Genomic DNA, 72089 nt, shown 5'->3' on the forward strand with positions numbered 1-72089 from the left:
AGAGTGGCTGCACCAATTTACATCCCCACCAACGGTGCAAGAGGGTTCCCCTTTCTCCTCATCCTCGCCAATCTCTGTTGTCTCCTGTGTTATTAATTTTTGCCATTCTGACAGGTTTGAGGTGGTATCTCATTGTGGTTTTGATTTGTATTTCCTTGATACTGACTGATGTTGAACATTTTTTCAAATGTCTTGTTGCCATTTGTATGTTTTCTCTGGAGAATGACTGTTTATGACTTTTGCCCGTTTCTTGACTGGATTATTTGTTTTGGGGTGTTGTGTTTGAGAAGTTCTTGATAGATCTTGGATGCCAGCCCTTTATCTTTATGTCATTTGCAAGTATCTTCCATTCCATAGGTTTGAAGGCAGCAATTCTTAAATTTTTTATCTTAGAATCCCTTTACACTTAAAATTTACTGAGAATCCCAAAGAAATTTTGTGTGGACAATATCTATTAATAGGTACCAATTTAGAAATTAATACTGAAAATTTTTAACTATTAATTTGGCAACATAATGTAAATTACATGCTATAGGTTAACATAAACAACATATTTTTATGAAAGGTAACTATTTTCAAAACCGAAATAATACACATGAGGAAAGTGGCATTGTTTTACATTTTTACAAATTTCTTTACACCTGGCTAAGAGAGAAGATAGCTAAACTCTCATATTTGCTTCTCCAGTAAATCTGCGATGACATCTTATACCATGTTGCCTCTAGAAAACCCCACTGTATGCTCATGAGAGAATGGTAGTGAGAAAAACAAATAATGTGTTGAGAACGCCTCTCACACCTTGACAGCACTGTCTACACAAGCCCATTTGTGCTCAGCATCCCGGGCACATGCCTTGTAAGCAATGAGTCTGACTTCCCAAGCTCCAGCTGAGCGGATTCCAGCAGTCACCAGTGGTGCTAGAACACTTGCAATTGCTTATCTAGACTTTATGTTGAAGATCATTGCCGTAAATCTACAGTAAACATCCACATCCAGAAACATGAACCCCAGCGTGTGCTGCCGTTGGTGGTGGTCCAAAAATTCCCACTCTATGATGGATCTCACACAAAACACAATGAAGAAACTGGAGACAATAGGAGACCTCTGATCGTTAAGAGAAAAGAAATTTAAATGGACAGTTTTGATACTCAAACCAGTTTTTCATGATGTTACCTAATTGATGTGTTGTTATTGTTGTTTTAGTTTTTATTATTTAAGGATAGTTGACACACAATGCTATAGTTGAGTTTCAGGTGCACAAAATACTGATTTGACAATTGTATATATTACGTAATACTTAGCATGGTAAGTATAGTCACCATCTGTCACCATACAGTTATTACAATATTATCGACTCTATTCTTTATGCTATCCTGATGACTACCACTTCTGTCTACTGCACCTGTCCTGGGTTCTAGATGGGTATAGTGCAAACTGCTGCTTTCCTATTCATGGTGTTTACCTTATTTGTTACATCATGGTACAAATTTGTTTAAATTTAAAGAAAAGGACAAGGAAAAAAACAACCTCATGGCCTATGAGTTATTTTAGTTCTGTGAGAATCAGTTTCTTTATATTTCAAATAATGACATTAGAATATAGTTGTATGTTTAAGTTAACATACTAAATTACTCTCAAAATTAAAAAAAAAGAAGAAGAAAAGAAAGAAAGAAAGAGGAAGGAAGGAAAAGAAAAAAAGAAAAACATTTTTAGCCTTACAGCTGCCCCCCAAAAGTCCCTGATGATACTTTGAGAACCAGTCATGAGCTTAAGGGATCAAATTTGTCAGTTTGAGCTGTATGGCATATATGGCTTGAAGCTGGAAGGAACCATCCTCCAAATCAACAGAGAATGGGGGTAAAGCAAATCTCCCCTCCATACCCTTGCACCAGCCTGTTTTCCCCCAGCAAGCCAACAACCTGGACCCTGATGGAGGGACAGAGTGTAGGGCAATCTCAAAAGCGAATTGCTGTGTAAGAAGAAGGGAATTTATTGGTCTGCCTGTTGGCGCTTCCCCTTGCACTATGCAAAGGAAAAGTCTTCATTGTGGAGTCTTGGGCAGCTCTAGAAAACACAGAAAGGACCGGAGGACTCACTCAGTGGCTTAGGAACGCAGAAAAATCTAAAAGTTTGTCATATGACACACATGTGGAGAATAAGTAAAAAGATATTTACTAATCAAAATACAAGCAAACAAACAAAACCTCAGGCTTTCACATGGACTCAAGAGATGCTCCTTCACCTGACCCCTCTGCCAACATTCATGCTACCTAGAAGATTCTGCCATGCAGCCCCGCTCACCTTCTCAGGAAAACCTGTCTCCTACAGGAGGAAGAGTCACTCCCCATGATGTGATTTTGGAATACAGGTGAGGTTTGCTCTGATGAGGTCTGGAGCCGACAACCAAGAATTCCCGAGGCATCTTTGGTGCAAAATAGTGGTTTATTAAAGCATGGGGACAGGACCCGTGGGCAGAAAGAGCTGCCGTCCCAGGGTTGTGAGGGGTGGTTGATTATATATTATGGGATTGGGGGAGTTAAGGGAAAAGGGAGGTTTCAAAAGAATTTTCCTCAAAACGCTACTAAGGGTTTTGTAAATTGAGGTAGACTCAAGTCTTCTAGGATTTTGGTCTCTATAGGTTAACTATTTGTTTTTCATTTAGGGCAGCCGGGAGTGCATGAGGAGTGTCACATATCCCATGGTGTGTGGGAGGGGGGGAGGGGGGAAGGTTGTGCTTCTGCTTTGTCCTCAGCTTGTCCTCTGTCCCCTCATCACCTGGACCCTCTGAGTTCCCAGCCTTGAGTGGTGCCCTAGTTCTAGCCAGGTGAACACAAGTGTTCCCCTCTCCCAGTTAGATTCCTTTGTTAGGAATTGCCAGTTGTCCTCACCACGCCCAGGTATTGGTTTTTTACATCAATCCTTGTAACTGCCCCCCACCCCCTGCTTGCATAGACGAGTAGGGAAGGACACCCTAAAAATCTGGTCTGGCCTTAAGTGAATAGAAAGTTGTAACTTCAAGGCACTGACCTAAGTCTTTGTTACTAAAGAGTGGCCACTGGAGGAAGATGGTCCTTCAGCTTGACAGGGCAGCAGAAGGGATCCCCACATCTTCTGTATTAAAAAGCCTCCAGGGAACAGGAGTGTGAAGAACTGTTCACTCCCCTGCAAACTAGTGTAAGCAAAATTTCCACTAACAGCAGACCTGACAGTATTTAGCAAAATATGCCAATTCCTTAAATTGATTTTAAATTTTCCAGCCTTCGAAAATATTGGTTGTCCTTCTTTCGTGTACTTGCCATCAGTTGTCCCCAGGTACCCACCAAATTTTAAGAATGAGAAAAAACGATCTTCCCTTCACAGCATGTGGGCAAGAGAGCAAAGGCCAATGGGGGAGAGAGGGCAAAAGGTCACCAGACTTCCATAGCAAAGCCAGCTGTGGCTGTCTCTGCCACACCTGCCTGTGGTGTCCTACGTAACACAGGCTTGGCTGAACATCTGCTGCGGGTAATTTTGTCTAGTGAAGTCCCTCGAGGGGGGCGAGGGCTGGTTTCTGAGGCAGCTGAACATCAGTAGTCAGGGAATTCAATTTCCTTCAGGTGAAAGCATGAAAACTGGGAGCAATAAGAAAATTCTAGAAAATTTCCTTTACTGAGGGTTGGACCCCAGGACAAGGAAATGAAGCAGAAAGTGGAGCTGGCCCTCAAGGGACACAGCTATATAAGTACACTGTTGTATAGTTGTTTCCTTGAACTCAGGATACTTGTGCTGAGTAATCCCTTTAAAATTATTTCCTCCTACACTGTAATCGCGGGTGGCCATCCCATCAACAGGGGCTGTTTCACATGCACAGCCCTGTGCACCTGGGGGAGACAACAGTACAGGCAGTCGTGGGAGGTAGACCACAGGCAAGATTGATCCCTTCCTGATATCCTGTTTTCCTCTGTCATGTCACTTTTTTGTTATACTAATGCATCCTGCTTGGTTCCAGGGGGGTAAAAATCTTTCTCTCCCAATGCCATAATCCTTACCTTTTTCATCCACTATCTTTAGGAACCTGAAGGGCAAAAACTATCTTTTTAATGTCAATTTTTCATCACTTAGCATCACCTGGCATTCAATCAATACTTAAATGGGGGAGGGGGAGACAAGATATTTTCCTCAAGGAGAAATCATTATATGTGTTCGGTGCCAAATGATAAAGGTAACAAGAACAAAGAGAACCAATAAAGACTGTTGTTAACCATATTGTGATTACATAAATGGCAAGATTTATTTGCTTGTCCTTTTACTATGCATGTTACTTTCCCCGGCAATTAAGTTAATCCTGGAGAAATCTTTCAGGTCAATTAAATAGTTGGATGATTAAGTATGCTTAACATTACCTCTTGTTACCAAAGATATGTTTATTCAAACAAAGGGTCTGAAATAAAACGTGAAGAGGGGGAAAAAAAAAAAAAAGGCCTGTGGCTCCTCCTCCAGACACCCCCCCTCCCAACTGTGATGAATAGGAGGGACTGTTTCCCCCCGCCCCTGGGAGACACTATCCTTGCAGTGTTGTAGGCTGTTTTGAAATTCTTTTCTTTAGAAATTTTTTTCCTTAATATCAAGGAGCCGCTGCTGCTTGCGTGGCTGGCGCACCGGGGGCCGAGGGCAGCGGCGGAACCTCCCGGCTGGTGAAAATGCAGATTGATGATGGCGCGTCTAGGGACGCGCTTTCCCTGGTCTGCAAATCGCACACACCTTGAATGACAGCGAATTATTCTCTACAGGCTTCTCCTGCGGGAAGAGCCACGCGCGGTCCTCCGGCTTTCTCTAGAAAATCCCGCGAGGGTCTCGGACGCAGAAGAGGAGCCGGGCCCGGGAGCGATTCCAGAGTCCGGGGACTCCGGCCCCTGCCGTGCACGTCGCCGCGGACGAGCTGTGCCAGCCGCGGGTCCCTGTCCCCGCGAGGCCACTGCCCGAGAGCCGGCGGCGGCAGCGAAGGGGCGATGCGGAAAGGCGTGAGCGGACTCTGAGCTGCCCGGGGCAGCGGAGGGTCCGGCCAGAGCGCTCCTCGAGGAGCCTACTCGCTCCCGGCTGGGCAGCTTGACCCGAGCCCGCACCACCGGGGATCGGCGGCCCAGTCGGCGTCCGGGCGGGGCCGGGGCACCACGTGGAGCACAGCAGCTGCCGCCAGATGTGCCAGCCACCCGCGGCGAGGCAGGCCCCCCGGAGAGGATCCCGCCAGCTCCGAAGCCCCACTCTTCCTCGCAGCTGGCGGCCTTCGTAAAGGGAGCCCTCGGCCCCCGCCGGCCAGGGTCCCGGAGAGAGGCGGCGGCGCGAGCACCCTCGGGCTAGCAGAGCGTTGCTCGAATCGAGGCGCCTCGGCAGGAGGTTTGTCCCCGCCCGCCCGCCGTGCTGCGCGGCCCCCGTGAAAGGGAAAGAGCGCGCGGCTGAGATGGGCGAGACCATGTCAAAGAGACTGAAGTTCCATCTGGGCGGGGAAGCAGAGATGGAGGAGCGGGCGTTCGCCAATCCCTTCCCGGACTACGAGGCCGCTGCCTCTGCGGTGTTCGCCGCCGGAGCGGCCGAGGAGACGGGCTGTACTCGCCCCCCGCCCACTACCGACGAGCTTGGCCTCCCTTTCGACAACGACGGAAAGGTGAGTCGGCGGACGGCGGCGCTGGCCGGGCCTTAGGCCGCGCCAGGTGGGGGGGGGGGTGGCGATGGTAGCGTCCACCCGTCCCGCCCCGCCCCTAAGGCGCGCTGACGTCACCTCTCCGCGCCCGGTGTCGTGCGTGGGTCCCACCCTGGGAGCTGGAGGGAATCGGAGAGGAATGGCTACTGGGCGCGCTTTCTCCGTTAGCAAGCTGCCCCGCTTCCGGGAGGAAGGGTTATAGATTTCTGTTTTGTTAACAACGTGCGTTTTGATACGCGCCTCCTGGCCTCTTCTGCCTTTGAAATACATTGATGAAGCTTCTGTTTCTTGGCACGTGGAAGTGAATGTCAGGGCTGTAGTGGCGGTCGACGTGCAGGTGTATTTTCTGTCAGGGGCCCTCGCACGCCCTCCAACCTCTGGAGCTGCAGACGTGCCCCCTGACGATCTGTTCCTAGTCTCCCTGAGGCCGATTTTAATCGGGTTTGGCCCCTGGTCCCTGCCCTTGGTATTTACGGCAGAGGAACAGCAACCAAAATATTGTTCGTAAACCGTAGCGTCATTTGAATGGGTCTTGTCCGAGTGCCCAGGACTTGCTTATTTGAACAAATGTTCACTTCGCAGGGGAAAGTAGAAATAAAGGAAGATGTGAATATCAGCATAGCTGCTCATGTTTGGTAAAACCTGACGTTTACCAGTTAGCCCCCCGCCCCCAACTGATCTAAGTGTTCCAAGTCCCACTTCACCTCCCTGGTTCCCCATGTATTTTGTATTCTTACTGCATGTCACAAATAGCTTAAGAGTAGAGAGAAGAGGTTTTCTTATATCTGGAGGAAAAAAATATTAAGGATCCACTGATGTTTCAAAGAAAAAGTTGTAATTCTCATCAGCTCAATCAGTCCCATGTTGTTAATTCTTGTTCTGCTCCAATCCAGTTTTTTTTATTAGTTCTGGAAATTATTACGTAGTTCAGTTTTATGATCCTAAAGTCAGGTGAAATCTGTGTTCTAGACTGTCAGAATTTTTAGCGTTGTGTATCTCTCTGAAGATGAAGCACATTTGCGATAGCATCAGAGTAAGACAATGACTATAAATGAGCAAAGACTTAAAACAATGGCCATGGTTAAAGATGCGATGAAAGTTCATTTGATAAGGAAATGTAGTAATTTCTGTTTTGTGAAACAATTTAAGATAATTGGACGTATTGGAACATATATCTGTACACATACATCTGTTGGGGTGGAAGATCTTGCTTTGCCCTATGGTCCTTCTAGCTGGACTTAGAATCAGATCGACATAAGAGAGATTAAGAGGAGTAAATCAAATTTAATAGGTGTACTTACAGGGAATCCATATGGGCTGGAGATTTCTAAGACAGTGAGGCAACAGGAAGCCTGTATAAGCTAAGTAGAGGTGGAGGGGGGCCTCTGAGGACAGAAAGGGGGAGAAAGACCTTTAGCAAGGAGGTGAAAGGGGATGTTTGGAAAAAACAAGGTTACCATATTATACAGATGAGTTCCTTAAGTAAAGGGGAGTCTCTTTTAATAGCTTTCCTATTGCAGTCTGTCCTTTCCAATGTAAGTTTAGGCAGTTGTGGGGGAGACCGAGAGCTTTTCCTGCATCTGCTGGGTTTTGATTACTTTTTTTTTTTTTTTAAAGATTTATTTTAGAGCAGGGAAGAGGGGAGGCAGAGGGAGAAGGAGAAGCAGATTCCTTGCTGAGCAGGAAGCCCAATGTGGGGTTCCATCCCAGGGCCCTGAGATGGTGATCTGAGCCACCCAGCCACCCCTGGATTTTGGTTACTTTTAACTCAAAAGAGTGTTCATGCAAAAGTGGCCCATCTTGGGGCTGCCTCCTCTTGGCCCCTACATACCCTGGGAAGGTTTATCATCACTTATTTGTCAATGATCCCCATGTAATTTAACATACCAAATAAACGTATTTCGTTTTTTATCTCTGCTTTACAAGGTAAGAGACAAATCCTTTGAGATTTTCCAGGGACCCTCAGAGAAATCTAGGTTGTTTTAATGTCAAACATACCATTTAGAATTTGATTTTTGGCAAGTTGCCAAAATGTCAAAACTTTGGAGCATTTAACTAAATAGGATCATAGATCATGATGAAATAATACTGAGCGATTCACATAACCACGGTGGCAACAAAGGTTTTAAAGGCAAATTCACAAGGTTGCGGAGTTGAGAACAAAACTTAACTCTTATAATATTGAAGACTCAGTGCTCCGAAGTAATCAAAATCTTGATAGAGACAGCATTAAGCACAGAAAATTACTTTGATAAGATATACAATCTTTGCTTTCTGGGCTGATTACTTAAAAAGTAAAGACAAACCTTTCACAGCCTCTTCATAGACCAATAGTCCAAGAAAAATTCCTTTTAGCAGGGAGAAAACCAAATTCTAATCTTGCATATGTCCATTTGATATTCAGACTCATTCTTTAAAAACTTAAATTTATTCCAATCTTAGCTTGCTTGCTCACACAGAAAATTCCTTTCCTAAGACTCCTTTTCCACAACCTTCCCATCCATTCAGGTTTTATCTCTTTCTTATCCTGGAACAACCAGTCATTTTACTAGGACACAGTTACACTTTTTTTCTTTAACAAAAAACATATCTTTCCTTATCCAAAAAATTGTACTTTTTCTTAGCCTACTTTTAATACAGTTGTTTCCTTTTAGTCTTGTTATTTCTTTTAGTTTTAATGATGTGTATTGATTAGGATTCTTAACCCTTAGGGACCTTAATTTCTAGTGAAGACTAAGAAGTAAACAATTATGGATTGTCTGTTCCACAAGTATTCTGTGAATTGGCTAGTTAATGAATACATTTTACAATTTCTAGAAGTATATTCTTCCACGTGGTAGCTTTTTCAATGGGGGCAGACCTGTTTACCAGTGGCTTTTGTTCCTTTGTAATAAGCCAAAAGTAGATGAACCTGTGTTCATTAATCATGTCTCAGAATTCCAGCACTTTGAATAAACCATCCTAGTCTCTCTTAGCCTGTAAGATTTCTGCTGAGAAATCCCATTGGCGGTTCCTTTGTAGGTTATAATCTTTTCTCTTGCTATCTTTAGGTTTCTCTCTTTGTGTTGTGTTAGAAGGTAGGAGAGGGATAGTAACATATCCCCTGATGTGGGAAACAGAGACAGAAGAAAAGAAAAGAAATTATTAAATATCATTATTACAGCCCACTAACAAGTCCTTGAAACAGACGGAGTGACATTCCTCTAGGGACTCAACTGCCCCAATGCCAACACCTTGCTAAGGGCAAAAGGCCCACTTAGCCCAACCCCCCTCCCCATCCTGTAAGTCTGCTTTAACATAAAAAATTTCTTCAGAAATTTTCCTTTATCTCTAAACCCCATAAGATATGTGTTGGCAATCATCCCCCAAATGTATGGCCCCCTGATATGCATTTGAAGGGTCTCATGACTAAGGTTTTATTAAACGGTAATAAATGACCTTTTCCCAACAATGGCTAAGTGACTTTAAGGTCCTGAAAACCTTGTTTTCAAAATTCCTTAGAGACTAACGCTATCCCTAAGCCCCCTCCCAGCTTGTAGGTAAATCATCATCACCCCTCATGACCTCACTGCAACTTTTTCCGCCCACGGGTCCTGTCCCCACAAAACCACCTCTCTGCACCTGTGACGTTTCAAGAATCCTTTTTTGGCCCTTGGCTTCGAACCCTACCATCTTTCATACATCATCCCCCAAATGGAGAAGGACTTTGAGACTGGGAAACAAAGCAGGCAACTTCATACAGTTTACAAGAGTTTTATTCAGGGGAACTTACTGATGGGGGATCAGGTGGAGGATGATCCAGTCACTTGTAGTCATTCTCTGCAAAGTCCAGACATTAGTTCAGAGATTTTATAGAGGGTGGAGACACAGAAGGGCCCTGTAGAGAGACCAAAGGGTTTGCATGCATTTCAGAGGGCTTGCATGTATCTGATCGGCAGTTAATCCTTAATTACCTCTTATGCATCACCTGGGCCTCAGGAAGGGGTGAGACTATGTTATCTCTAACAGATTCATGGGAGGCCAGAGCAAGCCTCCCCCCATCCTGGCCCTGATGGGCATTTCTAAGGTGTGTGTATTGATCACCAAGGGGCCCAGAGCATGTAGCCTCAAGAGAGGTCATCAGGTGAACAGGAAGAACAAGATGGAGGGCCAAAGATGGAATCAGTGTTGTCAGCACTCCTCTAGTCTGATCTTTAATAGTTTTATTATAATGTGTCTTAGACAAGGATATTTCAGATTAAAATAATGTGGTGATCTCTTTATTATGTCCCAATGTTTTCCCAGGTTTGGGAAGTTCTCTGCTATCATTTCTTTAAATAAGGTTTCTGCCCCCTTCTCTTTGTGGAACTGATTCAGATACTGTTGTTTTATTTTGAAGATGTCCTAGAGATCACATAGGCTTTCTTCACTCTTTTTGATTTTTTTTTTCTCTTTTGTCTTCAGACTGTGTTGTTTCAAATTTCCTATCCTCTCACTGATTTTATCTTCTATTTGGTCTACAATGCTTTTGATGCTCTGTGCTGTGTCTTCTATTTAATTAAATTCTTCAGCTCTAGAATTTATCTTTTGATTCTTTTCTATGATTTCCATCTCCTTGTTAAATTTCTCATTTTGGTCATGTATTTCATTTTCTGATTTCATTGAGTTTTCTCTCTGCATTTTCTTGTAGTTCATTGAGTTTCCTTAAAACAGCTATTTTGAAATCTTTATTGGGTAAATCATACATTTTCATGTCTTTGATTTTGGTTAGTGGAAGATTATTGTGATCTTTGGGTACGTCATGTTTCCTTGACTTTTCATTAACCTGTGTTAATGAAACAAACACATCTGCAGGAACTGTGTCCCTTTCATGCGCTCTGCTCTGGGAATCCTACATGCTACTCCCGATTTTCTTCTTCTCCCCACTTGTAGAGCTCTGTCAGCAATGCTCTGGATGCCGTGAGAGAGTCTCTTCAGCAGAGTCCTGCACAGATTTGAAAACTAGACACTCGAGGGCTCTCCCTTTCCCTTTGGGAGAAAACATGGGCGTCTGTTTCGCCCTATGCTGTTCCACCTTCGGGAAGGAGTGATGCCGATAAAGACAAGCTCTTACCCAATTTAATGCACACAGACTCATTTTTTTCTTCTAATGGACTGTTGGAACTTTTGCTCTGAAACCTGGACTTCTGCAGAGGTTTTCGGATCTGATCTGATTGCTCAGTTCGGGGTTCTGCATGCACTCTTGATCACAGCTTGGGGGCAGGGGCGACGACTAGTTCCCAGTCTCCTGTAGGTTCCACAGCCAGTACCAAAACCTCTGCTTATTTATTACCTGATAGACTGGTGGGCTGGACTGCCCATGGGTCCTTGGTGTACGGTGCTGGGTTCCACAACTCACACAAAAGCACTTCTGTTTGTGGATGGATGCCTAATTTTTATTGTTCAAGGGAGGACAAAACAAGGGATGCCTAATCTTAATGCTGCGGTGATGCTGACATCACCCTGGCTGAGGCCTTTAATGTTTACCTATTAATTTTTTCCTGAATGTACACAAGGGGTTTCTGGATCAGAGATTTATTATTTATCAGACAGACTATAACCAGTGAGTGGTTCCACCTGTCTCAAGGCTTCCCTGTGGGGCAACACAGTGAAACCTAGGTCAGATGTCTTCCATGTGCAAAGTCTATGTATCGTAGGCAAATAAGGAAGAAGCTGAACCTTTCTCTGCTTTTTACAAATGGAAAAGAGGCAACTGTCTTCCCTTCTCCTTGTGGGAGAGTTTCATGGGAAATGCCATACTCTAAGTCTTTGGAATGTAAATAGATTTTTCTATGAAAATGAGAAGCCTGGTTCTCTACAGTTGTACAACTCAGAAGTATATCCCTGTGTCACCGCCTCATCCCTCTGAAATAGAAACACATACCTCCAGGGTCAAGTAAACCTCTCTGGACGCCTTACAATGTATGCAGTTGTAACTTGATTCCTAAGGTTTACTTTTAGTCTAGAATCCCAAATTTCAGGAAATTTGCCTTGAAAGCCCAAACTGTGTAGTAACACAAAAACATTTCCTCCTGAGTCTCACAGAGGAACATTTCATTATAACAAGTCAATCTGTCAGTGGATGCACAGTCATACATTTGTGTCTAATAACAGAACTACAAAATAACATGAAAGCAGAAAATAATCATTAAAGGGTTAAATAGGAAATTCCACGATCATAGTCATGGATTTTAATATACCTCAGCAGTTTCTCAGGCAGCTAGATTGTACAAATCATAAAAGACATAAAAATCTGAACACTATCAACTACTTATCTGAGAATACTTAGTTTCTCTTGAGAAAGGCTCTCAGTGACTAAGAATACTTGTTTCCTTAGCTCTTAGCAGCCTTGGGACTTAATATTTTTAATTTTTTTTATTGTTCTGATAAGGCAAAGTCTGATACTCACATGTATTTGAACTTCATTAATTGCTAAGGGAATATTTTGTATGTTTGTCATTTGATGTTTTTCTTTTTATAAGGTACATCAATAATTTTAGGTCTATTTCTGTGTTGTTGTGGTCTTTTTTTACTAACAATGTTTTATATTGCAGCTGTTTCCCCTTTGTCAGTAATTTTTAAGCCATCATTCTTACTTTCTTTAACTTCTAGAAGTTAACATGTTTGTGTACTCAATCCATCTTTTTTGAAAAATTTTTTTTCTTTGGTTCCTACAACTCATTTTTTGTAATCCTACCAATGCCTTGTAGTCCACACAGGGCATTACCTCATTTAAGAACTTAACCTACAAAATTAAGGGAGACGCCCTCTCACCAGTGAAGCATTGACATGGGCCAAGTAATCTGTTCTGTAAACTTAGATTATTAGAGTATTTATCGTAATATTGGCCTATTCTTGTGCAATTTAAATTTCTGTATTCTTTTGGTTCTCAGATCATACATAATTTCACGAGGCGAATCCAGACCAAAATCAAAGATCTTCTGCAGCAAATGGAAGAAGGGCTGAAGACAGCCGATCCCCATGACTGCTCGGCCTATACTGGTTGGACAGGTACAAATGTGGGATACAAGTAATTGGGATGTTCTATTTTGGGTTTATAAGACTTCGATTAAAATTTTTCTTCTTTGAAAATGGTGACGTTTTTACCCTTTATTTTTTTTAAGATTTTATTTATTTATTTGACAGACAGAGAGAGATCACAAGTAAGCAGAGAGAGGAAGGGTAGCAAGCTCCCTGCTGAGCAGAGAGCACAATGCGGGGCTCGATCCCGGGACCCTGAGACCATGACCTGAGCTGAAGGCAGAGGCTTAACCCACTGAGCCACCCAGGCGCCCTAGGTTTTACCCTTTAAATGAAAACTTGAACTTCATCAGTGATGAGATGTTTTGGAGTTTTATTTCTAAAGCAATCTTCTCCACTTGAAGTTTGGTATGTAGTATGTCCTAATTTTATAGCATTATTTATTTGACCGAATATATGGGTATCTGTGAAAATGCATAATAAGAGAAAGCTTGCCCTCGGGTCAGTTTTTTGTTTGCCTTTATTCCTTTGATCTTTGGGACAAGTTGTAGTATGTGATTTCTCCGATATGCATAAACTGTTTAACTTCTTGCTTGTAGTCATTAGACTCATTTGTACACCTAAAGATTTTGATTTTGAATTTGGTGATAATGATTGAATAAGCAACTTGTAATATACACACCTACCTCAAATAACTCAATTTCAAAATTAGCTTGCTTCATCTAATCTTTACATTCTTATTACTTTACTATATAGCCAGAACATTGTAATAACTCTTTAGGGAGTGTAAAAGAAACAAAAGATCATCTCCTGAGAGATGAGACTACAGTATGATTACTGCTAATAACAATTTACGTATCAATTTGTAGCCCTTGTTAAGTTATTATAGTTGAGCCAATGAACAGCACAGATGTAAGTATTCATGTTAGAATCACTGAGAACTGATACCTGCTTTTGCAGTGTACAACCAAACATGATGGCCCTGATCTTTTTTGTGTGTTCATTTTTATAATTTTTTTCTGTGCTGCTTTATTCATATTTGCCTGTTCATGTTAATATAACATTTATGTAATGACATGAAAATTAAATTTTTCAAACTATTATACTCAGGAAGACATGGAGCTAGTTAAGCTTACAGAACCAAAGAAATTCACCTTTAAATGTAAATTTAGATCATTTTAGCTAACTTAAACTAAAATGCAAAGAAGGATTTTTTAAAAATATTTTATTTATTTATTTTTGAGAGAGAGCCTGTCAGTGGGGGGAGGGGCAGAGGAGGGGAGAGAGAGAGAGAGAGAATCTCAAGCAGGCTCCCTGCTGAGTACAGAGCCCCACACAAGGTTCGATCTCACAACCCTGAGATCACGACCTGAGCTGAAATCAAGAGTCAGATGCTCAGCTGACTGAGCCACTCAGGAGCATCAAGATAATTTTAGCTAACTTGAAGTTAAAAAGCAAAGGAGGATATTTTTATCTATTTGTTTGTTTGTTTTAAGATTTTATTTATTTGAGAGAGAAAGAGCATGAACTGGGAGGGAGGGGCAGAAGGAGAAGGAAAAACAGACTTACCACTGAGCAGGGAGCCCAATACAGGACTGGAACCCAATGCAGGACTTGATCCCAGGACCCAGAGATCATGACCTGAGCTGAAAGCAGATGCTCAACCCGACTGAACCACCCGGGCGCCCCAAGAAGACTATTTTTAAAGGAAAAATAACATAGTGATTATTAGCACAGAGTTCCCCTAAGAAGTTTTTTACTTAAAACATTTCTTGTTGAAATAGGGGTTTTAAGTCCATGATTATTAGGTTCTAAATTAGCTATGTATCAGAAACCCTCAGAGAGCTTTATAATAACATATTATAAGCCTCCGTCTCAGAATGATTACATAGTAGAGGAGTCCAAGAATCAGTATTTCTTAAAAATCCCCATTTGTTGTTATCTTTTGGAATCAATGTTACAGCCATCATGGAGGTATTTGGTGTGAATGGTTAAAAGTAATATTTAGGGCTTTGGGATTCGGGTAGCACTATGGAGTCTTACACCCATACCTCCTCTCTCTTTTCTCCTAAACTGTACAATACAAGAAGAATGAATGAAGCACCCGCACCTTTTTTTTTTTTTTTTTTAGCAAAGTTGTGAGATCGAGAATACACCGAATAATAATGTATGAAAAACGAATAGAATCCAAAACAACTGAGAAAGCCACAGTGGTGTCCACGGGAGGAAGCCAGATGACCCACGGGTGGCAAAATGTATTCTGCAATTCCCCTTCTCCCAAATCAATAAATAGTTATTCTCAGAAGGATGAGACACACCCTCGGGGGGAATTTTTGAGGTCCTATCTGAACACGAAATGGGTGAGGAAGAGAGGCAGGGAAAAATGGTGTGGAGAGCATACAGGGAACAGAGGTTATAGGATTCTTTTAAAGTGCATTATTCTAAAAAAAGGATTGTTGTGAATTATGTAAGATAAAATAAAGGGGTTTGTTTTATGAGGCAGGAACTTCATCCCTGGTGGCGCTGGCTAATAGTGTAGTCAGAAAGGAAACGTCAGTGGGGGAACCCTTGTGCAACAAAGAAGGATATGAGAATCAAAGGAAATCCAGTCACCACAAGTCATCATATACAAATAAACTGTCACTTAGTAAGAAGAGGATGCCCTTGAGATTAAAAAAAAAACTGGGAAAGCTGTCCTAACACTTTCCCTCTTTTAGAGGGTCTTGATTCAGAAAAATTCACCTAATTCAAACTTAAGAAAAAATTCAGTTGTGTACATAATATTAGGAAAAAAGGAATATAAAATTCCGTCACTGGAAGAAGAAGAAACCAGGAAAATGCCATTACAACGTGGAAAAGAATTGCCCCATTTTCAACATGAATTTTGGAACTTAATTAAGCAAATGGATCTCAAAGCAGAAATGAACCCAGGGAAGAGATGGCCAGACAATAAGATGATGTGAAATAAGAATTGAAAGAACTAAGAAAAGAAATTGAAGGACAAGGGAAAGTCCCTTCAGAAACAAAGTCCAAATGACAAGGGGCTGAAGGAGGAACTGATGCTCCAGAAAGCACAGCGATACCATAAAAATGAAAAAACACAAAATCTGATCTGGGATGTAATGAGTTTAGAAGTTGTCACTGCATCCTAACAAGTAAAAAGCTGAACAAACTGAAAGATTAACAATTCTTAAATCCGTTAGCAAAGTGAGGTCATAGGGCAAATGTCTACACCAAAAATGAGAGAGAGAGACACACACAGAAAATCACAATTTACTGTAGCAGAGATCCACAAGAAGGAACATCCATGGGAACCAGTGGGGGAATAATAACTTTAAACTTCATTTGATGAGAAGAAAATGCCTCTAGCTGGACCCAGTTACAAGGACCCTTCTTCACTTTTTCAAGTTTAACTCCAGGAGTCCTCCCAGGTTCTCACCGTAGATATTAGAGAAAAATCCCTTTGTGCTTCCGGAAAGGGGAAGAAAGCGGAACCATTTTGAAATATGCCAGAGCATTCTGTTTTTCTTCACAAGACCCGCCCTCCGGAGAAACTATTTTACTAGAACCTAACCTACTGGAGTTTTACTGAAGCTAGACTTCCCTTAGAGAAGGGAAATCCCTAACTCCACCTTCTCTGTCTGGGCCTTTCACATGGGAGAAGGGAAGTACCCAGCTCCAGCCCCCTGTACCTATCCTGTCCAACCTACAGGAAAGAAACACTGAGAAGCACTAGTAAAGGTCATAGTCCAAGGGCACAGCTTCACCAAAAGACCAATTCCTAATCATAGGACCATAGAATACTGCTACTCCCCTATTCCTTACCACCACATTACTGAAGGACTGGTTACTGCAGTTTCTTTTACCCAATACATTAAGTCCACCTTGCAATAAAAATTTACAAGGCATACTAAAAAGTAAAGTAGAATTAAAACAGTTTGAGGTGACTAAGTAGACGTCAGACCCAGAATCAGATACAGCAGGAATGTTGATATTATCAAACTAGGAGTTTTCAAATACTATGATTAATAATGCTAAGGATTTTAGTGAAAAAAGTAAATATGTAAGATGATCCAACATATCCATACAACATGCAGTGCTCATCACAACCAGTGCACCCCTTAATCCCCATCACCTATTTAACCAGCATCCCCCACTGACATCCCTACTGGTAACCATCACTTTGTTTTCTATAGTTAAAAGTCTGTTTCTTTGTTAGCTTTGCTCCTTTGTTTTTGCTAAATTGCACATATGAGTGAAATAATGTGGTATTTGTCTTTCTCGGACTTGCTTTGCTTAGCATAATACTCTTTAGCTCCATCCATGTCAATGCAAGTGATAAGATTTCATTCCTTTTTATGGCTGAGTAATATTCCACTGTATATATGTATACCACATCTTCTTTAGCTATTCCCAGTTGATGGACACTTGGGCTGTGTCCATATTTTGGCTATTATAGATTATACTGCTATAAACATTGGGGTGTGTATATCCCTTCGAATTAGTATTTCTGTCTTTTAGGTAAGTACCTAATAGAGCAATTGCTGGGTCATAGGGTAGCTCTATTTTTAACTTCTTGAGGAACCTACATATCGTTCTCCAGATTGGGTGTTCCCACCAACAGTGTAAGAAGTTTCCCCTTTCTCCGCATCCTGACCAACATCTGTTGTCTCTTGTGTTGTTGATTTTATCCATTCTGACAAGTGTGAGGTGATACCTCATTTTAGTTTTGATTTACATTTGCCTGATGCTGAGTGATGTTGAACATCTTCTCATGTGTCCATTGGCTATCTGGATATCTTCTTTGGAGAAATATCTGTCCATGTTTCTGCTGGATCTCTGCCCCCTCCCCTCCACTGTCATCAAAATCTGCTCATATTTTGATTGGATTGCTTGTATTTTGGTGTTGAGTTTTATAAATTCTTTATATATTTTGGATAACTAGTCCTTTATCAGATATATCATCTGGACCAGTTTAGTTTTGTTGATTGTTTCCTTTGCTATGCAGAAGCTTTTTATTTTGATGTAGTCCCAGTAGTTAATTTTTGCTTTTGTCCTTGCTTCAGGAGTCATAACTAGAAAGAAGTTGCTATGATTGATGTCACACAGCCTACTGCGTATGTTCTGTTATGGGATTCTTATGGTTTCAGTTCTCACATTTAGGTCTTTAATACATTTTTAGTTTATTTTTGTGTATGGTGTAACAAAATGGTCTGGATCCATTCTTTTGCATGTTGCTCTCCAGTTTTCCGACCACCTTTTTGTTGAAGTCTTTTTCCCATTGGATATTCTTCCCTGCTTTGTCAAGGATAAATGGACCATATAGCTGTGGGTTCATTTCTGGCTTTTCCATCCTGTTCCATTGATTTATGTGTCTGTTTTCATGTCAGTATTCTGTTTTGGTTACTACAGCTTTGTAATATAAGCTGAAGTCCAGATTGTAATTCCTCCAGTTTTGCTTTTCTCTCTTGAGGTTACTTGGGCTATTCAGGGTCTTTTGTGATTCCATACAAATTTTAGGATTGTTTGTTCTAGGTACGTGAAAAGTACTGTTGGTATTTTGGTAGGGCTCGCATTAAATGTATAGATTTCTTCAGGTAGTATAGACATTTTAACACTATTTGTTCTTCCAGTCTATGAACATGAAATGTCTTTCCATTTCTTTGTGTCATATTCACTTTCTTTCATCAGTGTTTTATAGTTTTCAGAGTACAGGCCTTTAATCTCTTTGATTAGGTATTCAAAGGTATCTTATTATGTTTAGTGTAAACTGTAAATGGTATTTATTGCTTAATTTCTCTTTCTGCTGTGTCGTTATTGGTGTGTAGAAATGGTACAGATTTCTATACATTGATTATATATCCTGCAACTTTACTGAATTCATGTATCAATTTGAACAATTTTTTGGTGGAGTCTTTGGGTTTTCTATATGGAATATCATGTCATCTGAAATAGTGAAAGTTTGATGTCTTCCTTGTCATTTTGGATCCCTTTTATTTCTTTGTGTTGTCCAATTGCTGTGGCTCGGACTTCCAATACTGTTAAATAACAGTGGTGAGAGCGGACACCCTTGCCTTGTTCCTGATCATTAGGGAAAAGCTCTCAGTTTTTCCCCATTGTGGATGGTAGAGGCCATAGATGGCTTTGATTATCGTGAGGTATGTTGCCTCTAAAACTGCTTTTTTTCGTCTTGATGAATCCCAATAATTCATTTTTGCTTGCCTCTGACAACATGTCTAATAAGCAGTCGCTATGGCTGAGTTCAGAGGTTTCTGCCTGTGTTTCCCTCTAGGATTTTGATGATTTCCTGTCTCACATTTAGGTCTTCCATCCATTTTGAATTTATTTTTGTGTATGATGTAAGATAGTGGTCCAGTTTCATTCCTCTGACTGTGGCTGTCCAGTTTCCCAACACCATTTGTTGAAGACCCCTTTCCCCATTGGATCTTCTTTCCTGCTTTGGCAAAGATTAATTGACCATACAGCTGTGGGTTCATTTCTGGTCTCTCTATTCTGTCCCATTGATCTGTGTCTGATTTTGCTTCAGTACCATACTGTCTTCATGATTGCAGCTTTGTAAAATAGCTTGAAATCTGGAATATGTGATACCTCCAGTTTTGTTTTTCTTTATCAGAATTGACTTTGGCTATTTGGGGTCTTTTCTGGTTCCATACACATTTTAATATTGTTATTGTAGCTCTGTGAAAAATGCTGGTGGTATTTTTATAGGGATCGCATTAAATGTGAGATTGCTTTGGGTAGCACAGACATTTTAAAAATGTTTGTTCTTCCACTCCACGAGCGTGGAAATCTTTCCATTTCTTTGTGGCCTCTTCAATTTATTTCATAAGTGATCTATAGTTTTCAGAATACAAATCTTTTATCACTTTAGTTACCTATTCCTAGGTATCTTATTTTGGGGGCACAACTACACAGGGATCGATTCCTTGGTTTCTTTTTCTGCTGCTTTAATATTGATGTATAGAAATGCTACAGATTTCTGCACATCAATTTTATATTCTGCAACATTGATGAATGCACATATTCTAGCAATTTTTTGGTGCAGTCTTTTGGATTTTCTACATAGAACGTCATGTCATCTGCAGAGAGTGAAAGTTTGACTTCTTCCTTGCCAATTTGGATGCCTTTTATTTCTTTTTGCTGCCTGATTGCTGAGGCCAAGACTGCCAGTCCTATGTTAAATAGTAATGGGGACAGCGGAAATCCCTCTCTTGTTCGTGACCGTAGGAGAAAGGCTCTCAATTTTTCCCCATTGAGGATGGTATTAGCTGTAAGTCTTTTATATGTGACCTTTATGATGTTGAGGTATGATCCAGCTGTCCTTACTTTGTTGAGGGTCTTTATCCAGAAAGGATGCTGTACTTTGTCAAAAGTTTCTTCTGCATCATCAACAGGATCATATGGTTCTCATCCTTTTATTGATGTGGTGTATCACATTGATAGATTTGAGAATATTGAACCACCTCTGTAGCCCAGGCATAAATCCCATTTGATCATGGTGAATAAATCTTTTAATGTACTGTTGAATTTGATTTACTAGTATCTTGTTGAAAATCTTTGTATCCATATTCATCAGGAATATTGTCTGTAATTCTCCTTTTTAGTAGAGTCTGGTTTTGGAATCAAGGTAGTGCTGGCTTCATAGAATGAGTTTGGGACTTTCCTTTCCATTTCTGTTTTTTGGAACAGTTTAAGTATTAATTAGTATTTAAATGTTTGGTAGAATTCCCCTGGAAATCCACCTGGCCCAAGACCTTTGTGTGTGGGGAGATATTTGATGACTGAATCAATTTCTTTGCTGTTTATTGGTCTGTTCAAATTTTCTATTTCTTCCTGTTTCAGATTTGGTAGTTTGTAGATTTCTAGGACTTTGTCCATTTCTTCCAGGTTGTCCAGTTTGTTAGGATATAATTTTTCATCGTATTCTCTTATAATTATTTGTGTTTCTTTCTTGGTTATGATCTCTCCTCTTTCATTCATGATTTTATGTATTTGGGCCCTTTCTCTTTTCTTTCTGTTAAGTCTGGCTAGGGGTTTATCAATTTTATTAATTCTTTTGAAGAACCAGCTCTTAGTTTTGTTGAATTGTTTTATTGATTTTTTTTTTTTTTTTGCTTTTTATAACATTTATTTCTGCATTAATCTTTATTATTTCCCTCCTTCTGCTGGTGTTAGGCTTCATTTGCTCTTCCTTTCCTAGCTCCATTAAGTGTAAGGTTGGATTGCTAATTGAGACTTCTTGTTTTTTGGGGTATGACTGTATTGTAATATACTTCCCTTTTATGACTGTCTCTGCTGCATCCCAAAGGTTTTTGAATGTTGTCTTTTCATATTCATTTGCTTCCATGTATTTTTTTTATTTCTTTAACATCTTAATTAAGCCATTCATTCCTTACCAGGATGTTCTTTAACCTCCATATATTTGTGGTCTTTCCAAATTTTTCCTTGTGGGTAACTTCCAGTTTCATAGCATTGTGGTCTGAAAATATGCACTATAAAATGATCTCAAGGTTATTTGTACTTGTTGAGGGTTGATTTGTGACCTAGTATGTGATCTATTCTGGAAAATGTTCCATGTACACTTGATAAGAATGTGTATCCTGCTGCTTTAGGATGAAATGTCTTGAATATAACTGTTAAGTTCATCTGATTCAGTATGTTATTCAAAGCCATTGTTTCCTTGTTGATTTTCTGCTTGGATGACCTCTCCATTGCTGTAAGTGGGGTGTTAAACTCCCCTACTATTCTTGTATTACTATCAATGAGTTTCTTTATTAATTAATTGTTTTATGTATTTGGGTATTCCAAGCTGGGAACATAAATACCATTAGATATTCTTGATGGATATAGGTCTCTTCATTTATGATATAATGCCCTTCTTCATCTCTTGTTACAGTTTTTATTTTAAAGTCAATCTTGTCTGATATAAATATGGCTACTCCCAGCTTTCTTTTGATGTCCATTAGCATGAGAGATAGTTCTCCATTTCTTACTTTCCATCTGCAAGTGTCTCCAGGTCTAAAATTAGTCTCTTGTAGGCAGCTTATAGATAGATCTCGCTTTTTATCCATTCTCATACCCTTTGTCTTTTGACTTGAGCATTTCGTCCACTTACATTCAGAGTGATGATTGAAAGATGAATTTAGTGCGATTTTTTTTTTTCTGGTGGTGTTCTGTGCTCCTTTCTAGTCTTTGTTGCTTTTGATCTCCCCCTTCTCCCCCACTCAAAGATTCCCATGTAATATTTCTTGCAGGGCTGGTTTGGTGAGCACAAACTCCTTTAGTTTACCTAGGAAAGTGTTTATCTCTCCTATTCAGAATGATAGTCTTGCTGGATAAAGAATTCTTGACTCCATATTTTTCCCATTCAGCACATTGTATATTTTCTTCTTATCCTTTCTGGCCTGCCAGGTTTTAGTGGACAGATCTGCTGTGAACTTGATGTATCTTCCCTTTTAGGTTAAGGACTTTTTTTTTTTTTTTTTTTACTCTTGCTGTTTTCTGGATTCTTTCCTTGTGTATTTTGCGCATTTGACTATGATGCGCATTGGTGATTGTGAGCTTCTTTTTAATTTCTTGAGTGTTTTCTGTACTTCTTGGATTTTGATGTCTATGACCTTCCCCAGATTAGGGAAACCTCCCCTTTCTTCTGGGACTCCTAAGATATGACTATTATTACATTTTTGTAAGTTGCTGAGTTCCATAGTCTGCCTTCATTGTCCATTACCTATCTTTCCTTCTTTTTTTTCAGGCTCATTGTTTTTCATAATTTTATTTTCTATATCACTAATTTGCTTTTCTGCTTCATCCATCCTTGTTCTTATGACCTCCATTTGGGATTGTATCTTGGTTATAGCATTTTTAATTTTGGCCTGATTAGATTTTAGGTTTTTTTTTAATCTATGCAGTAAGTGATTGTCTACTGTCTTCTACGCTTTTTTTTAAAGCCCAGCTAGTAGTCTAATAATTGTTGTTTTAAATTCTAGTTCAGACATCTTATATCTGTATTGGTTAAATATCTGGCCACAAGTTGAACTTCCTTTTTCGGGGGGTGAATTTCTCCATCTTGTCATTTTGGTCCAGAAAAGAAGAAAAAAGAGGGGGAAAATCATAAAGGATAAAGAAAAATATAGAAAACAAAACAAAAACAAAAAAACTAGATCCTGGCTGTGTTTTGGTCTGCTTGTTAGAAGGATCTAGAGACCAACATAAAATAGATAAAATAAAATAAATAAAAGTAAATAAAAAATAAAAAACATATAAAGTATACACATATAAATAAGTTTAAAGTTAATATTAAAGAGAAAGAAGTAATTGAAAAAATAAGAAAATAATTACAAAATAATAAAATGAATAAAGAATGAAAGTAAAAAGGCCATTAGATCCTCTTTATCCCTGGAGCTCAAGCTTCGCAGCCCTCTGTGATCAGGAAATGTAGTGTAAATAAGTTGTTCATGCTGGTCTGGAGGAGAGGTCCGCTGTGCTGATTCTCAGGCTGACTTGTTTCAGTGGGAAGTGCACCCCTCCAGGGCGCAGGGTTGCAGGCTGGCTGTAAGCCACTCTGGCCTCCACAAGGTGGTGCTGTTTTCCTCCCTGAAGGCTGCAGCACTGATGAATATGGCAGTGTCCTACTTTCTAGCCCTGGAAGTGAAAGTTCACCTCCACACTCTCCAGTGAGCCCTCACAGAAGAACAGTCAGTCAGTCCTGTGTCCCCTGTTTTGATCAGAGCTCTGCATTCACCTTGGCTGTGTCTGAGGTTTTTTTATCTCAGGTGCAGGACCAGGTTTCAAAACTCCAAATTTTATGGGCTTCTCCAGAGCCGACCTGCACTGTTCCTCCAGGGGAGTGTATCACCATGCTTTCGCCATTTGCTAGACCGTCCTGGGAGAGTGACCATACAGCCACCCAGCGTTTCTCAGTTTATGTCCAAACAGAGCAGAAAGCCAGCACCAACACTCGCTGTTCTCAGCCACCTTCTGTGCTCCAGTGCCTAGGCACAGGACAACACTTAGGTGCCACCCATTCTTGCAACCCAGGAGCTTCTCAGACCACAGGGTCACACCTGGGACTCTGCCCTACTTCATCACCCGAGCACCTTTAAGCCTGGCACGTTCCCCACTAAAGCAGACTTCTAAAAGGTCAGATTTTGCTTAAAATACATTGCGGTGGCTTCTGAAAGTAGGCTTTATCCCTGCCACCGTATCCATAGCTATATCTCTCCCAACTCAACTCAACAGCCCCTCCTAACTTACAAAAAATGGTCGCTTTTCTACTTGTAGACTTGCAGTTTTTGTTCTCTCGGACTTCTGACTGATTTCTTAGGTGTTCAGAATGATTTGCTATATAACACTGTGTTCGAGGGACAACACAGCTTAGGGTCCCCCTAATCCTCTGCTACCTTAACTCCTCCCCTATAGTGTCCTTCTTTGTCTTGTTACAGTCTTTGGTTAAAATCTAGTTTGTCTGGGGGCACCTGGGTAGCTCAGTGGGTTAAGGCCTCTCTCTTCGGCTCAGGTCGTGATCCCAGGGTCCTGGGATCAGGCCCTGCGTCGGGCTCTCTGCTCAGCGGGGAGCCTGCTTCCACCTCTCTCTCTCTGCCTGTCTCTCTGCCTACTTGTGATCTCTGTCTGTCAAAGAAATGAATAAAATCTTTAAAAAAAAATCTAGTTTGTCTGATAGAAGTATTACAAACTCTGGCTTTCTTTTGTCATCTGTTTGCATGATAAATATTTCTCCATCCTTTTACTTTCAATGTGACTTTAGGTGTAAAATGAGTCTTTTCAATTATCATATGGTTTCAGTCATATGTGTAATATAAGGAACAGCACAGAGGATCATAGGGGAAGGGAGGGAAAACTGAATGGGAAGAAATCAGAGAGGGAGATAAGCCATGAGAGACTCTTAGCTATGGGAAACAAATCGAGGGTTGTGGAAAGGGAGGTGGATGGGGGCATGGTGTGACTCGGTGATGGGCATTAGGAAGTGCACATGATGCAATGATCATTGGGTATTATATGCAACTAATGAATCATTGAACACTACATCAAAAACTAATGATGTAATGTATGTACGAGTTGAATTTAAAATACAGTGAGTTTTGTAGGCAACATATGATGAGTCTTGTTTTTTTAATGAATTCTGTTATTCTGTGTGGGTTGGACCATTTATCCATTTAGAGTAATTATTGATAGATATGTATTCTTTTTTTTTTTTTTAGATTTTTTTATTTACTTATTTGACAGAAATCACAAGTAGGCAGAGAGGCAGGTAGAGAGAGAGGAGGAAGCAGTCTCCCCGCTGAGCAGAGAGTCTGATGCGGGGCTCGATCCCAGGACCCTGGGATCATGACCCGAGCCGAAGGCAGAGGCTTTAACCCACTGAGCCACCCAGGTGCCCTGATAGATATGTATTTAGTGCAATTTTATTACTTGTTTTGTCATTCTTTCTAGACATTTTTTTTCTGATCTTTTCTTGTCTTTGTCAATTTTGGTCTCTCCTTTCCACTCAAAGAGTCCCCTCTAATGTTTCTTGCAGGGCTGATTTAGTGGTCATGAACTCCTTTAGTTTTTGTTTGTCTGGAAAACTCTCCTTCTAGTCTGAATTATAGCCTTGCTTGGTAGAGTATTCCTGGCTACATATTTTTCCTATTCAGCATGTTGAATATATCATTCCACTCCCATCTGGCTTGCCATGTTTCTGTTGAAAAAAATCTCTTGCTAGCCTTATGGGTTTTCCCTTGTAAGTTAAAGACTTTTTTTTGTCTTGCTGCTTTTAAGATTTTTTTTATCACTATATTTTGCACATTTAATTGCAGTATGTCTTGGTATTAGCCTTCTTTTGTTGATTTTGTTGAGAGTTCTCTGCATCCTGTATCTGGCTTTCTGTTTTCTATCCCAACTTAGGGACATTTTCAGCTATTATTTCTCCAGATAAATTTTCTTTCGCCTTTTCTCTCTCTTCTTCCTTTGGGACTCCTATAAGAAAGATATTACTACATTTGATGGAGTTCCCTAAATCTATTCTCATGATGCATAGTTCTCTTTTTCTCTTTCATTCTACCTCATTTCTTTCCATTATTTTGTCTTCCAGGTCATTAATTTGTTCCTCTACTTCTTCCAGCCTGCTGTTTATTTCATTAATTGTGTTTCTCATCTCTTTTTATTGAACTCTTCATCTCTGATTGATTCTTTTTTAACTTTTATCTCTATGATAAGGAAGTCACTGATGTCTTCTTTGCTTTGCCCCAAGCCTAGTGAGTATCCTTATGATCATTGCTTTAAATTCTCCATCAGGCATGTTACTTATAATCTGTTTCACTTAGATCTCTTGCCGTGGCCTTATCTTGTTCATTTGTGACAAATTCTTCTGTTTTCACATTTTTCTAAATTTCTGCCGCCTTCTCTGTGTTAGAAAAACCAGTTATGTCTCATGCTTCTGAAGGTAATGGCTTTATGAAATGTGTTCGTATAGTGCCCAAGACCTGGCACTTCAGGGAGTGTTTCTGGTGTGTGCTGCATGGACTTTACTGTTGTTTTTGGCTTCTCCGTCCTTTAAACCAGTCGTTTGCTGTGGGCATGTTTGTTGCCTGGCCTGAATGTGGCAAGTTTTAATTAGGTGTGCTCTTTTGCTTTTGAGATGAGACCTGTCACCACCTCCACTGGAACTGAGGCCCTGTAGAACTCATTGTTTGGGAGATGTGTGGGCATGAGTTTGTGCTGGTCTTTGGAGTGAGGGCCCTCTACACTGGGACTGAAGGAAGTGTGACTGGAAGGGCAGTCTCCCCAGAGCACAGGGGTGTGGGGCTTCTTGGTGCAAAAAGTTAGGCAGACAGGGACGCCTGGGTGGCTCAGTGGGTTAAGCAGCTGCCTTCAGCTCAGGTCATGATCCCAGCGTCCTGGGATCGAGTCCCACATCGGGCTCCTTGCTTGGCGGGGAGCCTGCTTCTCCCTCTGCCTCTGCCTGCCATTCTGTCTGCCTGTGCTCGCTCGCTCTCCTCTCTCTCTCTGACAAATAAATAAAATCTTTAAAAAAAAAAAAAAAGTTAGGCAGACAGTGTTTACATCTCCCTGCTTCCTGCAAGTGACTCTCTTTATGCTTCGGGTCAGGAGAGGGAAATGGCGCCAGCTAGCTCCTTTGAGAGGCATCTCCTTCAGTACAGCTTTTCAGGGACAGGTTCCAAGAAGAGCAAATAATCTCTACTGTGTGCCTCAGACAGTCTTCTGATCGCTGTTTCCACACTATCTGCCCCTCAGGTTGTTTGCTTGCCTTCCTTCCATGATTTGCACAGCGCCCTCTAGGCTCTGTTGCATCTATGTCCGCTGACCTTTAAAACAACAGGTTTTAAGCCCCTCTGGCTGCAAGAACTCACGAAATTAAGCCCCTCTCGTTTTCCAAGTCAGCAGCTTTGGAGAAATGTTCTCGTGCGTCCCCCTCTGTGCTTCTCTCTCTTGCTCTTCTCCACCACCTGTGCTCCCTCCTTCCCACAGAACTCGTGATCCGTTTCTCGCATGGTTCAGAAACCGTGTCTCTGCACTTCCTACCTCTTTCCTTCCTTTAGTTTTGGAGTTTGTTCTTTCAGTATTCGGATTGATTCCTGAGGTATTTAGGATGATTCAGTAGTTACCTAGTTGTATTTTTCAGATGAGGAAAGTCTAGGGTCTTCCTATTCCACCACCATCTTTGAAACCCTAGGAGAGATGGAAATTCTAAGAAAAAAGGAAATAGAAATGCTTAGAAATCATATGTACTATAAGAGAAATGAAGAATTCCTTTGATAGGTTTATTATTAGATGAGGTACAGTTAAGGAAAGAAATAGTGACCTTGAAAATGACATAGAAACTTAGAAAACTGAAAAGGAAATTGAAAAAAAGTATAAAAAAAATACCCAGTAGAGAATATTCAAGTACAGTGGGACAATGACAAAAAGCACAACATATATGAAATGGGAATATCAGAAGGAGAAGGAACAGAAGGAAAAACAGAGGCAATATTTAAAGCAATAGTGACTGAGAATTTCTACAAATTAACATCATACACGAAACTATAAATCCAGGAAGCTCAGAGAACACCAAATAGCAAAGATCCCCCCCCCCCACCAAAAAAAAACCTCCACAGATAGACCAAAACCAAAAACTTCACATAGGCATATTATATTCAAACTTCATAAAACCATAAAAAAATAATCTTGAAAGACAGAAGGGGGGGAAAAATCCTACTTATAGCAGAGCAAAAAAAGAATTATACCAGACTTCTTTTCATCAACCATATGAGCAAGATGAGGGTGGAGTGAAGTATTTAAAGTACTGAGAGGAAAGAATCCGGGTCCTAGTAATCTGTAACCTGCTCAATTAGCCTTGAAAAGGTAGTGAGAAATAAAAACCTCAAATAAAAATTAAGGGAATTTGTTGCCAGTAGACCTACCAGCAAGAAATGTTGAAATAAGTTATTTTGAGAAGGAAAATGATGTAAGTGAGAATCTTGGATCTACATAAAAAAAAAAATCAGAGAATGAATAAGTAAAAGTGAAATAATTATTTTTTTATTCTTAATTGCTCTAACAAGTCAAAATATACAAAATAGCATTTGTGTAAAATATTGTTCAAAACAATAACACTGTTCAATCATGTATATTTTTATATATATTTATATTGATACTTCTAAATGCTTAAATGCATGTGATATATATAAGTAAATTAAATGACCTCAAGATATGAGGGCTGAGAGGGAGGAATTAGGAATATTTTGTTATTATAAAGTGCTGGCTCTATCCTTGAAATGATACAGTGTGATTTGAGAGTGGAGTAGGATTAAATAAGAAAAACCACATCATCACATCAATAAATGCAGAGAAACATTTGACAAAAATCTAGCACGTATTCTTGATAGACTATCTCTGGAAACTTAGGAATAGTTCTTCTATTTAGTGAAGAACATCCACAAAGAGCCTAAAACTAAAATCATATTTAATGATAAGACACTTGAAACTTTGCTGCTGAGGTCAGCAACTAGACAAGAATGTTCTCTCTCACAATAGCTTTCAACATTATACCAGAAGTCCTAACTAATGCAATAAGATTATAAAAGGAAATAAAAAGGTATACAAATTGGGAAGGAAGAAATAAAACTTTCTTTGTAGATGACATGATAATTCTATGTAGAAAATCAGAAATAATGAAAAAATCCATGACTAGTAATTGCACCATTACAGGTTATGAGGTTAATATACAAAAGTGAATCACTTTCCTATGTAACAACGAGTAAGTGGAACTTGAAATGAAAAAACAATACCATATGTGCTCATTTTGACACAACATACACTGAAGTTGGAACAATACAGAGAAGGTTGGCATGACCCCTGGGCAAGGATGCCACAAACTCATGAAGAAGTCCATTAAAAAAATAATAATACCATTCATATTAGCACTCCCCCAAATGAAATAGGTGTAAATTACAAAAAGTCTACAAAGTCTGTGTGAGGTAAACTACAAAAGTCTTCTGAAAGATGTCAAAGGAGAACTAAATAGATATTCCATGTGCAGGGATGAGAAGACTTGCATCTTCCCAGTTCTTTCCATCTTGATCTGTAGATTCAGTGCAATGCCAACTAAAATTGCAGCAAGTTATTTTGTGGATATTGACAAACTGATTCTAAAGTTTATATGGAAAGGGAAAAGATCCAGAATAGCCAACTCAGTATTGAAGGAAAAGAACAAAGTTAGAGGACTGATTTTACATGACTTCCAAGATTTACTATAAAGCTATGACAATCAAAGCAGTGTGAGTGTGATGCAAGAAGTGGCAGAAAAATGGATGGCTTGAATAGAACAGAGAGCTCAGAACTAGACTCACTTAAATGCAGCCTACTATATACAGTTCACTGGTCTTTGACAATGGAGCAAAAGCAAAATGGGGGAAGACAGTCATTTTAACAAATGACGCTGGAGCAACTGGGCATATACGTGCAATAAAGTTAATTTAGACATCTTTCAAAAGTATTAGCTCAAAGTGGATCATAGGCCTAGATGTAAAATAGAAAACTGGAAAACTAGGAAACAGCATAAAAGAAAACCTAGATGGCCTTGGGTATGGCAATGACTTTCTATATATGATACCAAAGACATTATTAGTTAAAGAAATAAATGAGAATCTGGCCTTTGCTAAAATTAAACACTGCTCTGTGAAAGATAATGTCAAGAAAATGGGGAGATAATTCACAGACTAGATGAAAATTTTTGTGGGGCACCTTGGTGCCTCAGTCGGTTTAAGCATCTGCCTTTGCCTCAGGTCATGATCCCAGGGTCCTGGGATTGAGTCCCAAGTTGGGCTTCCTGCTCAGTGGGGAGTCTGCTTCTCCCTCTCTTTCTGCCCCTTCCCCAACTCATGCTCTCTCTCTCGCTCTCTCACTCTGTCTCTCTCAAATAAACACAATCTTTAAAAAAAGAGAGAAAATATTTGCAGAAAACATATCTGATGAAGGGGGTTTTTTGGAATATATACAAAGGACTCTTAAAACTCAATAAGGGGGAAGGGTGACTCAATTGGTTAAGTATCTGCCTTAGGCTCAGGTCATGATCCCGGAACCCTGGGATCGAGTCCCGCATCAGGCTCCCTGCTCAGTGGGGAGCCTGTTTCTTCCTCTCCAGCTCCCTCTGCTTGTCTGCGCTCTCTCTCTGTCAAATAAATAAATAAAATCTTAAAAAAACTCAGGAAAAAAAAAAAGACTCTTTTACAAATGTACAACATAACTAAAAGGCCCTCACCAAAAAAGATAATACACATGTGAAGTAAGTATATGAAAAGATGTTCAACATCGTATGTTATTAGGGAAATGACAAAATCCAAAACATTGACAATACCAATTCCTGATGAATGTGGAACAACCAGAGCTTTCACCTATTGCTAGTATATATTTGTATTCTTTTTTTTTCTTTTTAATTCTTAAGAATTTTGAAATAGAAGAGTATGCAATGAGACTGAATGGGGACTTTAAAGGGTAACATAAAAGTTGCTATCTGGCCCTTTACTAAAAAGGAGGAGGGGTGGGAGAAAGTAGCCATCCTATGGTAGAGGACAATAACGAAGATATGATTAAGGGAGCACAGGCATGAGCTTATAGGGACATTCATTACTTTTAATTATATAATTAAGATCCAAACAGAAGTTTGCAGATAGGGGAAGAAGGCACAGAAACATTATAAATGAGGTGGGGAAACCACTGTAACAGGAAGTTTTAGAAGCCACACTCTTTTTCACTGTGTATAAATTTATTTCACAATGTAAATGAAATGGATAATTCTGACTACATAGTCTACCAAACCTCTCCCCAGAAGAGACGTAACATCTAAGTAGACAAACTTCCAAATAAAAACTTGAGAATGGTATTTAAGATCTACCCCCAAAATTTCACTGGGAAATTTTACCAAACCTTGAAAGAACAGGAAATCCCAAGGAAAATGGCATCAGCAAGATGGTGGAACAGGAGTTTTCTACCAACTTTCTCCCAAAGAGCACTGCTTTGGGCAATCACACACAGATGAGAGAACCTTTGTGGGACCTAGGAGTCCAGTAGACAAGTTCGGCACACTCATTGGGAGAAGAAAAAAATCTGAGACTGGGAACACTGAAGAGAATAAGCAGAACAGTTTCCCGTTTTCATGTCCCCCATCTCCAAGGTGGCACAGCTCAGTGCTAAAAAACGAACTCGGTCTGCAGTTTCCCCCACAGGGGAAAGTGAGAACATGTGAGTTTGCAGCTTCTCCAGCTATCAAAGACCTCTTCTTTCTCACTCTTTCAGAATACAGAGGTGATCTACATGACTGAGTGGCAGGAAGACACTGGGAGCATAGCAACCAGTGTTCAGAACTCAACAAGGAACGCAGGTCTTACTAACCACGCACTCCGTTAGGAAGCCTGGCCACAGGCTACTGGGGACAGTTGGTCTGTGAATCCTCCCATCTGACCCACAGGCATCTCTGACATTTCATTCTCCTTACCCACATGGTGCTCCACCCTGTAACTGAGTGTGAAGGCAGTGAGTACAAGTCTTTGTGGACAGTTAGAATAAATAGAAAGCCAGCTCAACCCTGTAGAAGTGAAAGAGACCTTACAAACTTGAGCATTTAACACTGCTGTAGGGAACGCAAACAGGAGAGTCCTGTATCCTGACTTTGTGGAATTAGGAGCAGTCATACAATCATTAGAATTCACTCCTAAGACGGAACAAGAAGTTTGGAGTAGGCGTATATGTAGAGAAGTTATGATAAAGCCTCAGAATCCCTAGCAGGGCTGAAAGAGGCATCCCACCCCCACCTCCAGAGGCAGTTAGTAAAGACTGGAAGAGGTGGTTAGTTCTTCAAATGCTAAGACAACAATGTAAGACCTAAAGGAACATGAAAAATCAAAGAATACCAGCAAAAGGACAAAATAATTTTCAAGTACCTACAAAAGAAATGGAGAGCTACAATTTGCTTGAGAAAAAACTTAATGGTTTTGAAGAAGTTCCAGGAAGTCACCTCAACGAAATCAGGAAAACTATACATAAAAGAAGAAGTTTAACAAGAGCTAGAAATCATGAAAACAAAAATAGAACCGAAGAGGAATTAGAGAGCTGAAGAATACAGTGAATGGAATGAAAAAATGCAATAGAAAGCGTCACCAGGAGACTGAAACAGAACAAAAGACTCTGTGAATTTGAAGACATGTAATTAATAATTGTAAAGTCAGAGGAGAAAAAAGGTAAGAAGAATGAAAGAAGAGTGAAGAAAGCCTATGTGAATTATGGGATATCAAGTGAAACAATGCGTGTGCATTAGAAGAGTCACAGAAGGACAAAGAGGGAGAAAAGGACAGAAAGCTTATTTAAAGAAATAATGGCTGGCAGTTTTCCAAATCTCAGGAGAGAAATGAACATCAAAGTTCATGAAGCCTGTAATTCCCCGTATATATTCAACCCAAAGAGTACTTCAGTGAGACACATTGTAATAAAATGTCTAAAACCAAAGACAAAGATAATTTTATAATTTTGAAAGCAGTAAGAGACCAAAAAACTCCTTATGTCACAGGAGCACCCATCAACCTATCAGTGGATTTCTCAGCAAAAACCTCGTAGGCTGGGAGGAGAGTCCTTAAAGGAGAAAAATGCCAAGCAAAAATAGTATACCCAGCAAAGCCATCCTTTCAAAATGAAGGAGAGACCAAGACTTTCACAGACAAAAGCTGAGGGAGTCCATTACCATAAGACATGCTGAAATAGTTCTTTTTTTTTTTTTAAGATTTTATTTGTTTATTTGACAGATCACAAGTAGGCAGAGGCAGGCGGGGGCGGTGGGGGGTGAGCAGGCTCCCTGCTAAGCAGAGAGCCAGATGTGGGGCTCAATCCCAGGACCCTGAGATCATGACCTGAGCTAAAGGCAGAGGTTTAACCCACTGAGCCACCCAGGTTCCCCCTGAAATAGTTCTTTACATTGCAATGAAAGGATGCAAATATGAACATATAAAACACTGATAAAGGGAAGTGTATAGTCAAATTCAGGCCCGGTAGTGTAGATCACTTTACCACAAAAGTCGAAGGACAAAAATATTAAAAAGAACTATAGCTATGACATTTTTAAATGGATATATGATATAGAATATGTAAATGTGACATTAGAAACAAAATGTTGGAGGGAGTAGAGTTTTTGTCAGAGTTAACTTATCAGCTTAAAATAGAATGTTATATGTTATATAAACCACAAAGGAAAAATGTATAGTATTAGTCAAGCAATTTTTAAAAAGGAAACAAAGTGTACCAATGCAGAAAATCATCAGACTAGGAGAAAGAAAGAGGAAGAAAGAAAATATAAAACAGCCAGAATATGAATAATAATAATATGAATAAGATGGCATATGTAAGTCCTTACATATCACAAGTACCTGAAATTCAAATGGATTATCAAACCAAAAGAAACAGAGTGATTGAATGGATAAAAAACAAGATGTAACAATATGCTGCTTACAAGACACTCATGTCAGCTCTAGTGGACTGCGGAAAGTGGAAGAGCTGGAAGTGAAGAGACGGAAAAAATAACATTTGATGCAAATGAAAACCAAAATAGAGCCGGGTTGGATATACTTATGACAGAGAAAATATACTTCAACTTCAAAAACTTCTAACAAGAGACAAAGACGGTTGCTATGTAATGATAAAGGAGTTAGTTCATCAAGAGGAAATGAATATATACATGTACCCAGAGCGGTTAGGCAAGAAAAAGGAATAAAAGCTGTCCAAGTCAGAGAGAAAAAGTGAAATTGTTTCTGTTTGCAGATAGCATGATCTTGCATGGAGAAAACCTTAAGGGTCCTGCCAAAAAATTGTTAAAAATGATGAACAAATTCAGTACAAAATTAATATACAAAAATCAGTTGTGTTTCCATAGACTAGCAGGAAACTTGGAGAATGAAACTAAGAAAACAATTCCATTTATCATAGTATCAAAGAAAAATCCTTAGGAATAAATTTAATCAAGGAGGTGAAAGACCTTTGTGCTGTAAACTGTAAGACATTGATAAAAGAATTGAAGAAGATGTAGATAAAATATCCCATTGTCATGGATCAGAAGTATTAATATTGTTAAAATATTCATATCACCCAAAGAAATCTATAGATAATATAATTTCTATTAAATTTTATGGTATTTTCACAGAAATCAGAAAACAAAAATCCTAAAATTTGCATGGAACTATAAAACAACCAAAATAGCAGTAATAGTCTTGAGAAAGAACAGAGCTGGAGGCATCACACTTCTGAATTTGGAATATATTGCAGAGGTATAGTAATCAGAACAATGTGGTACTGTCATGAAAACAGACACATAGCTGAGAGGGACAGAATAGAGAGCCCAGAAATAAACCCAGCATAAATGGTTAATATCCTTGACAAAGGCAACAAGGACACACAGTGGAGAAGAAAATCATCTCTTCAATAAATCATATTGGGGAAACTGGAGAGTCATGTGCAAAACAATGAAACAGGACCGCTATCTCATACCACTCTCAAAAATTACCTCAGAATGGATTAAGGACTTTAAATGTAATGCCTGAAACCATGAAACTCTTAGGCGAATACTTAGGTGCTCCTTGACTCAAATCTTGGCAATGATTATTTTTATATGATACCCAAAGCTTAGGCAACAAAAGAAAAAATAAACAAGGGGAACCATGTCAAACTAAAAAGTTCTGCACAGCAAGGGAAGCAATTAACAGAAAAGGTAATTTTCTTTTGGGAGAATGGGAGAAAATATTTGCAAACCATATTTATGCTAAAGGGTCAGTATCCAAAGTGTGTAAGAAACTTACACAGCTCAATAGTAAAAATGATAAAAATAATAATCCAGTTTAAAAAATGGGCCAGGGACCTAAGTGGATATTTTCCAAAGAACCGCATGCAAATGGCTGACACATTCCTGAAAAAATGTTCACTAATTACCAAGAAATGCAAATCAAGACCATGATGAGATATCACCTCATACCTGTTAAGATGGCTCTTGTTAAAAATAGAAGAGATGAGGGACGCCTGGGTGGCTCAGTTGGTTGGACGACTGCCTTCGGCTCAGGTCGTGATCCTGGAGTCCCGGGATCGAGTCCCGCATCGGGCTCCCAGCTCCATGGGGAGTCTGCTTCTCCCTCTGACCTTCTCCTCGCTCATGCTCTCTCTCACTGTCTCTCTCTCAAATAAATAAATAAAATCTTAAAAAAAAAATAGAAGAGATGAAAAATGATGACAAGGATGTGGAGAAAGGGGAGCCGTAGTATACTTTTGGTGGGAAAGTACACGTAAAGAATTTAAAATAGTACTACCAGGTGATCCAGCAATTCTACTTCTGGGTATTTTTCCAAAGGGAGAAAACTTAATTCGAAAAGATACATGCACCCCTATGTTTATTGCATTATTCATAACAACCAAAATATGGAATCAACCTTCGTATCCGCCGATGATTGAATGGATAAAGAAGTTGTGGTATTTTTATCTATTTCTGTCTGTATTTACATGTACACGTACATCTGTACCTGTACCTACATCTGTGTGGATGTAATGAGACATTATTCAACCACGAGAAAGAACAAAATCCTGTCATTGGTGACAACATGGATGGTCCTAGAGGACATTATGCTAAGTGAAATAAACCAGATAGAACCATGATCTCACATATACACGAATTCTTAAAAACAAACAAACCTTGAAGTCATGGAAACAGAGTTGAACAGTGATTACCAGGGGTTGTGGGATGGGAAAAAGAAGCGATGGCGGTCAAAGAGTACGAAACCTTCAGTTACAAGGTACACTAGTTCCTTAGCTCCAGTGTACAACATTGTGACTGTAGTTCATAACAGTGCACTGTATACTTGTAATTTGCTAAGAGAGAAGATGTGTTTTCATCACACACATTAAATAAGTGGCATGTGAGGTAATGGGTTTGTTAACCTGATTGCGGTTATATTTTCACAATGCCTAAGTATATCAGAGCACTCTGTTGTACACTTACATGTACAATTTTGTCACTTGCGCCTTAGTAAAACTAGGAGAAAACGAATAATGAGCTAATTAAAAGAGACAGTTTCTTTCAAAGAACAGGATATCCCAGTGCTACTCTTTCTGTGGGACTACATGAAAATAAAAAGCTTCTACACAACAAAGGAAACAGTCAACAAAACCAAAACACAATGTACTGAATGGGAGAAGTTTGCAAATGACTTATCTGATAAAAGGATAGTATCCAATATATGTCAAGAATTTACACAACTCGGGGTGCCTGGTGACTCATTTCATTAAGCATCTGCCTTTGCTCGGGTCATGGTAACAGGGTCCTGGGTTTGAACCCCGCAATGGGCTTCCTGCTTGGTGGGGAGCCTGCTTCTCCCTCTCCCTCTCTGCTCCGGTCATGAACTCAGGGTTGCGAGACTGAGCCCCACATTGGACCCTGTCTGGACGTGGAGCCTGCTTGAGATTCTCTGTCTCCCTCGGCCCCTCCCCCTCTCTAAAATAAATTAATTAATTAGTTACAACATTTAAGTTTTGAATACATCTATAACTATAGGTTTTAATGTTCGCAGGCTGACCACATTATCATTCTCTTTTTTAAGGATTTCTGAGTCAATCGTGAAGTACTTATTTGTAAACCTTTTATAATAAATATGTTTGAAATTTGTAGGTACTTCACTTTTAGCTTGCTTTCTTTATGTTTATAATTTCAATTTCTTGAATACAGAAACAGCTTAAATACAGGACACTTTTTTTTTAAAGATTTTATTTATTTATTTGACAGAGATCACAAGTAGGCAGAGAGGCAGGCAGAGAGAGGGGGAAGCAGGTTCCCTGCTGAGCAGAGAGCCCGATGCGGGGCTCGATCCCAGGACCCCAGGACCATGACCCAAGCAGAAGGCAGAGGCTTTAACCCACCGAGCCACCCAGGCGCCCCTATAGGACACTTTTTAAGGCTTACAAATACGGTACTTTTATATCTAACTTAACAACTTTCAAGAAATAGATAATGAGAAAAGGACTTTTCAAATACATGTAGAGAGAGCTGTTAAGCATCTGAAAGTGAAGTAGGATACTCCGAAATGGATAATTAAAGAAAAAAGAAACTACCTATTTAGAGAAATTTAAAAAGCAAAACATACAGCAGAACACAGCTGGTAAACCACGCCATGTGATGCACCGGAGACTGCTGGAATGTCGCATGCCAGTTACACTCAAGTGAAACGATCACAACAAAGTAAAATAAAAAGCAAAATGAAAACTAACAGAAGTGAGAGTAGGATGTTAGACAAAGAACATAATAGGAGAGAATCCCAACCTAACATGAATAAATGTTCTCTTTGTCCTTTTCACCATCCTATCATTTCCTTCAGTACTTTCTCCAGAACATATTTTATTAAGCATATATTTATATGGATCCTTTTTTTTAAACTTAGCTGTCATAGTGACTGGAGGCCAGGAATAATAGCAGGCTTCTTCCAGAAGCTATATAGGTCATCCTCTGGAGATTTCCAGAAGACGACCCCTCTCTGGTTTACTTAAGTGTCTGGATTTGTCCTTTAAAATAGGAAGGTGACGGGGGACCTGGGGGCTCAGTCGGTTAAGCATCCGACTCTTGGTTTCAGCTCAGGTTGTGACCTCAGGGTTGTGAGATGGAGCCCCCACGCGTGGCTCATGCTCAGCTCATAGTCTGCTCTCTCCCTAAATAATAAATACATAAAATTTTTAAGATAGGAAGGTTGCGTATTCCTTTAGTTACCTTACTCTGCATCATATGGCTTATTCCACAAACGGTGAGTTGACTCACTGGTCGGTTGGTCATTTGGATAGCTGGGTCACTAAAGACAATTGAAAAATTGTGAGAAATAGAAAAGTTTTCTAATTTTTTAGAAAGGGTCCTGGGATTAAACCCAGCACCGGGTCCTGCTTGGTGGGGAGCCTGGTAGGGCTGTAAAATTTAGAAAGTTATGATTTAATTTGGGGTAAGATAGGAGAGAGTGATAATATGAGAAGTAGAAAGGAAAGGATCCAGTTAGCTCAAAATACAGAGAAGGAGTAAAATCTTGAAATGAATGTACGGAAAATGGGAATGTGTGGGCAGTCTTACGTTTTACCTTGTCTAGGAGGTACTGAATCACTCTAACAGCACTTAGCAAAAGAAGGGATTTAAACTCGGTTTAGGTTTTTCTACCCTGAGAGGTTTTTTCTTTCTGTTTTTAAAAGATGTACCAGATGTAATTAGTTTGCTGATGCTCCTTCAGAAACAGAGGGTTTGTGTAAGTTTTTCAGGTGATCACAAAATAATGTCTGGAAGGTAATAATGCTTTTCTTTGGGGCCGGGGGAATTTTCCAGGCATAGCCCTTTTGTACCTGCAGTTGTACCGGGTCACCTGTGACCAGACCTACCTTCTCCGATCCCTGGACTACGTAAAGAGAACCCTTCGGAACCTGAATGGCCGCAGGGTCACTTTCCTCTGTGGGGATGCTGGACCCCTTGCTGTAGGAGCTGTGGTGTATCATAAACTCAAAAGTGATTGCGAGTCCCAGGAATGCATCACAAAGTGAGTCTTTAAAACTGGAAGTCTTTACTCCAACTTCTCAGATCAAGGTCTTCCTGTAGGAAGACATTCAAAAAGAAAATTCTTTTTTAATTCATCTGCTGTTGCCAGCAGGTCTTTCCAAGAAGTAAAGAGGTTTGCATATTAACCTTGAGCGTGATGATAAGATCATGTGCCTCCTTTCTATCAAGCTTGCTTCTGCCTTAATTTTGGGAGAAATAAACATGTTTCTTCATGTTACTTTGATCCTTTTCATAAATAATTTTTGGTTGCCTTCATTGCACAAAAATTAGCTTATGTGCCTTAGATCTACTATCATAACTAAGTTATTTTTAGGTCCAGTTGTTTTGGAACAGTCAGTGTAAACCTTTTATTGCCCCTCTGGTTTATATTCTGTTTTTGAAGAGATAGAAGTCAGGCCTGGCTCCCCTGGTGCCTGGTGGAGTATCTGTTGATGTCTGTTGAATGATAGACTGAGTCAAGCTAATTCCCAAGCATTGACTACATTTTAGTACTATTTTCTTCTTTTTCCCTTTTATTTATTTATTTAGTACTATTTTCTCTTAAATTTTAAATCACCTTCTTCTAATCCTGATTTCAAAATTGAATATCATCTCTCACATGGCTTAGGCTAGTATCAAGGTAGATGCTTTGAACGGAAAGGTATGTTGTCATTACTGTGATATCTGAGAGGGAGATGAGTGTAGTGGAGAAGTTTTTGTTGTTTGGGTTCCATTTGTTTGCATCCCTTAAAATCAGTTTTAAATGAAAAATAAATAACAGGAACCTTCTGCAGCGATAGGGTTCCTAACAGTTTCCGGAAGAGGTGTTTCCACCCTTCCCCGGGAAAACGGAGTGTTCTCGGTGGGTAGACTTTTGCAGCTTCAGAGGACCATCGTGTGCCGGGATTCAGACCTCCCCGACGAGCTGCTCTACGGACGGGCGGGGTACCTGTACGCCTTACTCTACCTGAACACGGAGATCGGTCCAGGCACCGTGTGTGAGTCAGCTATTAAAGAGGTACTGTGGGGTTGGCGTCAACCGTGGGCGCCCTGTCCTCTCTACCGTCCCAACCTACCATGAGGGGCTGGACGCTGCTTCTAGGTAGGAGTCATTTCTTAAGGCATCTCGTAAAAGCAATATGTAGCTCCTTTATTCTCCTTTCTCGGAATTTTTTTTTTTTAAATCTGTCCTCTTCTTGGGCCTGTTAATTCACCTGTCTTTACTAGCACAAACAGCAGGGCACCTGGGTGGCTCAGTGGGTTAAGCCGCTGCCTTTGGCACAGGTCATGATCTCAGGGTCCTGGGATCGAGTCCCGCATCAGGCTCTCTGCTCAGCGGGGAGCCTGTTTCCCTCTTTCTGCCTGCCTCTCTGCCTACTTGTGATCTCTCTCTCTCTCAAATAAATAAATAAACTCTTTAAAAAAAGAAAAAAAAAAAAAAAAAGAACCAAACAGCAGCAGCTTCAGAAAGACAGGATGTTTATTTCTCTTTCCTAATGCATCCGAACTCGTAGGCAGTCCCGGCAAATATGGCTCCGGATCTGGGTTCTTCTCTTGTATCCTACCATATCCTAGGGCCATGCCCTTGCCTGCCTGCCCAAAGCTAATCAAGCACCCCTCGGCTCAAGGCAGGGGAGGAAGTAGAAGATAAGAAGCTTCTTTTTTAAGGCCACGATCCAGAAGTTGTCTGCTACACTTCTGCTCACTTCCTACTTCCAGAAATAGTCAAAGGACTGTGTCTGTATAGACCAGACACCCAGCTAGAACCTGGAGCACTGTTACCGAAAGTATGAAGGAAGAAAGGAGAGGAGGGAACATTTTGTGCCTTTGCTACATAGTCACTACAGACAGGCTCTTCTTTTGATTTAACTAAACTCTGCAGGCCACAAGAGACCTCATTTCATTAGCCTTTCCATAAATAAGGCTAATCCCTCCAGCCTTTCCTAGAAGACGTAGTGCCAGTCCTTTGAGGAAACATTGCAGTTACGAGGCAACTAAGTAAGAGTTTTTATAGGAAGTTTTACTAGATTCTAGTAAACTGTTCATCCCAAGAACTTTCAGTCTTGTGGTTTGACTTCCTCATTTCTTTTTCTGTCCTGAGATTGTCTTCTGATTTCTCTCTGCCCATATTTATTATGAACTAAAGGTAACAGTCGTGACTGCTGACCGCTTGTAGATTTTTAGATTAAGTGATCAATAGAGAGTTGTTAGTGTCGAGGAGATGAAAGCAGGATCTATGTAAGTTTTCTAGACTAACACTGTCGCCTTATCTCCTAGGTGGTCAGTGCTATCATTGACTCCGGCAAGACTCTGTCAAGGGAAGAAAGGAAGGCTGAGCGCTGCCCGCTGCTGTATCAGTGGCATCGGAAGCAGTACGTGGGGGCGGCCCACGGCATGACCGGGATCTACTACATGTTAATGCAGGTAGGTGAGAGCACTTGGAAATACTAGTCAGGGGCCATGGTATAAAATATCTGGCCGTGGGGCGCCTGGTAGCTCAGTCGGTTGGGTGTCAGCCTTCAGCTCAGGTCATGATCCCGGGGTCCTGGGATCGAGCCCCACATCGGGCTCCCTGCTCAGCGAGGAGCCTGCTACCCCACCCCCAACCCATGCTGTCTTCTCGCTATCTCTGTCTCTCAAATAAATAAATCTTTAAAAAAGAAAAAAAAAAAGAAAAGAACTATTTAGCCGAAGAGTAAATGGGGACGGAAATTTTAGTGTAAGTCAAGCAGGCTGATAGAAAAGAAGGATCCTCCCTTGAATCATGGAAACCTAAGCTCTGCTCCGTGGCCCCCAGGCAGCGAGGTGCCGAGAGCACCTTCTCCACGCGGTTTTGTGCTGAGTCGAGTCTGTTGCCCACATTCCTCCTCTGTCCGCGTCCTTCTGCACACTGCAGTAGTGACTCTGAACAGAGGGGAACCCTCAGGGAGCAGAAAGGGTCTCCAGGATCCTGACGGAGGCAGAGACTTTTTCATGTTCATACACCCCAACTTGCTACCAGCTGTGTTCTATACCTGTTCTAAACCTGTAACTGGTTAGTCGTGGTTATGATCTCGTCTCTCAGTCGTGCCTGCCGTCTGGAGCGGTCACCGCTGCGTCAGGCAGGCGGAGAACCCCCCGCACACCGCTTCACCCTGCTTCAGCCTCTGGGCCTCTGGTTCCCCTCCCTGCTCTGTACACAGCCTTTTCTTTCTTTTTTTTTTTTTTTAATTAAGCCTTTCTTTACCACACCCATAACAGAGTAGTTCATTAATGCTCAAAATCACATAGCTAGTAAGTCAAGGAACATGGATTAGCATTTGGATTAAAACTTTTTAACTAAAAGCGAGAAATTTTTTACTTCAAATTCCTTTTTTTAAACCTACTCTACTGCTAAAGGAAATCCATATCTACATGGGACGAAAACCCCCTTTTCTGGTAATTAGTTCTCTTTGTTTATTGTTGTAGGAAGCAAAACGTACATATCCCAGTTTATGAATTTTCTTTATGGTGCAGACATGTTTTCAAGTAACTAGGTTTCCAGAGCTCATTTAAAAATAGCATTATTAGTTTGGAACACTGGTAGTTTGTGTATATTTTCTTTTTCCGCAGAAAATGTGTTAACACTAGCCTTTGAAACTTTTTTTTTTTTAAGATTTTATTTTATTTATTTGAGAGAGAGAGATCACAAGTAGGCAGAGAGGCAGACAGAGAGAGAGGGAAGCAGGCTCCCTGCTGAGTAAAGAGCCCGATGCGGGGCTTGATCCGAGGACCCTGAGATCATGACCTGAGCTGAAGGCAGAGGCTTAACCCACTGAGCCACCCAGGCACCCCTGAAACTTTCTTTTTATTTTTATTTTTATTTTTTTTAAAGATTTTATTTATTTATTTGACAGAGAGAAATCACAAGTAGGCAGAGAGGCAGGCAGAGAGAGAGAGGAGGAAGCAGGCTTCCCGCTGAGCAGAAAGCCCGATGTGGGGCTCAAACCCAGGACCTGGGATCATGACCTGAGCCGAAGGCAGCGGCTTAACCCACTGAGCCACCCAGGCGCCCCGAAACTTTCTTTTTAAATGATGCCCTTAGGGGAACGGAACCCTATGAAAACCACACCAATAAGACATAACCTTAAAGTTTAGATGTAGATGTTTACGTTAATTTTGTTAGATATCAGGGGCTTCCTTGAGAGAAACGCAAGTCACAAAGTTGTCCCCTTTATCTGCTTTAAAGTGAAGAACGTGAGAATACACTTTAGGCAGGATTCTGTATAGAAATCGATGTCAGTTTTCTTGTAGCAATCACAGGCCTCAGTGTGCTATACCAGCTTCCGAGCCGGAGCCAGGTCGCACCTGTCCACCCAGCCGGGCACTTAACGCCACTCCGCGGAGCAGCGGGGGGACTGCGCAGTGCCGTAGGTTCTGCTGTGTGGTTTCATTGGGAAGGCTCTCAGAAGAGGCCGCACGAAAACTTTGAAAATGTGACTTAAACTCGCTTTCAGGATGGCAGAATAAAGACATTTCTCCTCTTGAAAACGATCTCAAAACAGACAAAAAACAAAAAAAAAAAAAACAGAAACCCAACTTCCTTGATGAGACGAGGAGACACTCTGGAGCCCCAGAGTACATGTACGTAGACTGAGAGTAGAGGAAAGAGCGGTGGGGGACCAGATGGGACAGAGGCGGATCATGCGTGGGGTCAGAGGAAGATGCCCCGGAAGCCAGCGCGTCTGCGTAGCAGCACCCGGGCCCCGGGGACTGGAAGTACCGTTGCTGGAGGAGGCAGAGCCGTACGCCTGTGCATACAGGGGATGTGTGGGTGCAGGAGGGCAGCTTTGAAAATATTCACACGGAGCCACTGGATCTCCATCAGCGAGGTGGCCCCGCAAACCGACTGTTCCTCCCCTGACTCCTGCTGGAGATGGAAGGGTCTGGAGCAACTGAACAAGATCCTGCAGCTTCAGAAAGGCCAGTGTGAGACAGTTGAAGTGAAGCATAGAACCGAACACAGGGGCAGGCCTGCATGTCCACCGGGTTCTGGGCAGCCCTCCCTGCCCCCACGGGGATTGAAGTTGGGCTGTTGTTGTATTTTGTTATTGGAGGAACGGCTCAGATGAAAGGTTGCCTGATGTTGGAGTTTCAGAGTCCCCGTTAGAAATGTTAGCTGGCTGAGATGGTTCTTAGTCTCTACTAACTTGGCTGGGCCACAATGCCCAGGTAGCTGGTCAGACATTTTTCTGGATGTTTCTGTGAGGACATTTTGGGTGAGATTTACATTTAAACGGCGTTGGAAGGTGCGGAAGGATAGTAAAGTATCCCCTTACTGAGAAGACACTTGGAGACCAGAAAATGAAGCAGGCCACTCCACAGAGTCTACAGAGTTTTATTCAGGGTGACTTTCTGACGGGGGGGTTGGGCAGCAGAGGACGGTCCACAGCAGCTGCCTAGTTATTCTCCAGGAAGACCAGACCTTAGACCATAGATTTTGTAGACGGAGGGGACGTGCAGAGGGCACTGTAGTGAGGTCAGAAGGTTTGCACACCCCTCAAAGGGCTTGCAGGCACCTAACTGACAGCTACCCTTTACGGAGATCTTGGGGCCCCCGTCTGTGCATCAGGAAAGGGTAAGACTGTGTTACCTCAGATTCATGAGAGGCCAAAACAAGCCTCCCCCAGTCCCTGCCTTGGCCGCCATTTCTAAGGTACGTGTGTCAGTCTCCCAGGGGCCCGGAGCACGTAGCCGCAGGAGAGGTCACAGCGAACAGGAACAAGATGGGGGGCTGGAGATGGAATCATAATTGCCAGCACTCCCACGGATGCTTGCACTTTTAGTAAGCCGTTTCCATAATGTGGGTGGGCCTCATTCAGTCAGTCAAAGGCCTGCCCTGCGCAAGAGGGACTTCTCCAGCAGACGGCCTTCAGACTTCGGCTTCGACATCAAGACAAATTGAACTAAAGAAAGGTCCCCCGCAAGTCTTTTTTTTTTTTTTTTTTTAAAGATTTTATTTATTTATTTGACAGAGAGAGATCACAGGCAGGCAGAGAGGCAGGCAGAGAGACAGGAGGAAGCAGGCTCCCTGCCGAGCAGAAAGCCCGATGCGGGGCTCGATCCCAGGACCCCGAGATCATGACCTGAGCTGAAGGCAGCGGCTTAACCCACTGAGCCACCCAGGCGCCCCCCCCCCAAGTCTTAAATAACCAGATAATTGAATTAATTTGAGCTTTTTATGCTTCTCGGTATTCCAGGTAATTGAGGCCTTGAGGCTTTGCTATATTAGCTACAGTACAAAGGCTTAAAAAAAAAGTAAGGAAAAAATAAATGTTTTGTTTTCCTCTGTTTAAAGCCAGCAGCAAAAGTGGACCAAGAAACCCTGACAGAAATGGTGAAACCTAGTATCGATTATGTGCGCCACAAAAGATTCCGCTCAGGGAACTACCCATCATCGCTGAGCAATGAAACAGATCGCTTGGTCCACTGGTGCCACGGTGCCCCCGGGGTCATCCACATGCTCATGCAGGCCTACCAGGTCAGTGTCGCCATTCGTGTCACATGCATTGGATGTCTGGAGATCCGCTTTCCTCCGCCAGGCTTTCAGTCTGGTTTTGGCCAGCACATTTGATTGCAAACGAAAAACCCTTCAGAACTGATGTTTTTACAAAATTAAGTCTCCCTATTTCACTTTATCTTGCCCCAGCAGTTGGAGCTGTGAGTGCATGTGTGTGTGTTTTTTTGTGTGTGTTTTTTTAATTTTTTAATTTTTTTATAAACTTATAATGTATTATTAGCCCCAGGGGTACAGGTCTGTGAATCGCCAGGTTTACACACTTCACAGCACTCACCATAGCACATACCCTCCCCAGTGCGTATGTGTGTGTGTTGTTTTTTTTTTTAAAGATTTTATTTATTTATTTGACAGACAGAGATCACAAGTAGGCAGAGAGGCAGGCAGAGAGAGGGAGAAGCAGGCTCCCTGCTGAGCAGAGAGCCCGATGCAGGACTCGATCCCAGGACTCTGAGATCATGACCTGAGCCGAAGGCAGCGGCCCAACCCACTGAGCCACCCAGGTGCCCCTGTAATTTCAACTTCTATGTAATAAAATACTATGAAGACACACTTAAAGACAACTTAAAAAAAAAAAAAAAGGCAGCATTGTTTGCTTTCAACTTACAAGGTTAATTCTTAGTCCAGGAGAGAAATCAAATGTATTCCTAATATTGTGCCCAAATACTATCTTGAGACTACCAGAATTAATCAGTAAAGGTACTGCCTATTTTTTTGTAATACCCCATATGTGTAAAACTTTGAACATCACACTCTTCCCTTATGAATAATTTTATAGCAATTTTAAGGTCTAATTTAAAGGGCCCCAAATAAGCATCATCGTCCAGGAAGAAGCTTATTCAAGCAAGAAAATAAAATGATGTGAAGTCCAACAAAAAAGCATTTGGTTATAATAGTGCCGACTGCCTTCTTGGATATTCGCACGCAGAATGGAAATCCTTACTCTGCAGCCACCCAGGCTTTCTTTCACACATGAACATAATCCCTGTTAAAACACACACACATTGGGGTGCCTGGGTGGCTCAGTGGGTTAAAGCCTCTGCCTTCCGCTCAGGTCATGATCCCAGGGTCCTGGGAGCCTGCTTCCCTCTCTCTCTCTCTCTCTCTCTGCCTGCCTTTCCATCTACTTGTGATCTCTCTCTGTCAAATAAATAAATAAAATCTTTAAAAAAAAAATAGAAGTTGAAATTACAAACAGCTTACTGTATCCTGCAATATTTTTAAGTTCTTTAGCATTTCTTGGAAAAATAATTCACATTTAAAGAAAAAAATGTTTCAAGCAAGTTTTTTAGGAGACTGTACCACATTTTATTTTATTTTTTAAATTTCTTATTTGAGAGCGCCTGGGTGGCTCAGTCAACAGTTAAGCATCAGCCTTTGGCTCAGGTCATGATCCCGAAGTCCTGGGATCCAGCCCCACATCAGGCTCCCTGCTCAGCGGCGAGTCTGCTTCCCCCTTGCCCTCTGCCCCACTCCCCCTCAGACTCTCTCTCTAAAATAAATAAATAAAATCTTAATTTTTTTTTCTTTGAATGTAGTTGACACACAGAGTTGTATTACTTCGTACAACATAGTGATGTCACAATTTTCTACATTATGCTCTGCTCACAAGTGTAGCTGCCATCTGTCACACTGCTATTACAGTGTCATTGACTCTATTCCCTATGCTGCGCCTTTTATTCGTGTGACGCACGCATTCCACCATTGGAAGCCTGTTAGCTCCCACTCCCCTTCACCCATTTTGCCGATCCCCCGCACACCCACAAGTTTGTTCTCTGTATTTACAGGTATGAGTCTGCTTTTTGTTTGTTTATTCACTTTTCTTTTTTAGATTCCACGTGAGTGAAATCTCATGGTATTTGCCTTTCTCAGTCTGATTTATTTCACTTAGCATCATACCCTCTTGGTCCATCCATGTTGTACCAAATGGCATGATCTCCTCCTTTTTTATGGCTGAGTAATAGACACACGCACACACACACACACACACACACACACACATCTTATCCATTTGTCTATCAGTGTACATCCAGGTTGCTTCCATATCTTAGCTATTATAAATAATACTGCAGTAAACAGAGGGGCATAATATTTTTGAATTAGTGTTTTTGTTCTCTTTGGTCAAATACCCAGTAGTAGAATTAATGGATCATATGTTATCTCTAGTTTTAAATTTTTGAGGGACCTCCATAGTGTTTTCCACAGTGGCCGAACCAATTTACATTGCCATCAATAGTGCACCAGGGTTTCTTTTTCTCCCTATCTTCTCCAACACTTGTGATTTCTTGTCTTTTTTATTTTAGCCATTCCGACAGTGTGAGATGATACCTCATTATGATTTTGATTTGTACTTCCCTGTTGATTAGTGACGTTGAATATCTTTTCATTGTCTGTTGGCCATCTGCATGTCTTCTTTGCAAAAATGTCTAGTCAGGTCCTCTGCCCATTTTGTAATTGCATTGTAAGCAGTACTTCTTCTGTAATTTTATCTTTTTAATGCATCTTTATTTGTAATATTTGATGTTGGAGGTTGTTTATATATCAAGGTATATAATAGTAACCATAATAATTGATTAGTGTTTTGGCATAAACTTTTTTTTTTTTAAGATTTTTATTTATTTATTTGACAGATCACAAGTAGGCAGAGAGGCAGGCAGAGAGAGAGAGAGGAGGCAGCAGGCTCCCCACTGAGCAGAGAGCCCGATGTGGGGCTCAATCCCAGGACTCTGAGACCATGACCTGAGCCGAAGGCAGAGGCTTAACCCACTGAGCCACCCAGGTGCCCCTAAACTCTTTAGTTTTAATAGATAGAATCAGTGAAGCAGAATTCATATTTCTACCTGGAAATAACAAAAGAACTAGTCCCCAAATCAATTTTATTTTCCCTTTGTGGCTAACCATAATAATTTAGAAAAATTGTGGGAATTGTTCATGATATTGGCTAATTTTTCTGAATTTTTTAGTCCTCCTACAACAGTAATACGTAAAATATTCAAATATAAAAGTCAGGTATGGGGTGCCTGGGTGGCTCAGTGGGTTAAATCCTCTGCCTTCGGCTCAGGTCATGGTCTCAGGGTCCTGAGATCGAGCCCTGCATCGGCCTCTCTGCTGGGCAGGGAGCCTGCTTCCTCCTCTCTCTCTGACTGCCTCTCTGACTACTTGTGGTCTCTGTCTATCAAATAAATAAATAAAATCTTTTTTTTTTTTTTAAGTCAGGTATGAGCATTTAAGAAAATAACTCAGAAGTTATGATAAAAAAAAGCACAGTGAAATATACTCTTTGGAAATAAGAACTTAATGATTCATCTTAACACGACCTCAGTCTTTAAATTAAAATAAAATTCTGTTCAAATCGTTGCCTCCCTTTTTTAGAGCTTTAGAGAGACTGTTGGAACTTCAGTGACACAGAGATAAGTCTACAATTTTAGAATTGTTCAACCCTAATGAGTGTATTGTGAACAAACAAGGACTCTTTGATATTCAAAACAGATGTATGACTTTGATAAAAAGTGGAACCTTTTGCTTCTGGGGGTCTCCCCCGTCCCCACCCGAGCCAATGGTAAGCAGGTCATCAGGAGCCCCGACATCCAGCGGGGCCATCATCCTGAGGAGGCCCATTTCTCCTGGTGCTGTTGCCTGTCCCTGCCATCTGCTTCTAGCATTGCTGGTCACACGGGGAGCAATGCCACAGATGTCCCAGAGCCCCTGCTTCCTGTCTGGCTTCGGCTCAGACTATCATTTGAATGTCTGGTCCTGCCTTGCTTACTCTGAAACAGAAAGTTCTCTCTTCTCTTAAGCGTAGAGCAAAGACACGAAGATCCCATTAAAACTTGATTTTGTCCATTTCCATCAAGACTCTCAAACACGAGAAAGGCGAGGAAGAAAGTCAGCTCGAGGCTCCCTTTTCTCTCGTGTTATTGTTAACTCAGATTCAGAGCATCTGCATTCGCTGAAGCGGTCTCAGAATTAGGAATTGCTTACATTATATAAGTTTTCACTATTTTCTCTTGCTGGCATGTGAACCCGTAAGTTCTTCAGGAACACTTATGGAAGCATATGGTTTTCAGGTATTTGAAAAAAATATTAATATCCTCCACAGATCAAACTATAAACTGAATCTAGTTTCACTTAATTTGTTTTCTCTTCTCAGAATTGCTAATCATGTGTGTAGTTGGGTGTCCTCTACTTTGTATGAACACATATTGTTAATTTGAAATTATGTAGTATTCTAGATGATCCTTAAAAAATGTCAGGGTTTTGGGGCGCCTGGGTGGCTCAGTGGGTTAAGCCGCTGCCTTCGGCTCAGGTCATGATCTCAGGGTCCTGGGATCGAGTCCCGCATCGGGCTCTCCGCTCTGCAGGGAGCCTGCTTCCTCCTCTCTCTCTCTCTCTGCCTGCCTCTCTGCCTGCTTGTGATCTCTGTCTGTCAGATAAATAAAATCTTTAAAAAAAAAAAAAAAGTCAGGGTTTTAATAATATTCTATGCTATATTAGGAATTATAGGAATTGCAGATGATTTTCTAGCAGATTACATTTCTGGACCCTCAGCTGTTTCGCTGAGCAGTTCTTGATTATCTGACAGTAGATTGTAGACGATGGTAACAAATTCTACCTTCTAACTACACAGATGGGCCCTCCGGTGTTAGCATTCGTGTGGATTCCGCCACTATCCACAAATGCTCACATCGGTCCAATGAAAATTGTACTTGGAAAGGTATTTACGAATATGCTGCCCAGGAAAACCATGTTAAGTCATACCACAGTGAGATTAATATTCTCTTGATTCTGTGAAGTATGAAACTATCCCGCCTTCCCCACTCCTACCTACGTCCCTCTGCTGGAAACCCCACATCAGAGCCGTATTAGAAATGCTCTCTGATGGCCGGCTGCTGAGCATACATCAAACATGCTTTCATGTAAACAGTGCTCCAGAAGCTCATTTGCAAGTTGATTATTTGAAACATGGACTGTCTTGGGGTGCCCGTCAGAATGAGCTGTAGAGATCCCTTCAAATTGCACTTTCTTTCCTTCTTCCTCAAGATTGGGAGACCTTCCTAAGTTTAAGCATCACTTACATAAATCTACCACACTTCATCCATTTGTTTTCCAGTTTCTAGTTTTTTACTCTTTTACGCATAAGCTGCCCTGAACATTCTTGTACGGGTCTTTTTGTAGATGCGCGTCTTCATTCCTTTGGGGCCAACACCTAGGAGTTGAATCGCTGGATCAGAGTAACTGTAAGAAACTGCCAGACCTTTTCACAAAGAATCTCGTTCCTTTTACGTTCCATCGACAACGTAAGAGAGTTCACATATCTGGCAACACCTGGTATTAAAAGGCTTTTTATTTACATTCGGGCAGATATTTCATTGTAGTTTTTTTTTTTTTTTTAAGATTTTATTTATTTATTTGATGGAGAGAGAGGGACAGAGAGAGAGGGAACACAAGCAGGAGAGTGGGAGAGGGAGATGCAGGCTCCCCATTGAGCTGGGCTTGATCCCAAGACCCTGGGATCATGACCTGAGCTGAAGGCAGAGGCTTAACCGACTGAGCCACCCAGGTGCCCGCATTGTAGTTTTTAATGGATAGCAATTTTGCCCGTGATCCTGGCTCATTTATATATCTTCCTTTGTTGAATGTCTGTGCATTCCTTTTATCCACGTTGTTTTATTCTTTCTTTTATCTTGTTATTGAGTTGTAAGGATTCTTTATACGCTCTGGTTACAAGTCCTTGTCAGACAGATGTTTTAGAAATAATTTTGTAGTTGCCTGATCATAATGTTTGTGGTATCTTTTGATGAATAGAGTTTTTAATTCTGATAAAGTCTCTGTGTTTTCAAGTTTTTTATGGTAATTTCTCTCTGTATCTTGTCTAAGAAATTGTTAACCTAAAAAATAAAACAGTCAATTATTTTACCAGCAAAATGGGCCTATTCAAGAATAGTGGAGAATTACATTTTGGGATATGTAAGCTATAACAGAACCATAGGCAAGTCCAACAAACAAAGGAAATGAACATTATTTTATGGAGAAGGAGGAGGAAGGGGGGAGAGGTTGTTTCGAATGTAAGTCCACTGGACAAAAGCAGGAGTTCAGGGTCATGGCGGTTTCTCATTGGCTGAGTTGCAGGGCTAGTCAATTTCTTGTAGGAGACGCAGTGATCTCCTGTTGGGGCCTAAAACTGATGATGCTTTCCTCTTTCCTGTTTCCTCTTCTGTTGGGGTCTGTAATTGACAAGTCTTCCTGGAATTGAGTAGAGTGGCAGGTCTTCCTTCTAACCTCCTGACCCTACTTCAGTGAGTTGTTGTTTTTTTTTTTTTTAAGATTTTATTTATTTATTTGACAGAGATCACAGGTAGGCAGAGAGGCAGGCAGAGAGAGAGAGGGAAGCAGGCTCCCCGCCAAGCAGAGAGCCCGATGCGGGGCTTGATCCCAGGACCCTGGGATCATGACCTGAGCCAAAGGCGGAGGCTTTAACCCACTGAGCCACCCAGGCGCCCCAGTTTTCACTTTTTTAATGGTCACCGATTTTACTTAGCCCCAGGTTATATAGATAGCATTCTTCCCTGCCTGCACAGATTGAGATTTGGAACTATGAGCTATCTTAAGTTTTATATATTACATGTATATTTCGCATATTAGGTTTGTATATGTGACAGAAGAGAGTCTTTTTTTTTAAGCATCAGGATGTCTGAATGTCCCTACATTGTTTATTGAAAAGACTTCTTTTCCCCCATTTGATTGATTTGGTGTCATTAATACTCATAACAGGCCACTGAGATGAAGACCTTATATCCTTTCATAGCTGGGAAAACTGAGACATAAGAGGTTGAGCGACTTGTCCAGGGCCGGGCCACACAGTTTAAAAAGGTGACAGAGCTGAGATTCCGACGGAGGGCAGTGTGACCCCAGAGCTCACCCCTCAGCTGCTCTCAGGAGTCGGAGTCTTACTTCTGACCCTGGTGAATAGATCCCACATGAGGAAAAGTGAGTGAAATGCAAATGTCTCTCTCCTTCCCCTTCGACCCTCTGCAGACACGGATTCACATCGTTCATCTCGTTTTTTTTGAGGTCGCTGCTAATCAGTCACAGGTAGATGAATCCTGTTTGCTCCCCACAAGGAGAGCGTCTCTGATGACGCTTTTGCCTCTAATTCATTTATGCATGCATGGACTGAGCTAAGCAGGGGGAGATGCGGACGACAGGTTCTGAGGGTAGGACTAGAGAAACAAAATAAATGAAATGTGGGGAGAAAGAGAAGAAAATGTAACAGGGAATTGGAGGAGGCACAGACAGCTCCCTCCCGCCGGGCTTTTGTCCTTGCTGAGCTCATTTGTCTCTTTCCATACAAACCACTCATTTTACTTCTGCAAAGCCATGAACCAGGAGGACTAGGGGAGGAGACTTTGGGTGGATTAAGACTGTGAGGCTCGGTACGTGGTGCTACTCATGGCGTTTGCTCTACCCCCAGAGCCGTGTCAGGTTTCCTAATGTGTCGTCGACTAAGCAGAACGGGAAATTAGAAACATCTTTTTAACACCGCTTTGCCTTTTCATGGCCCAGGTCTTTAAGGAGGAGAAGTACTTGAAGGACGCCATGGAGTGCAGTGACGTCATCTGGCAGCGAGGTTTGCTTCGGAAGGGCTACGGGATCTGCCACGGGACCGCCGGCAATGGCTACTCGTTCCTGTCCCTCTACCATCTCACGCAGGATAAAAAGTACCTCTACCGAGCTTGCAAAGTAAGGAGCCTTTATTCAGACAGCCTTTGAATACTCCGGAGCCTGCACAAAATCCAAAAATACAGCTTCTCCCCTTCTCTTAGCCCGTTTCTTGCAACTCTGTGGTCTCCCCTGTTTCTCCTGCCCATCCCACACCACACCCCGGGCCAAGCTGGGCCATGTTGACCGATCTCTGTTGCCCGAGAATCTTCTTCCTTGAGTTCTTGGTGAATTCACGCGGTGTCTTACTTGCTGCCTTTTCACCGAGTGAAATCTCTGCTCTTAAATATGTTTCCTCGTAGTTTGCCGAGTGGTGTCTAGACTATGGAGCACACGGGTGCCGCATTCCCGACCGGCCCTATTCTCTCTTTGAAGGTAAGAGCGAGCGGGAAACGCCAGGTTTAAATATGTGGGTGAGTGAGTTTGGTGCTTCTGCCTCTCTCTGCACTGGCTCTATTACATTGGCTCCTAACTCGAGTGTTAACTCCACAGCCATGAAATAACTGTGAACAATGTAGTTTATTGCTGAAAGTTATATTGAGTCTCTCTGCCTTACCTAATTCATGTACCCGTGAGTGTCCTTCAGATATTTCTCAATCTTTGGTGGAAAATACCTGCAGACAAGATAGAATGTTTGCTGCTCAGTAATAGAAGAAATAAGTTTACTCCTCTGCATATTGTCTGTAACAGTGTTATATAATACTGATCTATTCACAGGAAACTGGTTACTTAAATGTGTTTAATTATTTCAGGTATATAAACAAGTATAAATAATTGATCTTAGTAATTTGAAAGTATTAGTAATTGGAAAAATGATAGCATACTGAAGAAAGTTCTGAAAAACAAGCAAAAACAGGAAATGAACAAACACAATAAGTCTGTTACAAAGAACCATGTGTAGAATATAATTCAGGAAAACAAAATAGAAACCCTACAGAGAGGACTCATACATTTTTTGTATTTGTATTCTGTGTGTGTGTGTGTGAGAGAGAGAGAGAGAGGGAGAGAAAGGGAGAATTAGATAATTTGTAATGCTAGCCACAGAAATCAAAGGGCAAAGGCTAAATGGTATTAGGATAAATTGTTGATAACTTTTAATTACTTTAGGGCTTCATTTTATACTAAGTCCAAAGTAAACTTCAGAAGGAATAAATGATTGACTATTTTTTTAAAAACCAAACAATAGATGGTGTTGAATTTTGTCAAATGCTTTTTTCTGCATCAGTTGACATAGTTTTTTTTTTCTTTTAAATTTATTAACATTGTGGATTACATTGGTTGATTTTCAAATTTTAAGCCAGCCTTGCATCTCTGAGGTACACCTCACTTGGTCTTACATATTGCTGAAGTGTGTTTGCTAATATTTTGCTGAGGACTTTTGCATCTGTATTCATGAGGAATTTGGCCTAGAGTTTTCCCTTGTTTTACTATCTTTGTCTGCTTTTGGTATTAAAGTAATACCCACCCAATAAACGGTATCCTTTGCTCTTCTGTTTTTTGGGACAGATAATATATTAATTGGTGTTAAATGTTTGGTAGAATTCTCCAGTGAAACCTTAGAGTAGAGATTTGGGCAGGGGATAGTTTTAAAACTATAAGTTCAGTTTGTTTAATAGTTTATCAATTTATCAACAGTGTCAATAGTATCAAGTTACCAGTTTCATTTCTGGTAAGTTTCCGTAGTTTGTGTTTCTGAGATGTTGCTCTATTTCACCTGTGCTGTGAAGCTGGTGTGTGTCAGGTTGATGTGTGTAAAGCTAGTGACCCTCTGTTTCCCTTCTGATGTCTGAATTGTCTGTGGTGGTTGGCCCTATTCTGTTTCTGCTCTTGGTTATATTTTTTAATCATATATTAGAAATATAAGAAAACAGAGCACTTGCTATTGTCTTATGCAGAATAATATCCTTTTAATATTCAAAGCCATCATAATGAAAAAAATAATTCTCAGAAAAAAATTTCAGTCTTTTACATCATAAAAATGCAGCATTTTTGCATCAGCTTTAACAGAGTTAATACCTGAACTCTCAGTGGAGTTCATTCAAGTTTATTAACGGCAGCTCCAAAGCCCGACTAGGTCAAATGTACCACTTCCCAAAGGCTGGGAAGTTAGACTCATCTGCTCCTGGTGCCTCACAGGTGCCGGCAGTCGGCTCGAAGTAGATCCTTGCGCGGTGGGTGGAGAGTAGTTCTAGTGCCTTTGTGGAGGCGACTAGGCCGAAAGGGTCGCTGACACCTGTAACCCCTTCTGGAGCTTTCCCCGGCACCCTGCCGCGACTCCGTGAGTCTGCTGCCCCGCCCCATCAAACAAGAAAACAAAGGTCATTGACACTCTAGGGTGTCAAGGGTCATCATCTTTTCCTAATGGGTTCTAATAAGTCAGAGATTTTCAGATTTCTTGGGCTACTGAAACCCTTTCTTCAAACAAAAACTTACAGGTTTAGTGTGAGAACAACCAAAATGTAGGAAAACAGCGAAAGACAGACACAAAATATGAATGAATTGCAAAATCATCGAGGAAAGAAGCCACACAGAATAGGCTGTGTGATTCCTTTCACTGTGGGATTCCTTTCAAAGGACATTCTGAAACAGGCGAAGCTAATCCCTGCTGGCGATGGCAGCCTCGAGGGCAAGAGAGGGACAGCCTGGAACTTCCGGGGCAGGTGATGGAAGGGTTCCCTATATATCTTGATAAGAGTTTGGTTTACATGGGTGTATGCATTTGTCGGAACTCAGAGGAGTCCGCTGAGGACTTGTGTGTTTTGTTGCATATGAATTTTACATCAAAAGGAAAGCTTTTGATCCAGTAGGGGAGGAAATGTTCTGATTGAAGAGTTGTATTTGCTAATATTTTGCTGAGGACTTTTGCGTCTATATTCATGAGGAATTTGGCCTAGAGTTTTCCTTTGTTGTACTATCTTTGTCTGTTTTGGTATCAAAGTAATACCAACCTAATAAATGGTAATGAGAACTATCCTTTGCTCTTCTGTTTTCTGGGACAGATAATGTATTAATTGGTGTTAAATGTTTGGTAGAATTCTCCAGTGAAACCTTGGAGTAGAGATTTGGGCAGGGGTAGTTTTAAAACTTAAGTTCAGTTTGTTTAATACTTTATTCTTTTTTTTTTTTTTAAGATTTTATTTATTTATTTGATAGAGATCACAAGTAGGCAGAGAGGCAGGCAGAGAGAGAGGGGAAGAAGGCTCCCCGCTAAGCAGAGAGCCCGATGTGGGGCTCAATCCCAGGACTCTTTGATCATGACCTGAGCCAAAGGCAGAGGCTTTAACCCACTGAGCCACCCAGGCGCCCCTGTTTAATAGTTTAATAAGGCCTAGAGGCTGGGGCCAGCCAGCTAGCAGACTACCTTGCCCACCCTCCTGTAGATCAATTTAAAACCCGATCTTGGTACAGACCACAATGATTTGCAGTGATTTTGATGAAAACAAAGTTCATTTTATTTTTTTTAAGATTTTGTTTATTTGAGAGAGCAGGAGCAAGAGGAGGGGCAGAGACAAGGAGACTCTCCCATGAGCACCGAGCTTAACACTGGGTTCAATCCCAGGACCCTGAGATTATGACCTGAGCTGAAGTCAGATGCTTAACCCACTGAGCCACCCAGGCGCCTGAAAACAAAGTTCATTTCAAAGTGGCATTTGTGTGTGTGTGTGTGTGTGTGAGAGAGAGAGAGAGAGAGAATATGGAATATTTAACCGCAAAAAAAGAAGGAAATTGGGGCGTCCGGGTGGCTCAGTGGGTTAAGCCTCTGCCTTCGGCTCAGGACATGGTCTCAGGGTCCTGGGATCAAGTCCTGCATCGGGCTCCCTGCTCAGCAGGGAGCCTTCTTCTCCCTCTTTCTCTGCCTGCCTCTATGCCTACCTCTGATCTCTCTCTGTCTGTGTCAAATAAATAAATAGAATTTAAAAAAAAAAAAGTGAAATCTTGCCATACTGCCATAGATGGAGAAGGTCAAATGTACCACTTCCCAAAGCAAACCAAATCCGTCAGAGAAAGATACCGTATGATTTCACTCATATGTGGAATTTAAGACACAAAACAAAGGGGAAAAAAGACAAACCAAGAAACAGACTCTTAACTACAGAGAAGAAACTGAAGGTTACCAGAGGGGAGGTGGGCAGGGCGGGGGCTGGACACGGGAAGGGGATGAAGAGGACCCAGGATGGGCGCGGAGTCATGTATAGAAGTATTGACTCCCTCAGTGGTACACCTGAAGCTAATGTTAAAATTTAAAGTTTTAAAAATTAAAGTGGCATTCCTAAAACTTAAAGGAGATTAAAAAAAAAAAAATTCAACCTTTTGTTTGGACTAAGAATAAAGCTCTGAGAGAGGAAGTTTTATAGTTGAAATTGCACCATAGAAGCACCGTAGCTTTGTAGGAAGCCATTCCGTGAGATCATCCTAAAGTTTCAAGATACAAGATTAAAGCCCAGAACCCAATTAAAAAAAAAAAAGAAGAAGAAGAAAACTGGTGGTATCTGCTGGGTGCTAATGTAAGGATTTCTTTGTTTTGTATTTGGGTTGTTTTTTTTTTTTTTTTTTTTTTTATGAAGTCATTGATAAAGTCCTCAGCACCTTTTCCATCATCCCCATAGCCCCTGGCAAAGGAAATGATTAAAGGTCACTTGGTTTCAGACACTCCCTAATGGCCTCTAATAAAGGGACCCACATTGTACGTTGCAGGCATGGCCGGCGCGATTCACTTCCTCTCCGACATCCTGGCACCAGAGACCTCCCGGTTTCCGGCATTTGAACTTGCCCCTTCGCAGAGGAACACAAAGATGTAGAGAGACTACTAAGACACCCGTTTGGACCAAAAGCCAGATTGCTTAGTGCCTGCCACAGAACCAACTATGAATCCTGAAGAAGGCAAGAAAAGGAGAGAGAGAGAAGCAAACACCTCCACGGGCCCCCTTTGTTGCAGAGACCCTCAAGTTAGAGCATGAATGACAGAAACCATCCCATCAGCGTTTTGTAACAGTGTTCCCCTCCCCGGTGTAAAATACGAATTCTTCACATCAGGCCTTCTGTAGCATTTGCATGTTTCTTGGTGTGTGTTGTGTGTAGGTGTAAGTTGCTCCAGACAGGAAGCCCTGTTCTTTCCGCGAGCCCGGAGCCAACCGCGCGCGAGAGGACGGTGGCAGCCACTTCTCTGTACATAGTATTTCAAGGGAGGTGTCTTCTGTGTTGACAAGCAGGAATGGTCAGGTGGTGTCCCTCTTACAGATCAGAAAGCTTCTCTGAGGTGATATCCTAGTGATACTTTGTCAGCACTTTCTGTGAGTACCTTTCAGACAAGCATGAGGGGAGACTGGTCCGAAGACTGAAATTAACAGGACAGATTGCGGGTGGGGGTTGCTGGAATGGTTGGGGGTGGGGGTTGAGCCTTTGTACAAGCTAGCTGAATGCTCCCCCCTTGTGTTCTGTGTTCAGCCTTAGTGTTTTTAAGAAGCCAGAGGGCACGCACGGCAGCTCTACTGGGGCTCCCTGTTCTCAGCAGAAGCTCCGGGCGCCGGTGTGGAGTTCCAGAGGCTCCTTTCAACCCTGTCCAAAGCGGCCAGTGCCCTGGGCAGTGGACTTCGTGATCCCAGAAAACAGTCAAGGGAAGCCTTTTCATGAGCATAATGTAAATCAAGTAGGAGTGACTAAGAACTGGCCGTTCTAGATTTGGTTTACATTATTAAAACAGACGACACCTCAATTTTATCAACATCGTAACCTATTATAAGTTCAGTGGATACAGTTCCAGATGGTGATAAGCAGATACTCATCTGTTTCCTTGTCCTTGCAATTAAGCTTACTTCAAAATTTGGTAAGTTACTGCAGTATAAATTTGGGAGGAATATAGTCATTTTTTGGCCTACTTTTGGGTGATTGAAATCTCACATTTGATGAAATATATTAAGTGAAAAAGGACGACTCTGCATTTATACATATGGGAAACATAATCTAACCAAGAAAATTGTGGTATTATCTGACCTGTTTTATCTAAAAAAAGGGGGGGGGCATTAATTTTGATTAGCATATTCTCAATACTTCTTTTAGATTCAGTTTTTAGAAGAGTTTTGTCATCACCATACCAGTGGCCTAGGACTTTCCATGTACTTGTCCTCCTGGGAGCTGAGGCATGGGTCATAAAAGCCTAGACAGGCTTCTCCGCTGGTCTGCTCCTTGCCTGTAAGGGTCTGTCTAATCACTCGTCAGCCCTGGTTCCCTCTTCTTTCATAAAGAATGAGCAAGAATATCAACGTGGAAGACAAATCTTCAGGCATATGCAGTTCGTAGGATGTTGCTGACCCTTTATTTGCGGGGCTGTGGCCTCCTAGCTTGTGACCTTCATTTTCTAAATGAAGCCTCATGGATCCCTTCATTGCAGACATTGTTTCTAAGTCGTGACCATCCTCTCTCAAGTTAGGTTGATGCTTCCCTGGGTATAAATTCTCATGGTTATAGTGTAACCAACTTCCGGGGCCCGCCCAGTGCTTCTCGAGCAGACAAGCGCCCCATTCCTAGTCAGGCTCTGCGGTCCTGAACCCGTTGAGGGAGACGGTTTGGCAGGAGAGCTCCCCTGATGACACGGCCGAGCCCAACAGCCCTGCTCGCTCCCTCCCTGCCCGCCTCCTCCAAACCACACAGGAGAGCTTAGGAGGTGTTGCCTGCCTCGAGGCTTCTGCTAAAAGCTTTGCCCAAACTTAATTCTTCAGGGGAAGCCAGTGGGACCGCCCATGGGTTGCCCCCAGACACCCGCAGCCCATCCTGCCTCAGCGAGGGGGAACAGGTGGAAGCCCTGATTCGGGGCGCATGTCTCCAGACCGGAAACAGCAAGGGTGACTCACTTCCCCTGGCATCTCCCCACGTATGAGAAGTCAGTGTTAGGCTTCTTTCCGACTGGTGTACTGAGGGAAAGACAAAATATTTATGGAATAAATGGAGCTTTTATTTATGGGTTTTCCTTCTTTAGTCAGCTGGGTTGACACCTTCCTGCTTACCCACCGGGTGGTAACAGCTGTGCGGTTCTCGGACTGCATCATCCCCCTTCCTGGCACCTGTCACGTAGCTGCTGCCGAAGGGACAGATCCCGGATCGGTCCCTGAAGGCAGACTCGAAAGGGCACCCACTTCAAGGAACAGAGGACTTCCGGAAGTCAGTTCAGCGGTTCTAAGTGTTTGAATTCAGATCTCAGAACATCTCCCAGTGATCTCTTGATTTGTTTGTGATCTCCAAGATGTGTCTAAATTTAAAAAAACTATGTGTATGCACAATACCATTTTAAAATTTGAAAGAAAAGCTGATGGCCACAAAACGTGTGTGGGGTTCTTTGGTTTTGTTAGTAAAGACAGTTTTGTGATGATGACTTGTGGGCTCTTCATTTGTTCCAACCTCTGTCTGCATGTGACAGTGGGGTTGGCTAGGAGTATTGGTCACCGTTCTGAAGATTTCACTCTTCAACTTGCACATGTGGCAGTGGCCCACATCACAATTTACTGAATAATTCAGCTGAACAGTAACGGACGGTGTCTACACATGCGTTCTGTTTTTTATCCCAAGGCTCCATGAAAGCTGGACAATGATGGTAAGAGCATCTCACTGCACTCACTGTCCTTAATGGTGACAAATGGTGACAACGCTGCTGGAGGCGGACACTGTTATGCCTGTTTTACAAGTGAGAAAGCTGACAGCCTTGCCCAGGATTAGCAATAGAATGGAGGACAGGTAGGTTTCCAACAGACCCACACAATTTTGCACCCAATGGTCATACTCTGACTTGCACCCAATGCCCCTTCCCCTAGGTGCCCCCTACAGAAAGTACGAATTGAAACCTGGGGGAGACTGGCTTTTCAAACCATTTCTTGAAGTTATCAAATGCTATATCAGCTGTTGGGAACTAAAAGGGGGATCAAGAACAGGGCCTGCTTTTCTGCCTCAAGGAGCCCTGAGTCTCTCCAGTAGTGGGAAGGAGGACCCCACTCCCCCTTGGCACCTGCACTAAATGTTCTGAGACCGTGCGTGCCTGAAAGATGCCTCGGTTCTGCTCTGGCACAGAAGTCACAGATGGTTTATAGAATTCTGGACTGGAAATCACTGGTGGAACTTCAAGGCATTGCTGCACTGTCTTCTAGCTTCCAATGCCGCCTCTGAGAAATTCATAGCCATTGTGATCCTTGTTTTTTTATGTGTGATTTCTGCATGTAATTATTTTGCAAAGTACAGATTTCTTCTCTGTATGACAATGAGCCAGTGCTGGACTCTTGCTAAGTCCTTCCAGCTTCGCTGGAAACTTGTGTCTTTCAATTCCAGGACTTTTCTTAACTTCTTAATGTTTTTTCCCCTTTGATTTCCTTGTCTTTTTCTTGAACACGTGTTATTTGGGTGTTAAATCCCCATGATGGACCCTGTTTTTTCCCTTTTCTCATCCCCTTGTCTTTTTGCTTTACTTTCCAAGAGATTTCAACTCTATTTTCCAGTCCTTCTATTGAGTGTTTCCTTATGTCCAGGGGTTTGTCTTGTTCTTAGGGACCTTTTATGTATATTGTCTTCTCTTTTCTTGGCTGCAGTATCTTATCTCTTGGAGGATGTTAAATACTCAACAAGTAGTCAATAAGGGCTCATTCAAGACCAGTCACACTATTCTAGGCCCCTGGAATCCATCAGCGAACAAAGCAAAGATGCTTACCTTGTAGAGTTTGCAGTATAGCAGGGAGAGAGAAACAGTGAACATAAATAAGCAAGTTGTCTCACGTTAAGGTAATAATATGGAGAAAAGATAAAGCAGAATAAAAGGGACTGATGGTGGTGGAGAGACGAGAGACTGTGACATCTGAGCCAAGACATGAAGAAAGTGGAGAGATTGGCCAGATGAATGCGGAAGAGCACCCAGACAGAAGGCAGACCAGTGAAAAGGCCGTGGGGTGGGAGCACGCCACTTACGTTCATGGAAAAGAAAGAAACCCTGGTTGGAACGGAGTGAATGAGGAGGAGAATGATAGAGGACAGAGGAAGAGTAGGCCTGGAAGGCCATTCTCAGGAACTTGTCTCACTCTCGGGGATGTAGAGAGCCACTGGAGAGTTTTGAGCAAAGGAAGGATATTATCTGTTCTGTGTTTTAAAGGGATCATGTGGGAGAATGCAGGGTAGCAGCAGGGAAATCAGAAGGCTAGTCCAAGAAAGAAATGATGGTGGAAGCTCACCCCGGTATAGTTGGAAGCAGCAGAGTTGGTGAGAAGTGGTCAGAGTCTAGATGTATCTTGAAGCTAGGGTCAATAGAATTCCCTATAATCTGGTCCAGAGTAGAGTAGACGAAGACTGCTCCGAAGTGTTTGTCCTGAGTAACCAGAGGCTGAGATATGAAGGAGGTCAGGCAGGAAGATGAGGACTCAGTTTTGAGCATATTGAGTTTGAGATGCTAAACATGAAAAGTCTGGAGTTTTAAGAGAGAAATCTGGGATGTGCCTGTCACTTTGGAATCATATCAGTGTTATTGAAAGCCATAGGCTTGGATGAGCTCACCCAGGAAGTGAGGATAAAGAGAACAGGGAAGAGAATAAGAGGTCAAAGAGCCTTGGGCCACACCAGCATTAAGAAGTTAGGAGAAGAGGGGCACCTGGGGGGCTCAGTCGGTTAGGAGTCTGTCTTTGGCTCAGGTCATGATCCCAGAGCCCTGGGATCAATCGAGTCCTGCCTTGGGCTCCCTGCTCAGTGGGGAGTCTGCTACTCCCTTTCCATCTGCCCCTCCCCACTGCTTGTGCTTGCTCGCTCGCTCGCTCGCTCTCAAAGTTTAAATACATAAAGTTTTGTTGTAAAAGCAAAGAAATGGGACCATGGCTGGTCAAAGAAATAAGATCAAGAAAAGACTTTTTCAGTTCAGAAAAATAATAGCAGGTTTGAAAATTGATGGGTATGAACCAATGGGCAGGTTAAAAAAAAAAAGTGACATTGAACAAGGGGCAGTGCTGGAGTAATGTCCTTCAAAAAGAGAGGAGGTGGAAGCCAGTGCCTGAGTGCAGGTAAGCTGTGGACAGGAGCGTGGCCACTGTGCTGTGGTCAGCAGACGGCACAGATGCTGGTGGACGGGTGGGAGGTAGTGGGAGCTGTGGGAGTTCTCTTCTGATTTCTTCGGTCTTCTCAATTGAAGTAGGAAACTTCTGCGTGAAGATGGAGGAGACATCAGTGTTGGGATTTGAAGAGAGAAGAGCAAGTGAGTATTGCCTAGGCGAGTGGCAGAGGAATGGTTCTCAAATTTCGACACACTCAGAAAACACTTGAAGGACTGGTTAAAACACAGATCACTGGGCTAGTGTCTGATTTGCTAGGTCTGGCGTTGGGCCGGAGAATTTTTTTCTGACAAGTCCCAGGTTGACACCAATGCTGCTTGCTGATCTAGGGACCCCACACTGCTGCTCCTCCTCCTGGCTACCGGGGTCAAGATTCAGCGGACCCGCAAGTACGCCAGTCCCTGGTGGCCCCGGGCTCATGAGCACAGGTGAGCCCAGTCAGTGGGCTGGGAGTTTTTCTCCAGCCATGTTCAGCTTGCTTTTTCGTTTATCTGAGTTGCTTTTTTCCATTTGTTGGCTTCAGTTTTCACCTTTCATATTTTAAGTTTCACTGATTATATGCTGCGAAAAACTGCCCGGGGTTTTTTGTTGGGAGATTTTTGATTACTGATTCAATTTCTTTGTTGGTTATGTTTGTTAAAATTTTCTATTTCTTTCTGTTTCAGTTTTGGTAGTTTATATGTTCTAGGAATTTATCCCTTTCTTCCAGATTGCCCAGTCACCTGGCATGTAATTTTTCATAATATTCTCTTATAATTTTTGTATTTCTGTGGCGTTGGGTGTGATCTCTCCTCTTTCATTTCTGATTTTAAGTATTTAGGTCCTTTCTCTTTTCTTTTTGTTAAGTCTGGCTTAGGGTTTGTCAATTTTATTAATTCTTTCAAAGTACCAGCTCCCAGTTTCATTGATCTGTTCTGTTTTCTTTTTTATTTCTATGTTTATTTCTGCTCTAATCTTTATTATTTCCCTTCTTCTGCTGGCTTTAGGCTTCATCTGCTGTTCCTCTTCTAGCTCCTTTAGGTGTAAGGTTAGACTGTGTATTTGAGACTTTTCTTGCTCCTTGAGGTAAGCCTGTACTGCAATATATTTCTCTCTTAGCTTTTGCTGCATCCCAAAGGTTTTGGACCTTTGTTATTTACGTTTTCAATTGCATCCATGTATTTTTTTTTTTTATTTCTTCTTTATTTCCTGGTTAACCCAGTCATTCTTTAGTAGCATGTTCTTTAACCTCCATGTATTTGTGGTCTTTCCAAATTTTTTCTTTTCATTGACTTCGAGTTTCATAGCATTGTGGTTCAAAAATACACATGGTATGATCTCAGTCTTCTCGTACTTGTTGAGGGTTGACTTGTGACCCAATGTCTTTTCTAGATCTTTTCTAGAGACTGTCCCATGTGTGCTCAAAAAGAATGTATGTTCTGCCGCTTTAGGATGAAATGCTCTGAATATATCTGTTAAGTCCATCTGGGTCAGTGTGTCATTCAAAGCCCTTGTTTTCTTGTTGATTTTCTTTTCCTTTTCCCTTTTTCTTTTTTTTTGTTTTTTGTTTTTGTTTTTTGGCTGACAACTGACATTTGTTTAGTGAGGAGACTTGGTTTGGGGAAGGGAGGTGCTGGGATGGACAAGAAGCTGCCATCTCACTGGATTTTCTGGGAAATCAGGTGTTCCTCCTTGCAGATTTCGGGGAAACACCCATCATGGATGAAATCCCCACAGGGCAGTGCTATGACTGCCAAGCAGCAGGAATAGGGTTGCCTAGAACAGATGGGTCCCTGGGACAGCGGGGCTTTGATATCGGGCTCAATACACATGGTTGGAAAGCAGCAGCTGTACCTGCTCACAGGCACCATCTGGGTCCACCAGGAACTTCTCAAAGTTCCAGGCATTGTTGCTGCAGCAGATAGAAGAGTCTTGTTTTTTGTTTTTTGTTTTTTTTTTTAATCCATTCTGACACCCTTCGTCTTTTGATTGGAGCACTTAGCCTGTTTACATTCAGAGTGATTATTGATAGATTTGAATTTAGTGCCATTGTATTACCTGTAAAGTCATTGTTTCTGTAGATTATTTCTTTCTAGTCTTTATCAGCACTTGTGTTTTATCTCAGGCACACAGGCTGTTTCTAAACTCCAGATTTTAGGGACCCAGGGCAGCACAGACCCATGCTGATTCTCTGTGCTGGGGCTGGTGCCGGTTTGTCCCAGAAGGGGACACAGGAGGTTGGAGTTTAAAGCACAGCAAAACACAGGCTTCCAGGTTAGCTGCCCTCAGCAGGGGTCTCTGCCCCTGTGCTAATGAATGCAATGGCACCCACTGGCTCTGTTGTCCCTTGAGAAACAGTGCCACACCTCCCAAATGCACTCCAAGAAGGGGAACTATCTCTCCCAGTGTGACCTTGGGGATCCACAGACCATGCTGTCTGCTCCCAGGCCTCTGCCCTCCTCCACAGGAACACGGACAGCTGCACATGCCAGGCTCCACACTGGCCATGGCATGGACTTCTAAAACTTCAGTCTTTGAGCTCCGCTGGTTGTAAAACCTCATGATAATCAGCCCCTCTTGTTTTCCCAGTCGGTGGTTCTGGAAAAGTACTTTCCTTGTGCAATTCCCTGTGTGCTGTGTTCTCTCTCTCTCTCTTCTTTTTTTTTTCTCTCTCTCTTTTCTCTCCATGATCCAAGGCTCCCTTTCTGCTGCAGCACCCATGATCCTTTTCTTCCCCAAATCATGAGTCTCTGGATCTTCTCCTTCCCCAATGTGGTCTCTTTTCTCCCTCTAGTTGTGCAGTTTGTTCTCTTGTCCTCAAATTGATTTCTTGGGTGCTCCTAATGATTTGATATTTATCTAGCTGTGTTTGAGGGGTGAGGCCAGCACAGGGTCCCCCTGCTACTGTGCCATCTTAACTCCCGCAACTCAAAAACTGCCAAGTTACAAAAAGAGATTGAAGCTGATGGAAAATCTGGTCCATGTGGTATGATCTCATTGCCCTCTCAGTTGGGGAACTGCTGGGGTCAGTCCCTACTAAGACGGCCCTAACCTCCTGCTCTCAGGTGGCCAGAGAAAGTACAGACAGTGAGCTGGGTGGCCACCTTCATCAGATGGCAGTCTGACCGTCAATTAGATCGAGTGTCCTCTGGGCCAAAGACGAGAACTCTTTCCAGAAAAGAAGCTTTCGAAATTGTTTCACTTTTGCTAGGGTTGGGAACGGGGCTGTGATGCCATTGGGTAGGTGGAGGAAGCATCTGGAGAACTGACTGGGGGTTTAAACCAACTACACTCAATCTTCTCACTGCCACCCAGAGGCCCTGGAGCTGTCAGTCCCACAACCTTGCGCAGGGCCTGGGTAACTGGCCAGGTGGCTCTTGTTCTCCTTGCTGGGGGTTCCGGACTCACTTTGCTCCTCCTCCTTCCACAACCTTTCTCTGCTCAGCCATTAATCACTCATCCATCCACTTTTTGGCTTCCCCAAAGGCATGGCTATTTCCTCCCTCTTGATCTCATATTCTTTGTCAAAAGACCGTGGGGGCTGGGGAAGGGCACGCTGTACTCCGGCAGACCTTGGGAGGGAGCCCAAGGGTGTCCCTCAGCCATGCCACTTCACTCTCCTGAGGTTCCCTGGCTGGCCTGAAAGGCCAGGAGTGGCCCAATATTTTTGATCCCTCAAGAGTTTTAACCTCCATCATTTTCCTGGGACTCTTCCTAAGCTACACTAAGCATTGCCCAGCCACCATAATCATCACAGATTGAGCAGACTTGAAACACCCTTTTACTCAGTGGTCAGCATCACTATCGTGTGTTCGAACAGCGACTAGTGAAGGATGGGCATCGCCTTCCACACTGCACACCCCAGGCCACTCTGGTTTTCTGAATTTTTCTTACATTGAATTGTTTTTGCTAACATCTTAATTTTGTGATTTTTGTCCCCTGGGGAAAGCCTGTTATTTTTGTCAAATGGGAAAACTCATAAATGAATTTTGAAGAACTTCATAAATGAAGAAGTCAAGTGTTTGCAAAACACCATAGTTTCTCAATCATTTCACCATCACAAATAGCCATTTCTGAAAGAATAGAACTTGAAGGTCAATAAGGCGGCTAGGGTAGGTGGGAAGGGAAAGGACATGGGAGCTGCCACGGGCGTGCAGGACAGGTGAAAGCACTCGCCATCTAAGTCCCCTGCTTTGAAAAGCATTCAGCCTTACAGACGAATGTTGACTTTCCTGTACTCCCCATCTGGAGAGAAGTCGTAAAACTAAAGTGCCTTGGGGAGATGGAGGTACCTTTTATTCAGTATCTCATCAACATTTACAGATACTAGGATAAGATTGAATCTCTCTAACGTCAGACTCTCTGGGTTCCTCTCTGGGCTCTGCCACATTTAGTACTTTACACGGTTGTTCGGGGGATTGAATAAAACAATCCGAGCAAAGTGGCTAACAATGTACAAATGCTCACAAAATCAATGTCACCTTTACAGTTAAATCAGTAATGATTCTCTAAGGGAAGAAGTTTTTAATAATGCAACTGAGGTAGCACCACCCCAGAAGCAAGCCAGGTGAGGCAGCTTTTACCATCTTTTTCCATTCCAGCACCACTTCCCTGCTGCTTCTGGTGAGCACCAGACCTTTTCTCAGTGAGCTGCTTGCCTCTCCCACGGAGGTTCTGCAGCCTCAGCACACACACACCCCACATATGACGAGCTCTGCCAGAAAGATATGGTATTTAATTTAGAACTAGCACATTCTGAGTCACTGGTAACGTTCCCAGTGGCCCACTCAAGGGATATAGCAATTGGGATTCTTCACATTCTTTCTTCTAGGTTCTCATATCTTTTAATGGGTTTAATCACTTGAGTGCATTTCATTTCTAACGTATGGTAATAGTATCGATCACTTATTGAGCTGGGCACGGTGCAGAGCACTTGGCAAGCATCACTATGTGCAGTTATCCCATTCAGGCCTTCCAAAAAGTCTGTGCAGAGGCTTCCGAGCCCCATTCTTCTAGCTGGGAGGCAACTCAGGATCAGGAGAGCTGCCCAGTGTCACGGAGCTGTAGGGCAGAGAGTCAACCAGACCCAAATTTATGGGAGTAGCATCAGATGTTTCAAGGTCAAGGATAAAAATGGAACTGAGGGGCGCCTGGGTGGCTCAGTGGGTTAAGCCGCTGCCTTCGGCTCAGGTCATGGTCTCGGAGTCCTGGGATCGAGCCCCGCATCGGGCTCTCTGCTCAGCAGGGAGCCTGCTTCCTCCTCTCTCTCTGCCTGCTTGTGATCTCTCTCTGTCAAATAAATAAAATCTTTAAAAAAAAAAAAAAAAAGGAACTGATTTCCATTCTTGCTGAGGGGTGAAGGCAGTAAAGGAAGATAGGCCATTAGTATGAGCAATACCGTAACAGCACAGCATCAGCACAGCATCTAAAGCTTAGTAAGCTCACTGGACAGAGACAGCAAAGCAGCAACTGAAAGATGTGCTCAAAATTAAAGCATTAAAATCAAGCACATGAGCTTCATATTCTTGTTTTTATATCCTACTCAAAGAAGCACGATTCTCACCGGTTCACCCTATTATACACTGGAGGGAACAACAGAATGTAAATGTTACTGCTTTGCCCTTAATTAATGAGTCTAGGCAATGATCATCAGTGGCTATCTGGAGACAAGCAGCCTTCCTTACCTTCTGAGAGAAATACACACCACCACCTCTCAAGCAGACCTTCACAACACAACAAAAAAGAATCTGAATCTTATCAATTTCTCCATTTACTAGTTTATAGGAAATACAAGTATCATGGAGATTTGCTTTTAGCAAATTCCAGACTGTGGATAGAGCTGCAGGATAAACAACTTGGTTTGTTTTACAAAAAGATAAAGAGATGGAAAAGAAAACTGTACATTCAAAGAGGCTTAGAAATCCATTTCATGGTATGACTTTATTTGGATCCTGATACAAATAAATTATTTGTAAGAAACTGCAACACAAGACTAGAGCTAAGGTATTTTATTATGGCAGTCCAAGTGTATGAAGACGACAATCTCAGGTATTTTATTTAAAACTACAGAGGTGGGGCACCTGGGTGGCTCAGTGGGTTGAGCCGCTGCCTTCGGCTCAGGTCATGATCCCGGGGTCCTGGGATCGAGCCCCGCATCGGGCTCTCTGCTCAGTGGGGAGCCTGCTCCCCCCTCCACCCCCGCCGTCTGCCTCTCTGCCTACTTGTGATCTCTGTCAAATAAATAAATAAAATCTTTTAAAAAAAAAAAAAACTACAGAGGTGATGATTAGAAATAAGTTAGATTGACAATAAAAATGGCTAAATAATAAGAGAAGTGAAAGTTGAAGAATTTTTTTAAAAAATCCAAATATCTCAATACAGCCTATAAATGGATAATAAATGTCTGTAGCTGGTAAATCAAAACAGCACTGTGGCCATAATATTTGGATAGAGAATTAAGCATTGGAAGAATAAAAAATAATTGAAAATGATTGTCTCTGAAGACTACTCTGTGGAAAGAAGGGGCAGTCCCAATGGTGGCTGCTTTCAGCTAAAGGTTTAAGAATGAAGACACTATGGGAAAACACGCTTCAGTAAATCTGAGAGGCACATGGAGCGTGAATGAGAAGGAAATACCTCGCTTCAAAGGTGGATGGAAAATGTTGCAGCCCTGCACTCAGCTTAAACAGCCACCATTATGGGGGAAAAGGGAAAATAAATATCGGGACACAAGTAGCAAACTGCGCTACAGATGGGAAGAATACAATCCCCTTAAATAGGAAGAAGTGAGAAAGCAAATGCGTAACTCCAACGTGAGCACCTCTGGCAGTCGATGGAGCGAAGAAGGAACAGAATGACTAAACATGTGCTGCAAGTATAAGAAGGGAAAAGGGGATGAGGGAAAGGAAACCTGGAGGCTCTTCTCAAAAAGGAGAACAGTGGGAGAACACAATAGTTGGCCAGACCATCAGCTAAAAATCAGAGTGAATGAAAAATCCACATTTGGACTTTCTAAATATGATAAGTTCTGACCCACCAAAGGGTGCCTTCTCAATGCCAGAGACTGGTAAAACCTTGAAAGATTAGAGCCCAAGAGAATCCTCTGTATTTCTTTTTCTTTGATGTTACAGGTTTTTAAAATACATTTTTATATAGAATAACTATAGGTACACAGCTTGGCATTGATCTTGAGGAAGTGCTGGGAGTCAATTTGTGATGTTTTTTCTTTAAAGTTCAGCAGCTTACCTCAACATTATATAGAAATACCATGTGAGGAGCACCTGGGTGGCTCAGAGGGTTAAGCCTCTGCCTTCAGCTCAGGTCAGGATCTCAGGGTCTTGGGATGGAGCCCCGCATCGGGCTCTCTGCTCAGCAGGGAGCCTGCTTCCTCCTCTCTCTCTGCCTGCCTCTCTGCCTATCTGTGATCTCTGTCAAATAAATAAATAAAATCTTTAAAAAAAAAAATACCATGTGATAGCAGCAGCTGGGTGGCCTAGTTAAGTGTCTGACTCTTGATTTTGACTCAGGTCATGACCTCGGGGTCATGAGATGGTTCCCCATGTTGGGCTTCATGCTCAGCAGAGAGTCTGCTTGAGATTCAGTCTCTCCCTCTCCTCCTTGCCTGTCCTGTCTCATGTGTGCATTCTCTCCCTCTCTCTCTCAAATCTTTAAAAAATATATGTCATGTGACAGAGAAAACAAAAGGCAATTCTACTAGGGGGTAGGTGTAGATGGGATTTTATCATTTGCCTTTTGCTACATTCCTACATAAGGAAATAGACAATCCAAATAAACCTGTATCTTTTAAAAAGTGGAATGAGTAATTAATCATCTTGCAAAAGAGAAAGCACCAGGCCCAGATGGGTTCTCTAGTGAATTCTACCAAATACTTAAGGAAGAAAATAAACAATTTCTCTATAATCTCTTTCAGAAAATAGAAATAGGTAATACTCCCTAACTCTTTTCTTTACGCCAGTATTGCCCTATTATCAAAACTGAACAAAGACATTTCAGGAAAACTACAAACCTACAAAAACTACAAAACTACAAACATGAGTATCTCTCATGGACATAGATAAAAAATATTTAATAAAATATTAGCAAATCAAATCCAACAATGTATAAAAATAACTATACACTCACACCAAGTGGGATTTATCATAAGTATAAAGCTCAGTTCAATATTACTGTCAATTAATGTAATTAATCATATCAATAGATGCAGAGAAGCATTTGACAACATCCAACATCCAATCATGGTAAAAACTCTCAGCCACTGGGTATAGGGGAGAATTCCCTCAAGTTGATAAAAAATATGCACAATCAACCTATATCTTATATCATGTATAATGGTAATAAACTCAAAGCTTTCCTACTAATGTCATCACTGCCCTTCAACATTATATTGGAAACACCAACTAATGCAATAAAGGAAAGGAAAAAGGTGTACAAGCTAGGAAAGAAGAAATTAAACTGTCTTTGTTCACAGATGATACAATAATCAGTGTTGAAAATCTGAAAAAATCAATAAAAATAAACCTCCTGGAATTATTATAAAGTTGTAGGATAAGAGGTTAATATACAAATGTCATTAGCTTTTGTATATACCAGCAATGAACAAGTCAAATTTGAAATTAAAAACACAGTTTCATTTCATTTAGCATCCCCCAAAATGAAAAGCTTATAGATCTAACAAAATATGAAAGAAATTTTTGAGAAAAATTATAAAAACCGATAAACATTTAATTAAATGGATAGTTCATATTCATGGATAAGACTGAATATTGTCAAGATGTTAGTTCTTGCCAACTTGGTTGGTAAGAAATCCCAGCAAGTTATTTATAGAGATTGACAAAATGATTGTGAAGTTTGTATGGAGAGTCAAAAGACCCAGAAGAACCAACACAATATTGAAGGAGAAGAACAAGGTCAGAGGACCGATACTACCTGACTTCAATTTGCTATGAAGCTACAGTAATGAAGACAGTATACTGGTGAACGATTAGACAAAAGATCAAT

At 41.7% G+C, this 72089-nt stretch overlaps 1 protein-coding gene and 1 non-coding gene across 2 annotated transcripts; both read left to right on the plus strand.

The window, feature by feature from the left end:
- The first annotated feature begins 4521 nt into the window (after positions 1-4521).
- On the plus strand, positions 4522-60394 carry LANCL2 (LanC like glutathione S-transferase 2). Its single transcript, XM_047695201.1, has 9 exons — positions 4522-5641; positions 12589-12706; positions 38568-38775; positions 39645-39792; positions 41052-41198; positions 45091-45273; positions 52873-53049; positions 53331-53403; positions 57724-60394. Exons 1-9 carry the CDS (start codon positions 5438-5440, stop codon positions 57825-57827), a joined length of 1362 nt encoding a protein of 453 aa, XP_047551157.1. The 5' UTR covers positions 4522-5437; the 3' UTR covers positions 57828-60394.
- On the plus strand, positions 28992-29099 carry LOC125081528 (U6 spliceosomal RNA). Its single transcript, XR_007121729.1, has one exon. It is a non-coding gene; the product is annotated as a U6 spliceosomal RNA (small nuclear RNA).
- Positions 60395-72089: the final 11695 nt, after the last annotated feature.

This window comes from Lutra lutra, chromosome 11, assembly GCF_902655055.1.
Source record: "Lutra lutra chromosome 11, mLutLut1.2, whole genome shotgun sequence".
Lineage (NCBI taxonomy): Eukaryota > Metazoa > Chordata > Mammalia > Carnivora > Mustelidae > Lutra > Lutra lutra.

Excerpts from the sequence above, each read along its gene's own strand:
- LANCL2 (XM_047695201.1), top strand. The coding sequence starts at position 5,438 with ATGGGCGAGACCATGTCAAAGAGACTGAAGTTCCATCTGGGCGGGGAA. Across the intron at positions 12,707-38,567 it reads GGCCTATACTGGTTGGACAG|GCATAGCCCTTTTGTACCTG; the intron begins GTACAAATGTGG and ends GGAATTTTCCAG. Across the intron at positions 38,776-39,644 it reads TCCCAGGAATGCATCACAAA|ACTTTTGCAGCTTCAGAGGA; the intron begins GTGAGTCTTTAA and ends CTCGGTGGGTAG.